Here is a 60,191-nt window from a genome sequence, read left to right as displayed (position 1 = left end):
TAAATGGACTTATACACTTTCAAAGTGTAGGTCACTTTTTGTCATTTAAGCCGCTTTGCAGATATTGCGCCACAAAGCTACGCTTTGCCCATACGAAACTCCATAGACGATTCAAACTTGGGATATCGATTTACTCCGCCTCAAATGTACTGTACTTGCGATTCCGTCTCGAAAATAGAAATCTAATAACAAATGGTTTTCGATATCACTTCGACGAAGGCGGAAGACGAGTTTCACAAACTCTCGTCGAATCGATGTGTTGAAAACCATTACAACCAGTGTGCATGAGGGTGAAAGGGGACTTTGTGCAATTAACTTAATAGCATTCGTTTCAATCTGCTGATGCGGAATATTGCATATTTAATTTTCATCAAAGTACATGGACCACCTTCTCAATCTTTCAACGCTGTTCCTTGTGTAAAGACGTGGCTGTTTCGTCACCATGCAGCAGAGGATTCTCGCTTGCGATTAGTGAGTACGCAAATTAAGGGAGAGACAGAGTTATGGAAACTGTTTGAGTAACTTATCAATATTACGTTTAAGACATTACACTTTAATTTTTATGTAATAATTGTTTCGTTTCGTACTTCGTACAAATAAAAATAAAAAACAAATAAACCAGCAACAAGTTGCTCAAGTTTCCCGGAAATATTAAAATTTTGGTGGAGCCATCTATTATCATATTTTATTAAGAAAACTTGTTATATTTTTAACTATTATAAAATGGCAAAAGTTTAATTTTGAGGATAGGGATGGGTTTTATAAAAAGTTGTAAATGCTAATAATGATAAAATCGCCATTAAGTCCGACTTACTGGAAATACACACGACCCCCATTATTTTCCCCTTCCCCTCGACTTTTAATCACCAAAATTTAATAGTATCAATCCCCCTAATAAGCAAATCTTCTTGCAAAATTTCAGAAATTTTCGACAAAAAGCATAAGAATTATTAAACTTCAAACAGGGTGAACAAAATCATGCCCCCACGCACACAATGATATTCATACATACAAAAATTTTTTTCCGAATTTTTTGCATTTCTCGATGTTTTAAGGTGTCTGAAGTACAAAAACGTAATTTTGGGGTCTTTCTTTTACTAATCGCCATATTTTCCCTCTGTTATAAGCCGGGAAAGTAATAAAAACTGAGAAATTTACATGCAAGTGTAAAATCTTAAAAAAGGTGAAGGAATAATAAGTAATTCTTGGCATCTTGGCACTTTTTAATTTACGATTATACTTCCGAGTTTTATAATATTAGAGCCTGAAAAATATATTTGCTTAGAACCCATATTTTTTTAAAATTTGTAGAATTTCTATGTAAGCTAAAAAAAAGTTAGTGTCTGAGATCTCGCGCTTTTATTAAAATTTGTTGAAACGGGAAGAACCTCCCACATAATAGCTTAGGGCCTTAACAAATAGAAACTCGGCTCTGCTGAGGGGCTTACAAGTTATTTCGGAGTGTTTATAAATGTCACTGTGACTCGCTGTGGCCTTACCTCAAACACGCAATCTCCTACATAAGTTTTATAACGTGGGAGGTAAGATAAAATTAAACACATATCTATTTTAATCCCCAAAAATGAAATTTATTTAAATAACCATCAATTTTCTACATTGTAGTTTTTATAACATTTTCAAAATCAAGTCACTCGTAAAATTCCTTACAGAAGATCATAACTAGGCTCTATCATAGAGAGATCAGCAGAGCCATTTTAAAAAAATTATTCATTACATTTTTGTATTTTTTAACCAAATTTTATCGTTTATAAAATATAATACAATTTTTAACGCAATATTTTTTAATACACTGAAAGCCTTCAAGAAGTTACGTTGTTCAGGTCTCTCTCGACCTCTGAGAGGCCCTATAGACTGTCAGATAACATCCAATAAAATATTAGCGCTTACATATATATATGTTACAGTCAAAACCCGTTTTTAGTTAGAACGCGTTTTAACTAGTTGAAACTAGTTTATACTGGATGTCTTTGATAAAAACCCGTTTTGTCTAGTTAAAACTAGTTTTAACTCAAATTCATTTTTGACTAGCAGTAAATTCTAGTTTTAACTACAGAAAACGAGTTTTAACAAAGACATCCAGTATAAACTAGTTTCAACTAGCTAAAACGCGTTCTAACTAAAAATGGGTTTTGACTGTAACATATATATATAAATTCACGCGCCAGTTTAAAGTATAGATTATATTTCTGTCATTATAATAATATTATGTTAATGTTGAAAGTGAACACTGTTCTGTATTTGACTGTATGCAAGTACATCTTGGTATATGTAGAATTTTTCAACATATATGTAAAGCTGGATATATACATAAGCTAAACAGGCTGTAGCTAAGGACTTCGCGTTATGAGTCTATAGCTTAACGCCTTACATTTTTACATGTATCATTATTTGATGGATAGGAGGGACCTGTTATAATGTCGTAAATTAGGGCCACAACATGTCTAAGTCCAGCCGGGTACATACACAAATAAGCATATATACATATATAGGGTAGTCCATTTATAATGCCAATTGCAAATATCTTTTGAAATACACATAAAATTGAAAAAGTGTCTTACGTGAAAGTTTATTATTTTGAACCAAATATAAATTAAAACATCTCTTCTCCTTGTGGGTAACTTTTGATTTTCAAATGAAACTTCTAATATTTTTTAATTATTTTTTAATTTTAATTTAAAAAGTTTTTATAAATTTTAGTATTTTTGAATAATAATACGTATAAAATGATTTTTATAATCTAATTTATTACCACTTAAGAAATAACAAGAAAAATCAAAATAAACAATTTATATTAAAAATTTATGTAAAAATACAAATTTTTATAAAAATATGTTGAGTGTTAATTTCAGCAAATGTTCAAACGGTGACATTTACATCAATACATTTCTCAATAACTGCACAGTCCTCTTCAAAATTTGTGAGTCAATTGAAGCGCAAGTATCAATAATACATTGTTTCATATTTTTACACATTATGGATACCTCGTGATAGCACTTTTCTTTTAACATTCTCCAGAGATGAAAATCTGGAAATGTCAGATCTAGCAAATGATAAATATTAATCTCTTTTATATTATTTCATTAAACTTTTTCATTTCTATCATCCCTTCTTTACAGTGAAGCCTTATTTTTCAAAAGTACTAAAAATGCTAATAACTTTTTAACTTTACATTAATCAAAAAATTGTTTGGAATAAAATGCTGTTATTTTTCAATAAAAAATCCAAAAATACAGAGATTGAGGATATCATTCGAAAATCTAGTTACTCTCGCCACACCCACAAGGGAGGGGTGTTTTAATTTTCATGTGGTTCAAAAGGCCTCTCCAAAATAATAAATTTTCATATAAGACATTCTTTTCAATTTAATGTATATTTCAGGAGATATTTGCAATTTGCATTGTAAATGAATTACCCTGTATATAAAGTTACATATATTTTAAAATGGTGATCATTTTTTCAGCCTAAGTTTATCACTGTTTTAAAATATGTGATTTTATGTGTAAATTTTATAAACATCCCAAAGGTGTACATAGGGTGTCCCAAAAGTAACGCAGGATTTAAATTTTAAAAAGAATGTATTATTTATTGATTAATTGGCAAAGTTGTTACATCATTTTAAAGGATAAACATTAAATATAGAATAAAATATCTGACAAATGTCCCCTACGACTCATCTGACACACTCATATTCTTTTGACAAAATTGTGAGGCCTTGGGTTGTGATGAAAAACATCTTTTAACCACATATTCAAACAAAAAAACGAATCTTGATCTTCGCGATTAATTAAAATTAAAGGAACTAAATTATAAAGGAAACGGAGAAAAATAAAATTATTTTAATATTAAAACCACGGGATAAAAAAAGGTGAAAAATTAGTAAATTAAATTCTTTATAAGACAAAATGAACATAAAAAGAAAATGTTAGTTAAGGTACAAGGCTCGTTCAACACCAAACGAAAGAAGGTGTCGAATTATATTAGTATTTAATAAACAATCCGTCGGTCGGAGAAAGAGCAGCAAAGGCTATAATCTCCATATTAAATTGAAAAAAAAGAAGAATAAACAATCGTCTTTCTCGGGAACTGATCTGGTCCAATTTCATCTGGTAACTGAGAAAGACCAATCGGGGGCCGAGATAGGGGATTAATAACCAATAAAGTAACAATTTACGAGACCACGCGATATTTAAGCCCAGGCTACAGGAACACTCGGTATCTCGGAGAAAAGGCGATCTGGCCAGAATCTCCATATTAACGAAAGAAAGAAAGAAAGACATTCGGTATCGGAGAACATAGCTAAGAGAGAAATCTCCATATCAACCCTCAGACAAGACACTCGGTTCTTTGCCGTGGCGTTCCGCGAGGCTATGTCCCTCACTGGGGTATTTCCTGCAAGGTTCCATCTTCGTCTTTTGCCGATGCATTCTCCAAAAGCTATAGACTGTCGTTGAAAAAAACTTCGGAAAATCTGATCTACATTCACCGGACATTGTTTTCTGTTCGAGAACTGGTCTTAAAATGCAACATCCGGTCAGCTATAGGAAACCACTTTCCTCGCCGGACTTTCCTCTTCTTCTTTCGAAGACTACGCGCCGAAATATACAAGGACTTCAACTTTCGTGACAATAATACTTTATTTGTAAGTTAAATTGTCAATAAACGGGTTGTGTTCTTTGTAAACGAGGCATCGATCTCTGACTCAACCGCTCCCACATGTCGTTGATTGTTACGCTCGCCAGTCCAGACGGCAATAGAGATGATAACGATATATCTCTTGTAATCGTTATTATTTTTTAAATTTCTTTTTCTCCCCGGGCAGCCTCACAAAATTTTCAATTATATTTTTGCACAATTGTGACTCAATTTCGACGATAACTTTTCAAATTTCTGCTTTTAAATCAGGAATTGTTTTTATTTTAGTGGCATAAACTTTGGACTTTACAAATCCCAGAGAAAAACGTTGCATGGTGTCAGATCGTACGATCTTGGTGGCCAGTTCTGATCGCTGTTGTGTGGATGAGTCGCCCATGAAATTTCTGCCGTAACAACTCGGTTGTTTCATGTGCCATATGATAGGTGGCATTATCCTGCTGGAACCACAAATCACTCAAATTCATGCTGTCCAAATGAGGCCACAAAAATCAGATATCATCATGTGTAAGGCTAGCCGAAGGGGGTGAAAAACCGTCGTGATGACCTCGCGGTCAGCCCCGTCGTGTGGGTGTGGTAGAACTCACGGAGACAGGTTTCCCATATTAACCCGTTTAATGACATCGAAAAGTTTCTTACAAGATTTAGAACAGGAGGTGTCTCGATGGAACAATAAGCCTACTAAAAGTTCAATAAGAGAAGATCCGATAGATTCTCGTCTTCGGTCCAGGTCGTCCCGTACGGGTGGATGGTCTCTTGTCGACCCCGGGGTGTACTCCTGGGTCTCAATTAATACTTCTTCGACGAACGTCGTTCTTGGCGGTCGATGGAAGTCCGTTAGTCCGACACTTTCGTCGATAAGTCCCTTTCTATCTCCAATCGTAGCACTCATGACCAAGGTGGTAGAATCTCTCGCTACGTATCCAAGAACTCCGACTAGGAACCAAGAACGTCCTTTTTCGGACTCGTGATTTTTGTTTTTTTTCTCTCGATTCGTTCTACCATTGGTCCTTTCTAGTCACAAGGTGACAATTCGAAACCGATCAGAGGGCGCGGGAGAGGTCAGATGCGCGCCCGAACCTGATTCCTCTCTCGCTACATCTCCCTCGACTTTGGTCCGTTCTCCGACATTTTCTTTCTTAACTTACACCTCCAACAAAAACAACCTTTATTTTTCACTCGCGGTTTGTTTTTCCTTCGCCATTCGTAACCGGAACTCTAACGAATTCCTTGGTCCTTTGCCCTTTTATTTAGGTTGCGATTCGGACCTTGACTGGGTCCTCACACATGCGATAATATAGGCTATACCATTAACAGTAACTGCATTTTCAGCATCATCTTCGAAGAAACATGGTCCAATCACTCCACGACTCCAAACTGTCACTCGTTGGGCATGCATCGGTTTTTCTTTACACGCTCTTTTTACAGTCGTTTCGTTTAGCATGTTTCTTCGACCGAAAATGCCACGTAATTTGCCCACAGTCGCAGCAAAACTTTCTCCGTACTTGGAATAAACTTTGATCATCATTATATGCTGCTCCTCCATCGCATATCGCTCCATATTAACCAACTGCAATGTGTTTACTACAAGATGTCACTTTGAGTGACGCTGTCAACCCAATGTGATAAAAATGGCGCGAAATTTAAATCCTGCGTTAATTTTAGGACATCCTTTATAATTTTATATCAATACGTAGAAACTAAGATGACGGGTCCGACCAATCAAAAAAATGGATCCATCTCTTTTGAAAACTAAACATATGCGAATAAAATCAATTAAACACAAGGTTTTCTTTATAAAAGATAATTTCAGGCATCCATGTTTGTGATCGGTGCAAAAGGCCCCGCTGCTCTTCCTTTTTGGATGTAAATATACTATTATACATATACAGGGGGTGAAAATGTAGATATACAGTTGTTATTATGAAAAAAAACACGCATGAAAAAATATGAAAGGAAAAACATTTATTTTTGTGCATAAATTAAATCACAAATGAGAAATATGACGAAATAATAAAAGATAAAAAATAATAATAATAATGAACGCCAACTGCATTTCTTAGATTTACAACTATATATGTACCTATTTTTGTTCTCCCCGAATATCGGCATACCTTAAACTTGCAATTACAATACAGATACTCCTCACTTTACGACCGAGTTCCGTTCCGACGACTACGTCGTTAAGCGAATTGGTCGATAAACGAGGGCTTGCGTCGGGAATATAGGATCGTTGTAAAATTATACAAATTATGCAACAAACTTCAAATTTATTCATAAAAAGACTATTATAGTACGCTATTAGCCTATTCTAGTACTATAAGACTATTATAGTAGGTTTAGTGCGCATGTCACCATACGCCACTGACCGACACTTAAGCCGAGAAAGGGGATTCCCCGAATTGCAGGTCGAAACTCGATTGGTCGTAAGTGCGAGTGGTCGTTAAGCAGATAGGTCGTAAAGTGAGGAGTACCTGTAGTGTCAAAATATTTTTAAATATCTCATTTTTAAAATGTTCTTGGAAGATACATTTATGCACACTTTACGTGGTAAATAAAAATGCTGCATCTAAGTTAACCCCAGCAAAGAATAAAAATAGACTTAAAAGTCTTTTTTTTATAAAATGTTCCCGTTGGGCTATCATTTCAAATTCTAATTCTTAATTTAGCGAAAGAAAAATATATTTATAGTTTATAGTCTCCGTTGATAAAAATCTAATTTAAAAATTTATTATTGTATCTCAAAATAATCAGAGTGTAAACTCTAACTTATTTGTTTAAGTCAAAGTTCTGTCCGACTAAGTTATTTGTGTCTGTCACATATGACTATGTCAGATTACCAGAATATGAAGCGTTTATTTTAAATTTTTATGTAAAATTATTTAATTAGTTATATTTATATAAATTCTAAAGATAAATTGTTGCGTCTTAATTAATAAAAACGAATTTGTACTAGGAACATTAACCATTATCTAAAGTCACCATTTTGGAATCCTTCGATCTTCAGATTTTCTAAGAAATTTCGAAGTATTAATAAAATCTTATATTTTATTATAATAAAATACATTTTTATGAAAATATTATAAACTCAAACTTTATTTATTTACAATCAAGTATAATAATTTAATTAAAAAATTTATAAATTAATGTTCAAAAAATAAAATAAAATATCATAAAAATGTATAATATAATTGTTTATAATTGTGATTTATTTCAAATAGTTTACAGTTTAATTATGAATATTGAAGCTTCTGGACAAAATTCTACTCACTTGTCATTCTAATTAATTGTGTAGAAATGAATCAACTTTTTGGAATGATAAAACGAGAATATAAATTAATTTTTATTAAAATTATATACAAATAATTTGTAGATTTAAAAGGAAAAAAGTACAAACTATCGTTGGTATTTTATTTCTTTTTAACAACAAGAAATATATTGAAAGCTTGAAATTATATCAATAAAAACAAATAAAATTTTATAATATGTGTAACTTATACATTACAACTTGTTTTACCATAGACTTTTAGATGAAAAATTATGAATGAGTACGAATTATTCTAAAAAGAAAACATCATGAATATATTTCGATGGCGAAAGATCATTTTTTAAAGTTAAAATGAAAACATGTCTTTTTGAATACCATACATTATTGCTAAGCTCAAGCATGTTTAGTATCTCTTACAAATTAAGACTGCCACTGCTAAAATATAAGTTTAATGATCTTGATAAATGTTTACTCTTTAATATTTTTTTATTTTAAAATATTACAATATTTTGACCATTTTCTCTCTGATTAAGGTAGAAGCTCTATTTTCTTTGTTAGATCATATTTCATTATAATTAATTTCTAATCTTTCAAGACTGGTCCCACACTTTAAACTTACATGTTTTATTGAATGATTTGTACTGAAATATCAAATTTATAACTATATTTATCAATTTGTAACTAAAAAATAGCCAAAAACAAAATTATAATGCATTTTCTATTACTAAATGTCTAGAATTCAGCATTGATTTTCATTATTTTAAATGGAAGAACCATTTTAAAAGAATTACCTTAATTCTTAAAAAATATAAAATCAAAATTAAATATATTAAGAATTAATTATAATTAATTCAAATTAAAGATGTTCTCTTACTTATTGTCATTGATATAATTAAGTACCTCCATTTATGTATCTTTTTAATGTTATTAATAAAAAACTTATCAATAAATACATTTTTTATATTTTAAATTTGAGTTTTTCATATTATTTACATAGATTTCTTTAATATATAAACAATAAATTATATTTTAAGCACTTTTTTAAAGTTCATTCAATGTCAAAATATCGAAACTAATCAAAATTAAAAACTAAAATGCAAACTAAAAATATGAATTTTAATTTAAATTTTTTATTAATTTTAATATTAAAAATATATTTTTTAAAGAAAATAAATATGTTTAACGAAAATTTTCCAGATAAAAAAAAAATGAAAAAATTCTAAAACTTCAAAATTCAAACATGAATATTTTAAAATTCTAAATTATAAAAAATGTATTTAATTTTTTAAAGTTTTCAGAATTTCATTTAAAGGAAGATATTGAAAAAAAATAGACTATATTAAAATGTTAAACGTTATAAACTCAAACTTCATTTATTTACAATCAAGTATAATAATTTAATTTAAAAAAATTTATAAATTAATGTCCAAAAAATAAAATAAAATTTATATATTTTTTTATCACAATTGGTAAAAATTGTTTTAAAAAATTATATTTTAACATTCTTCTAATATTTAAGAATATTTTACATGCATAACAGCTTAAATAGCAAATCAAGTTCCAAAGAAAGCAATTGCTAAGTTTTGGATTGGAAAAATGATGATTTTTTTAGATGATTTCATGATTTAGATGATGTTTTTGTTATAGAGAAATATAACAAAAACATTTTTAGAAAAATAATTAACATTGATTAAAATCAAAATATTATATATAATAAAAAATTTTTTATTTCATCCAGAAATCTTTTAAAAAATCATATAATCATTATCACAGTATGGCACTTTCATCTAAAAAATTTATTTAAAATATTCTAAAAAATAATTAAAAAACATAATTTTTAAAATTTTCAGCTTTATTATACTTTTATAAATAATTTTACATCATTTTAGCAAATGTTTTTGAATATTCAAATATTTGAAAAATTAAATTAAGTCTAATTATTTAGGCTTAATACAAAGAATTAAATTAAATACAGCCAGATGATGATGATGATAATAATAATAATAATAACATGAAAACAATATACATTTTTAAAATTATAATTTAATCGTTCAAAAGCTATTTAAATGGATTGTTGATTGAAAAAAAATAAAAATAAAACAAAATTTCTCTTCAAATTTCCAGTGACGTCACTTATTCAAATATGTAATATGTTACTATAGTAACAGGGTGGAGACCTTAAAAAAACAACAGAGACGAAAGTAAAATGTATTAGTAATTATTCACTAGTTAAAACCACATATAAATAGAGGTTAACAGATTGATCTAAATAGTTTTGAAACATTTTAAAGCAATTATAAAAATTAAATTTATGCTAAATACCTGTATTAAATTGAAATTTCTAGTCAAGTAAATAATATTTAAGCCTGATTTCTATTTAAAAAGAATTTAAATCTTTTCGTTGATAGTATTTCTATATAAATAGTAACATTTTAATTTATTTATATATTTTAATTTGACAAGTTTTTCAACTAATATGAAATCTCTCAACGCTGGGTTCGCGAACAATTTTTTAAACTTTCGCTTAGCTGTTATAAAATGCTTTTAAACATTAAAATCTGTTTATTATTTATTGTTATACTAATATTTGTAATTCGTTTCTTTAAATAATAATGTGTTTATACTCTTATCTATAAAGGAAATCGGAAGTTATGCGACCTTCCTCTTCCTCTTTGTTTTATTAAATATTTATAAACAAAAGTTTATATGCTATTAAACGAAGTTTTTCCTTCAATATATCATAATTAACAAGAAAATTTAATATGAAATAACAAATCTTAAAGATTAGCGATTAAATATAATATAAAGTAATACTTCTCAGCCTTTTTCATACTCCGCGACATCCCTTTTATTTCAAATACAATTTGCGCTCTTCCGAGAGCTCGCGATCTACCGTTTAGAAAGTGAAACATAAAATTGAAATATCATCAATATTTACATATATACATAAATACAGTATCAATATAATATTTAATATTCCAAACGATAGATATAAACCGTAAGAATCTAAATTTAAAGTCCAAATTCTGAAGATATTCCCCAAAATGCTTTTTTATCCTCAATTGACCTAATTCAAAAGAATGATTTAAAAAGTTTATTGAGTGAACTAGCAGTTTAAGAGGTCACGAATAAAAGGTTTAGGTTGAAATCATTAAAAATAGTAACAATGATTTTGAAGTTTGTATAATCATCTGGTGAACTTGTAACATTTGGAAAAGGTCCAAAATATCTGGAGGAGAAAGAAAAATGGCTTTTACACATCAAGTCGAAAGATGGTGGAGAATTGAAAATAGGATCGATATAATAAATATATAAATAAAATTGTCTGGTATATGAATTAATAAAAACTTTTTTCCTGCTTAAGTGCATTTCGTGAAGCGGTTTATTCAATAAATAAATGCATTTAAACATTATTATTTTTAAAATTATCGAATAAAAAATAACTTTTTGAGTAACTACAAATTGTTTGCCACTAAAAAAATAATATAGAAGTAATTTATTTATACAGAAATATTTTATAAATAAGTTGATCAAAATTAACTTTATAAATTTTAAAGTTAATTACGTGTGTACAGTCAAACCTCTGGATAATGGCCGCTAATGGAAAAAATTGGCCATTGAGAATTATTATGTATGAATTTTTATTTAAAAATGTTTCTGAAGAAATGTCCGCTGTTTAGAGGTAGCCGTTATTGGAGGTTCGACTGTATATATTTTAAATAATTTGTGATTTAATATGGTCAATTTAATATCTAAAAGACAGTGGATAAAATTCAGCACTTATTTGACCTTTCTTTTTCTTTGTTTTAAACATAAAAAAAATTTAAAAATTAGTTATAAAAACGACGTTATATAATACTAGCAACAGATTAAATCGAATTCAGCACATATACATGGATAAACTTAAAATTTAAAATAAATTCATACATTGTAATTAATTAATTAAAATCAGTTTTGTTTATTATGTCTAACTTTATAAGAGAAATTGCCTACGACATAATTATTAATAGAACAAAAATAATTTCCATTTGTTTTTACTTTGTCTCGTAGAGCAATTATCGATTGATATCTCTCAATGGTTTGTAAGTATTATTGTACCATGCCTCCTGAATTATCCAGGTATAACAACGTGGTTTTTGTATCTTGAGATTCCTTTTTTGAAAGTAAAGTCGCCTATATCAAGCGTTTTTACTTCTTGTAAGGTTTGGGAAAAACAAGAAAATAAAATTTAGATAAATAGATGAAAAATGTAATGTAAAAATTCACATTCACTTAAAAGTCTAGATAGTTTGGGACGAACCCACAACCTTTCATAATATATGGAAAAATTTTGAGAATTTAAGTTAAATATTCTATAATTTTAGGTCTTTTTGTGCAAATTATAAAAGAGAAATTTCCTCTCAAATGAAATGTTTTGTTTAAAAAATTAACTCAATTGAATTGTATATTTTATTATGTATTGATACACATACAAACTATTCGTTTGAGTAGGTAAAATAAATATTTAATATTTAAGAGATTTTATAATTTGATATCCTTTCATTTAAAAATACTGAACATTATAACGAGAGGTCATGACACCAGAACGGTGTAACGAGATAAACAAAAGATTATAGTTTGATAATAATAAAAAAAATCTATAGGACAATGAACTTTTACTACAGCTGTTTTCATTAAGCATAAATTATGAAATTAATTTATACAGTACATAAACATAATTCAAATTGCTTATAATATTTTCTAATTGTTTCATATAATATTGAGTGAATATTTTTTTATACTTTTTAACTGTTTATAGTGTCATTTATTCTCATACATAAATTCAACTCAAAAATTTATATCTACCACACAAACTATACATATACAATGTATAAAATAAAGATTTACATAGAAAATAAAAAACTTTTAGGTACTCTAAAGTAAAAGCGAATTAGAATGGTTTTAATACTTTTCCATAGACAAAAAGTTTTTTATTGTTAATCTGTAGTCTTTTCTGATAAAATTTAGACCTTGATTAATTAATTAACAGAACTGTATGATTTTAAACAGAAAGTAATATGTAATATTTCATATAGTAATATGAAATATAGAACTTATAATTTTTATAGTTTATGATTTAGAATATATAATCTTGATTCTCTTCAATTTCTTGCTTCCTCTATTCCTTGCAAATAATAATTATTTAAGTTTTAAGTTTGCATTTAATTTATTTATTACTTTTTTTATTTAAAATAAAATAGTCTACAATATTTAATTTCAGTAAATTGTGGATTTGCAATTTTTTTTTTCTTAATTAAAATAGTTGTCTTTCTGATTTGAAGTTTAAGTTTGAAATAACAACCACAAAATAAATTGAATTTGAATTTTTAAATTACTTATATTATTGAGGAAATATCAAATTAATTGTTAATATTCAAGTTTGAAGCATAATATTTAAGTTAGGGGCTTTAAATTTGGTGTGCTTCACAAGTAGCTAATTAAACAAACCAATGGTGTAGTTTGTTTCATATGAAGCGAACTAAACCATTGGTTTGCTTACTTAGCTGCTTTATCACTTAGAAGTATCCCTGAATTTTATTATATATTTTTAGAAAAATTGTATTTTTGATAAAATTAGTTTTTCAAATTACTTTTAAATACAATTTTAATTAAATATGTTATATATATATATATTAGTATTATTATTTAAAATTTGTTTTTAGAAGTGTGTTTTAATTGAATTTTTCAAAAATATATTTTTCCAAAACTATTTTTTAAATCTATTTATTTTTTTTACTGTTTTTAATATTAATTTCTAACGCTTTAAAATTTATATTTATATATATTTACATTTTAAATTATTTTTGACACAGAACAAATATTTAAGAACGCGAATATTGGAAGAAAATAAACATTTAATCTTAACTTCTCGTTTATAAATATTAATATCGACTAAATTTTATAAAGTATTAATAATAAAATAAAATTATTATTTTTTATTTAAAATAAAAAAATCGAAATTAAAAAGAAATTTATTAAGAAAAAAAAAAAAGCACGAAATTATCGTTTGGTCCGCAGTAAGATTTTAACAACGCACGCGCATCATTCCTCCAATGGGAACGAAGTGTTCACGTGAACAGCACGTGGAAATGTTCTGATATTTTGCCAAAAAACAGTCGTCAGCTGAGCATTTCTTCTAATCGACTGCAAAATGTAAGTAGCAATTTCGGCTTTTATATAGCGTAACATCGCTTATATTATATTAATTGTACTATCAGTCGGCATAAATTAAACGAGAAAACACATAAAAGCAATTATTTAATTAGAATTTAATTATTAATTACGATGATGAATTCATCTGTCAAAGTGTTAACGATGTAAAAGTGTGTGTTCGATGTTTGTTTGTTTGTTTGTTGAATTGTTAGAACGATATCGATTGAATTATTTGAACTTGAACCAGTTTAAGCTTTATTTTATTATTATTATTTTTTTAAAAACAACTTGATCGTTAATCAATTGACCTTTCGGCATTACATTTACCAAATGAGATTATGGGTTATTGTTTAGTTATTAATTTTCTTTAATTTAATCATTGCAGAGAATTAATTAAGTGGAATTAGACATATAAAACAGTAGAAGTTAGTTCTTAACTTCTAATTGAATTGTATGTACTTAAAAGTAACATCTACTTGAATTGAAGAGAGATTATTATACTCTCTGCTGTGAAAAAGAATAGAGAGATTAATAACTGATGTAGGCCTATCAGATAATATATACATACATAATTTTTCTGTGTAAAGATTATAAATTTAGCATATCAAAAACATAAATTAGGATTTACATAGGAAATGTCAAAACTATTGGTTTTTTAACCACACCTATACGGTTGTTATGGAGATATCCTGTTGCCTGTATACTGTCCCAAATAGTATATTATTGATCAGGATGAAATATCAAATAAAGTTAAAGATAACTATTGCAATTTTTTGTTGTTTGATAAAATGTTCAGAAGCAACATTCTTAACTCTAGGTAGGGAAGAATTTGTCTTTGCATCATACCACATCCAAAATATAAATTTCTTTTATTTTCTGCTCGTTTGTTTTAGATTTAAAAAAAATTAAATTACAATGTAATTTCTGTGATTCATGCTAGACTTTTTTTTGTTTAGACTTCGCTCACTGAATATTGAGATGTCAAATGTCATGTTTTCTTTGATGTTTTTCCCCATGTAGTTAATTTTGTGCTATTCATAGTTGATTGTTAATTACTTGTTTGAGTTTTTTTCCATTTAAATACATTAAGAATGATTTTAATCTAATTTGTGAAAATAATACTGAACGTATCCTATTTGTATTGTGTATAAATTTAAGCAAATTTTAAAAAATAACGTTTAAGAAAATTTCTTAATATTTATTTATTTATATCTTTTTATTTTATTATTAATTTGATTAAATAAATTTTTAGTATTAAACATTAAACTAAAATTTTGAAATATAAAATTAATATTTCAATTAGTTAAAAATATAAATGATGGAGAAATTATGAAAATTTTATTAAAATATACCGTATTTTACGGACTATAAGACGCACTTTTTTCTTCGAAAAATTGCCTCCAAAATTCAGGTGCGTCTTATAGTCCATAGCATCTTATAGGTATTTTTTTTTTAAATTGCTTAAAAATTAAGGTGCGTATTATAGTCCCTAGCGTCTTATAGTCTGTAAAATATGGTGGTAGTTATTTTTATGTAAATTTATAGAGCAGTAAATGTTTATACTGTTTATGCTGTCTTGCCATATGTAAGAAAGTATTTAAGTAATGCTTTCGTCTAGGTATTCTGTTTGAGGAATATATCAGAAACATTGTTTCATTAGGAAAAATACATTTTACTTTTACAGTGTGAATGCGTTGTGTCTGTATAAATATTTCCAAGTCCTCTGTTATCTTTAACTCTTTGTTTACCAGTTTTTGTTAGAAGCATCCTGAATATAGTAGGACTTTGTTTTTAAAGTGCTACAAAAAGTGTTGTAATTTATTTATTATAGTAATAATAGAAATATATATAATATATATATATAATGTGGTAATATTGTGATAAGTCCAAAGAACTGAGATGTTAAAAATATTTTTTTTTTTTTTTAATTTAGTTAGTTACACCATATAGCTGTTCATGGTTAATGAACAATAACTATATGATAAGGTCAATATTTTGCTGAATAGTAGTTGATTAGATGTTCAGTCATTATTTTCATTGTTGGATTTCACAATTAGTTTCATGAACTCATCCAGAAAATATACATGATTCATATAAAATGAGAAATCATCTGAAATATAATATAGCAATTATCAATATGTTGGCTTTTATTCAGATATCATACCATTAATTTAATTAACCAGTTATCACATGTTTAGTCTTGTAGATTTTACATTTGTTAAGGTCTTTAAGGACTTTTCGAGTATAGAATTTTTTAAAAAATCTAGAATACCTACTAATTACCTTTTTTAAAATCTTTTTTATTATATCTATGTAAACTAAAAAGTATTATTTTAACAACAGGTTTATTCTTTCAATATCAGTAAATAGTTATAAAAATAAATCACCTGCTAGTAAATAGTTCTTATATATTAAAATTTTGTAGCCTTTTGATTATTTCATACATCTATTTTTATTGGATATTAATTTTGATCTTGATACTGGAGTAAATAACCAAGTTATAATATCTGTATAGTATTACATGTTTTTTCCTCTAAATTGTATGAGTCATCACTAATTATAAAATGTTTAACTAAGCAATTGATAAAAATATTGCATATTGTAATTGTTAACAAATGTACTCTTGTCATTTTGATTTTAAAAAAAATATTCTAAAACAATTTTACTGTTTTTTAAACTACATAACACAAATAATTAAAGAATAATAATTTAGTAAAAATCATTTACAATATACAACATCTGTTATATAGATTTTATAAAATGAATGAATGAATTTATAATTGAAAATAAGTGCATGTTACTTATAAAATTAGTTAACATGAATGGAAAATAAAGCTAAACTCTTTCTTTTTTTATATTTAAAATATTATTCATAACCAGATCTACAGTTAAAATTTCTAATTTTATATGTATAAGAATGATGATAATTATATTTTTATAACTAGATTGAAAACTTATTAGTGTCATTTTGATCTATATTTTATCATAATAAGTATTATTAATAAAATATATTTTGTAAGAAAGTTAATGTCAAGGTTAATTCTAAGTGTTCTATCAAGTAAAGAAATAACTGCAGTTATCATAGTTTAGATGTCTAGCCAACAAAAATGTCTCCTGACCTAGATTTAGAAAAAATAATTCATCACAACAATGAGAAAGATTTTGAAGTAATTATATAATTGAAAAACAGTTTGATTTACTGATTTATTATTATTCAGTTTAGGTTTTATTGGAATATAATCCTAATTTAATGTCTTGCCTTTGGACAAAACATTTTTCTAAAATTGCAATTATTGAACATTTATTTGTTTGCTTCTTAATTTACAAATTTAAGGAATTCAGTTTTAAACTGTTTTCTTTAAAGAATTAAATATACTTTTTACTTTTTTAGATTATTTTGAATTAAATTATTCTGTTACATTCTTAAGACAGTGGCTGAATGTTATGGAAATATTATTTTTATATTTTATTTTAACAGAATAACTTGAATTTTTTTAAAAAGTTTTTCATAATGTAAATGATTTTTTTGTTATAACATTATATACATTAATAAAAACCATTTTAATAAATGAAAGTCTGATACACTGAAATTAAGAATAGCATTGCAAATATGGTAAATGTATAATTAAAAATTTATCATTCATTCATTGTATTTGTACATAGCTGTTTTTTTTTTCTGTTACTGTATTAAGCTTTCAAGTTCTGCTTTAATTATTCTGCTGTAGTGAAGATAAAATTATTCACTTCAATAACTTTGTTACAGAAAATTTCTTTAACATGCAAATATAGGCCAATAACCAAACTGATAAAAAAGAACAGTTCAGAATAAATTTTAGATATTTGGACATAAAATCCATTATTTAATTAAATTAAATGTGTAAATTATTAATTTTAATTTTAATTTTAATTTTAATTATGTTCAAAGTTTATTAAAAAATAATCAGAGAATTATTATTTTAGTATTTGTATTGTTGTTATTAATATCAATATTTTTAACTTTCTCCCCCTACTTTATACAAGACATCTTATCTCATTGATATTATTTCTCTATGAGTTTATCATAATTTATTGTTTTCTTCTTGATAACTGCATAAAACTGTAATGCTTTACTTTGGGAATGACATCCATCTGTTGAAACGTTCTGAAATGTGATTTTTTAAAATGTATTTTCTTTATGCTTATAAACAATTACATAAGCTAGTACTTTTTAAGCTTTGTGTTCACAGATCAGTTTTTTTCCATTTCAATCCTTTGTAGATCAGTATTTTTGTGAAATTATTTAAAAGTAGTTAAAAAGAACCCTATTTTCTAATCATTTTGAAAAAATAGATTTGTTGGCTGATTTTCAGTTATCAGTCCACCCCTGATATTAGTGAGGTTGAGGCTGAAGTTTTAAACATGAAAACGTGTACATCGGACGTTCAGTGCCACTTTCCTGTAAGCCTAGAAGTTTGACAATAGCATTTGGAATGTCGAGCATGATTTCACTGACTTTCCAAACACCATTGTCAAATTTCTAGGCTTACAGGAAAGCAGCGCTGAATGTCCGAAGTACATGTTTTCGTGTTTAAAATTTCAACTTCAACCTCACTATTAAATGCTTAAGTAATAAAGAAAAACAAAAGTAATAAAATATATAGAATTATGAAATTTTAAATGTAATTTCATTGAGCTCCAGTAATAAACTGTTTGTGACCAGTACTAGTCTGTGGACCATAGTTTGAATAGCATTGAGGTAGGCAACCAAAAAGATTCTGAAATGAACATGTATAAAAACAGTTAGAAATACTTATTGTATAAAATTTAAATAATTTATTTTGAATTCGGTTATTAATAAATATAATTATAAGCATTATTATAAATGCAATGTGATGTAATGTATGTTATATGTAAATATAAATATTTTACTTAAATTTCAGATCTTTGTTTATAAGTTCTTTACCTGTAAAAATTAGATTCAAAAATACCGTATTTTACGGACTATAAGACGCTACAGACTATAAGACGCACTTTAATTTTTAAGCATTTTTTTTTTTTAAATACATATAAAATACATATAAGATGCTACGGACTATAAGACGCGCCTGAATTTTGGAGGAATTTTTCGAAGAAAAAAATGCATCTTATAGTCCGTAAAATACGGTAATTATTTATATTTAATGCATACAAAAAATTTATATTTTAATGTTGAATTTAAAATAATTTTTCTTCAATTTGTTAAATAAGTTTTTAACTATTTTTAACATTTTATTTTTGCATATTAATTTAATAGAAATCAATCTTGTTCTTCTCCTCTCAAATTATAGGTGTGTGTAAAAAATGTATATCAAAAAGGTAAAGCTAAAAATATATGCTTCCTAGGGACTAACATTTTTTACTGAATTGAGGTTTCATTTTTAATTTAATGCTTTAAATTTTCACACTAATTTGTTTGTTTTATTATTAAGGTACTGTACTATATCATCTACATACTTTAACCAATATTATACTGTTTTAGATTTTTCATCTGCAATGATTTTAAAGATATTTATACACACTGACATTCAAAATAAAGATTAGCAACAAGTATTTTCATTCTTTATAATAAACTTTTTCAAGCTTTACAAATTCTAAAATAGAACACAATGAAATTGAATGGTAGCCTGTGTATATATGTTTTGATTCCATTGTATTGTGTTATAGAGTTGTAAAACATTTTGTTAAAGAGAACACAAACACCACAAATCTCTATTTGCATTTTTAAAAATCTTAAAAGAATTTATTTTTATTAAAATATTTATCTTTTTAATATTTAGATACAATTTGACTGTGTAGGTGAGAGAATTTATGTTATGTACAGTAGTTCATGTAGTTTTTGTTTGTTAAAAGAGAGTTTACGTACAGTACTTTCTAATTAATGGTCTTACAGCATTGATTTTAAATTAGGTTATTAAATTGCTGTCATAGAAGTATGTCCATTTTATTTAAAAATGTCTTTACTTTGACACTTCTGAAGGAAGAGGAATAAACTGCTTGTTACAATATTTTCTTGTTGATGATTAATTTCCTACTAATCCATTTTTTTATGAAATCACATATGAATAAAAACAAAATCCAAAGTTTATCTTCAGATAAAAAATAGACTTATAGAAACGATTCATAAAGTTTTAATCATTTACTATGTACCGGAAAAGAAATATCTCAAATAAAACATTTTCTTTAACTTACAAGAAGCCTAAGAAGATTATTTTAATTAAAACTTAGCATTTAAATAACTTTTTCGAATTTCTAGGGGAGGGCAACTGCCCCTCTGCCCCTCCCCCTGGCGATGCCCTTGGTCATGTTTTCATGCAAGATTGTAATATACTCTTAGGTTACAGAGAATTCACTTTATTACAATAAAATAAAGAGAACAAACTGCTTATGTCAAGTTTAACATTTTCATCTATGATATATAGGGTGATTTCAGAACTCATGCAACAAACTTTAAGGGATGGTAAGAGTACACAACAAAAAAATTTTTTTGTATAGTTAAAGTATGGATGCAAGTGACACATTGAGGCACAGACACAAAAAATAACATGAAAGGAAACATAAATTGTTTACTTACAGCATCATTGACAAGTGCATCTTTACTCCAATGTTTACATAATTGTTCAAAATTATGTTTACAACAGTAATATATGCTTGGCAGTGTTAATGGAGTGTTTGGCATATAGTTTCAAAGATGCCAGATATTTCTCATACACATGCATCCACAATGGATATTGGACTGATGAGATCCTCAACAGAGTCAACTGGATTCTCATAAACAAGGGCCTTCAGATGTCCTCATAAGAAGTAATTGAGGCTTGATAAATTGGGTGATCGGGTTGGCCAATGGACTGGTCCACCATGGCCAATCCATCATGCCCAAATGTGGCATCCAGGTAATTGCACACATCAATGCTGAAATGCCAATCACTCCATCAGTGCTGCCAAACATGTATTACTATTGGTGGATGCAATTTTGAGCAATTGTAAACATTGCTGCAAAGATGCACTTATCAATGATGCTGTAAGTAAACAATTTGTTTCCTTTCATGTGTTATTTCTTGTGCCTTAATGTATAACTTTCACCCATATTTTAACTATACAAAGAAAGGTTTTTTGTTGTGTACTCTACCATCCCTTAAAGCAGGGATGGGCAATCCGTGGTCCTTGGGCCGCATGCAGCCTGCAGTAATATTTTTTGCAGCCCGTGTCGCATAAAATATGAATAAATATATCAAGCTTAAGGAAGTATGCAGCAAAAATTCAAATGTTATTTTCTACAACTTATGTATGTGAAGTTTTTCCACAATGAATTTAGTAAAAATTAAAACAAGAAACTGACTAAGAGAGACACTAAAAATTAATTTAAAACTAGCAGTGACTAATATTTAACCAAATATTTCTGATATATTACATTCACATCAGTTCCAAATGCTAAATTAAGTATACCTTTGCTATATATGAATAAATAATTGTGATTTACTGACATTCCCCCTCTTTTCTCTTGTATGCGGCCCACGTCAGTTTAAAAGTTTTGAAATGCGGCCCACGTCAGTTTAAAAGTTTTGAAATGCGGCCCTTACATAGATAAAGGTTGCCCATCCCTGCCTTAAAGTTTGTCCTATGAGTTCTGAATTACCCTGTATATATTTCAACTTTACATAAGTATTTTCTTTCCTTTTTCCGTTTTAACTTTCTTAAGAATATAGCTTGAAAGATTGTCTTAAAGCCAACTCATAGAATTGGAATCAGTATTAATATTATTAACTGTTGACTAATACATTAAATTATTATTTTAACAAATTGTTCCATTGACATACAGTTCTGCATTTTATAGTCTTATAGTCTTAGTTTTCCATTTGTCCAAGTCTTTCCATTTGTTGAAAAACAGCTGAAAATGAAGAGGAAAATATGAAAATACCACTTAAATATCTGATTCTGAAGATTAGAAACTATAACATCTTACATATACAGTAGTGCCTCATATAACGTACTTAATCCGTTCCAGGTGCATGTCCGTTAAGTGAAACGTCCGTTATACGAAACGCATTTTCCCATAGAAATACATGTTAAAACATCTAATTCGTTCCGCAGCATAAAATAACCGTACTGTATCATTAAAAAAAATGAACATGAAGTGCGTTCTTTTATTCCTCCGCGTAACTCTGCGCGAGCGACATCCATTTAAAAATTCCTGCAGAACGCGTTCCTAAATTCCGATGGGAGTGGGCACTGTCGAACGGCAAAAATGGCCGCTTGTAGCAGTAGTTTATGGTGGAAAGCAACATGGCGCCTCCATGGCTCAGATAGTTTCGTTTCCAGGTCCATTATGTGGTTTTATGAATGAAAATTTAGAAATTGTGAAAGCGCGAGTTAGCGCACGCGGTGATATGTCTTTACAAATTTTTTTCGAATGGTACCCGGCATTCAAATTTTTTTCGTGGCTATTTTGAATGTTCTTTCAACAAATAATCCATTTCATGGTTAAATTTTACAATTGGGACCCTTCTTTTATTTTTAAAAGCTCATATTTTAGAATTATAGATTCCTCCATCACGATACTATCGATAGTGCGGGCGCTGCCATTTTTTTTTCTTTCACCGTCATTCCTAAATGCCTACAAACAGCAGCGCACTCCCGTAGTAGCGGAGACACAGAGCGACCGCTATTAAAGAACGCACCCATGGAGTAGTCACCAATTATGCCGGAAAGTCCGTTGTTCGCAGCCAGTCCGTTGCTCTGAGTCACGTAACAGCCAAACAAAGTCCGTTGTTCGCAGCGTCTGTTATTCGAGGCGTACGTTATACGAGGCACCACTGTATACAATATGAGTTTAAAAGTGTTCCTCTTTTTATAATTTAACTGTTAATAACTATTTAAGGAAAAACTCATACTGGTAATTATTTACTGAAATTAATTTAATTCAAATAGGAGCAATAAATTATCAACAGAATTTGAAGAAGGAAGATCAAATTCCAGTAAATTTGAAATTTCAAATGTAATGGTGTCCTTTATAATTGCATTAAATGGGAAGCCACTTTATTCTAGAATAAATGCAGAGTTTAAAATGTTACATTTGTAGCTTTAAATAATAACTTATTTCAGAATCTTGATATTTAAAAAAAAAAATAGTTTGAATTAGTAATAAAATGTATATATAAAAAATGTATATTTCAACAATTTTAAATGTAAAATTTAAATTTAACATGATAGAATAATTATTGTAGTAAAAATGGCAGAACCAATGACGCAAGGAACTTATTTTAGAACACGCCAAAATGGAGTAATCAATTTTTCAATATTTTGTTCACATAAAAAAATAATCTAATCTGGTACAATGTACACAAACAAAATTATTTAATATTACATTTTAAATCTAATTTTATATTGATACTTGTGATGGGAAAACTTTAAAATCCTATCATTTGATATTTGTTGGTTAATCATTTTATTGTTATTTAAGAAAGTTTTTTTTTATTGAAACTAATATGTGAAACTTTAAAATAGTCCTCCTTTCCTTTTATATATTTTTTCCATGATAGTTAAATTTTGTCAATAGATGTTAATAAAAGTTTCGGTGATAGTTAAATTTTGTCAATAGATGAATATAAAAGTTTCCAAATGGATACTTTTAAAATCAAATATTTTATATCTTTAAGTGATGTAAGCTTACTCTGCTGTCACCCTAGAAAATAACTAATGTTACAAACTAGACTATTAGCTTTGCTTCTTAGTTTTTATATTTTATATGCAGCCAAAGTACACTGTAGTAAAAATTTTTATTTATTAGAGATCTTAAGATGTGTTATCTATTTTTACTATTTATCTTATATATTTAATCTTTTAAGAATAAAACAACAGCTTTGCACTGTGTAATTGTAATAAAATAATGATTTTAATTGTAAAATGTCAATAATCAAGTTTTTAATTATCATTTTACATAATATTTTTAATAAGTAGTGCAAAAATAGACTGTTTATCTACTATTAGGCATTTTTGTATTTGTAATAATCAGTTCTTTCTGTCATCTTTAAACTGAAATATCGCTATTTTAAATTGAATAAATGTAAATTAGATTTTTTCATTTTAGAATGTTAGTATAACCCAGATATTCCCAGATTTATTGAACTACAATTCTGTAGATTTCATGAAGAAATTTATGAAATTAGCAGAATTATAACTCAGTAAATCTAGTGACATTTTACTTACATTTCGAAATAATTTTGACCATCATTTGTTAGAATTTTTTAAATAACAATTCATAAAATATAAATTTATGAATTAATAATTAAATTTAGTTAAGCACTTTAAAATTATCTGAGTATTTCATTAAATATTATTTATTTTTGTTGCAATGCTACCAGTACAATATTTTCTTAAATTTGTACTATAAGTTTAAGTAATACATTTTTAGATTTTTTCCTGTTTTAATTGAATGGATGCTTAAATAAAAATACTACTACTTTTTATGAATTTAAGATATAATTGCTATTACATACTAGATAAATTATTTTTTAAGTTTAATTTAAATCCACAAACTTTTTTATTGTTAAATCCTTCTTTCTAAGATAATTAGAACTAAGAAAAAACAACTAAAATGTTTTGGGTTTGTACCAAATTTCTAGTAGTACGAGTAGTAGCGTAGTATGAGACTTGGTTCTTTTTTTTAGATTATGTATTTTAAAATTTTTCTTGTGAGTGACAAAATTTTTATTGTGATTCATAGTTTGCGTGTCACAGGTTTAGATTATAATATCAAATAGAAGTTTTTTTTATAGATTTTCAAAATATGAAATTCAGATGTAATGTTCAATATTCCTGAATTTTATTTTTCTGTATCATGCATTTATGATCATATTATAACTTTCACATATTGAAATAATTGCATGCAAATATTTAATGATGCATTGAAGCCAGCTGGCAAATGCAGTTCATTAATTTCTTTTTACAATAAACTTTATTTTTTCAAAGAAAAAAAAAACCAAAGATCATTTTATGCTTCTTTTACATTCTGTTTTAAAAAATTGTTCTGATATTTTGCAAAGAAGAGTATTTCTCAAAATTCTTTTTATGACTCCATATAAAGTATTCAGATGTTGATCTTATCATGCTAATTATATATATTATATGTATTTTCTTTTTATATAAAATTACTTTCTTAGGAAAAAAGAACATAATTTTAAGATTATTAAAGTTTCATTCTTTTGCTGACATATTTCAGATATCAAAACAAAAAGATAAACTTTTCAATATATTGATGTAGATAAATTTCAACTGAATTAAAAATATTTATATAAATAACTTAATGGAGAGAGTTATCAAAAAGAAAAATGTAAACTTAGTGATAAAATAAAACTTGTGCATGACATTTGTATTTTTATGCATCATTTTATCCATATAGTTAAAACTATATGGATAAAATCTGTAAGAATTAGATTTTTAGCAGGATAATGTACTGTAAATATATATATATATATATATATATATATATATATATATATAAAAATTTGAATAGTATTTTCATTTGTTTCTATTTAAAATTATTTTTAATTTTCAAAATCTATCATTCTAATAATTTTTAAATTTAATTTTTACAGCTGGTGATTTCAGTTAACACTACAAGACAATTAGTAGCTTTGTATTTTACAAACCTTTAAATACTGACTATATCAGTAATTTATCAAACTGTAACTTTGTGATTGGTATGGAAAATGGAGAACTTAGAGAAGCAAAGTAATAGCCATTTCTCTTTCAAGTGGTTGTTGAGAAGAAATAGGGAAAGCAAAACAGGAAAAGCTGTAAATCCCACTTCAACCAAAGTCCATCATCAGAAATCTGAAGTACGTCTATCAAAATCCTGTGATGCTAATTTAACAGTGTGTAATAATGGTAAAAAATTCAGTTCATCTTATATGTTTGGAAGACTGTGGCCATCCAGAAGCAAGAGTCCATCTCCATGTAATAATAAACCTTTGGAACAAAGTCCTTTCAAAACTTCATTTAGCAGTGGTGATGTATATGGTATGTTGCATTCTACCTGGATGGAAAATTCAGGTTCAGTAGTTTCCAAAAGTAGTCAAAATGTGTCTCCAGAAAGTACATTATGTCCTAAAGCAAATACTAGTCTAGAAACTGGGCACTCTTGGAAAACTAATATTGTAAATGTTATAGATGTATCTTCTAAATCAAATATTAAATGTGACTTTAATCATCATTTGATATTGTGTAGGCTCTGTTTAGTAATGATGCCAATTTCTGAAATGCATCAGTTGGACAATTGTGGATGTATATTTTGTAAAACAGTGAGTACCATTTACATAATTTTCTTTTTAAATTAAACTTAAAACTATGATAATTACTATATAATAGCTTAAATTTTTTTTTTATATTTATACAAAAGTTTCTCATGATGATAAAATTTTGCACATTACAAATTTTTTCATATAGGACACCTATATAAATTTTAATTGATGTTAAAAAGGTTTATATGATAAACACATCAAGTAGAAATGCCACAATTATGTGTAAATTAGGAAAGAAAATAAAAATAGTTAAAGTTTACATCCAACATGCATTTTCATGCAACCAAAATATTTTGCACACTGATTGAGAAACTTTATCTAGCAAAGAGAACAAAACTGCTTAGGTAACACTTTTTTAGGGATAGCATTTCACAAAAAGTAATTCTATAAAAATTCTATAAAAAATTAATTTTTTCATTTCAGTTGTAATTTAACTTTTATAAAAATTATGTTTTATATATAAATTAATTAATTTTATATTTTTCTGATCCCATTTTTTAAAAATACAGGGGCAGCAAAAAACTTAGTCAGTCTTGATTAGTAATTATACTGTTGGAATTTCAAACCTAGCTCTCATTTAGATATACAAGCTATAATGTATGAAATGCATAAATAGTTCAGTAAAAAGTTGATTTCTTTTTCCTGTGATATTTATGACTTCTGTATTGTAGCATGCTTTTCTTTCACTCTTACATATTGGTATATTACTCTTACACATAAGTAATATGGAAATGTCAAAATTCTAATAACAGATTATTTATTGCATGACTAATTATTAATCAGTACTTAGAATTCAAATTTTAATTCCTTTCTAAAAATGTCTGACAGTTTTTTTATTACTTAAAAAGTACATTTTAAAAAATATCTAAGAAGAAAAAGAAAACAAAAAGATCTATTAATGTTTTATTATTTATTTATTCCATTATTCATATAATTCTATTTTTTGTTTTAAATTTGTTTCTTGAAGCTGAATATTTGTGGGCTAATTCTTAAATCACATTACCTATAATTTATTCCAAAAAATGTAAGCTCTGTGCACAGTATTCCAGTATAAATTTTCAATATAAATTCAGACTGTTTGCATATCTACACTTTTCCTTGGAGTTTAAATAGTCATTCAAACACCCAATATGACTTCCTAATTTACAGAAAGTACCTGTTTATTAAGAGTTTACAAAGTAATATACAAGTGAGTGGAATTTAAATTTATATATAGTATTTCAAAAATGAAAAACAATAGTATATAAAATGACCTATTCTGTAATAAAAATTTTCACAAGGTAAAGTGGAAATTAGAATATCTAATATAAAACTAACTCAAAAAACAGCTGAATCCAGTAACAAAAAAAATTTAACAAGTGAACTAATGTTTTTGATCTTTAAATCTCTTTTCTTCAGACTTTTCCACTTGTATATAAATAAGTAAACTAACATTTTTGATCTTATTTATTAAATTTGGTTTTTTGTTACTGGATTCAATTTTATTTTTCTTTAGTAGTATGTCCAGTTTTTTGCAGTAATTAATGTAATATAAAACATTTTGAGTTAGATAAATTGATTTTGTGACAAATAGATGTCAGTGTGGTAATAAAGAACAGAAAAGAGCAATCCTTGATTTTTAGACAATTCATTCTTTTGTACATAATACTTTGATAGCTGCTAAATTGTTTTTGTATACCAAATTGACTTTTGTACCTTTTTCAGTTGATTAAAAATTACAAGATAAGGTAAAGTGGTGGTTGCTGCCAACACTAACAGGAAGCACTACTTTATCATATCAAGTCTGGTTTCAGTAGCATCAAATCATTTTAAAATAAAAATAATGTATTCACTGTAAAAGAACAAACTTTCTTAAGAGATTTTTGTAAGTTTTCTTTTTAACGTTGTGAACAGAACATTACTAATATAAAAGCTGTTGTCTGTGTATGTGTGAATTCCTTATAATTCCTGCAATTTTTATCCAATCTAGATGAAAGTTTTGTTATCATTTTATGTTCTGAAGGGAAGTATAGACTACTTATTTTGTGGAAGTATTAGCTATAGAATAAATGTTTTATTGCTTTGGGATCAGTGATTGCACATACATTGCAGTGACTTCAATTATCACGTGACATTCATGCTTGACAAGGAAATTTCTTTTTAAGTTACATTTTAAAATATTTTGGCAAATGGTGTATTTTAAACTTCATTAAATTTAAAATTTAAACTTTAAAAATAGATAGCGTCATCATGTCACTTTATAACAAATTTTAAAAAAATTTGTGACCAGTCAAAATCCAAGTGACCACTCACGTGATGTTCTATTATCCAATTGGAAGTAATGATCTAACAAGCCTGTTATTTAGAAAATGTTATTGTTCACCTAATTAAGGTATATAGAATTCATCTTTGTTTTTCAATGTGGAATTAAAAAGACTCACTATTTTGTTGGGGGGATGACTAGGGAAAGCATAAGAGTAAAATTGGTCAGGTAAATTCTAGATCTAAAAGAATAAGAACTACCAAGACCCCTGAAGACTGTGAAGCAGACTTCACAGTCTTCAGGGGTCTCTGTAGTTCTTATTCTTTTAGATCTAGATTCTATACTTGAGTAACTTCGAGTAAGAATGACTTCATCGAGGGCTGCTGAAACAGCATCAGAACATCAAACTTGACTTGGAGCTCTCTCAATTCTTCAATCTTCACTTTCTCATAAAAATATTCCATCATGCTTGATGGGAGAATTTCTAATTCTTTATAATTTGCAACTGTTTGAGATTTTTTTAGGTATGCGTTATATCCAAAAGTTGGATTGCCTGCAGAGAAAATTGATACATGTACAATTTAACATTAGAACTATTATAGTAAATATACTCAGCAAAAGCATTGAGTCCATAACCAAACTGTCTTCCTGAACATGCTTATATATCATTGTTAGATGTTCTTATTTATTCATCTCGTTAACATAGAATCTTTTAAGATTACTCTACTTCTAAACATAGTAGTGTATATTTAATACATATTAATTTTTATAATTTGTTTATAAATATACTATGTATGTATATATATTTGAGTAAAATGGTCCTTTTTTCTAAACAAACTAAATACAGTAATAATTCATCTTTTGTGATAGTTTTTTTCTTATCTCAGATTTTATTTAATTTTATTAATAATGATTAACTTTAATAAATTTGCTTTCATTAAAACATTATAACAGATTAATTTTCTGCATTTGAATAACTAAATTGAAATTTTTTTTTAATATATATATTATATTTGTTTTTATCTCTTCACAAATCTGTAATATTTTCTTTTGATAATGCAAAGTGTAAGTAGAATTTTTATCATCAGTAATTACATTAAACTAGTCATATTTTGGTACAACCAATAAGGGACCAAACAGAACTCCCTCCTATTCCCACATCCAAACTTGTTTTTTTTACCAGAATGCTTGCATACTTCAGAGTTAAAAATAAGAAGGCTACAATTTAATGGTAAACCATAAATTACAAAACCCAAACAATTTTATTTTTATTAATTTATTTTGCATATTACTTTACTACACATATGCTGTAGTATTCTCAGTAGCATAGACTTTGCATTTTTTTAGACAAATATAACTTATGCAGCAGTGATTTGTTTTCATACAAAATTCATACAACCACATAGCTGTACTAAAGGCATATTTTGTGATATTAATAATTTATATTATTATTTTCTCTGGAAGACTGCATGTATAGTAATACGTGTTATTGGTATGCTGTTTTCCACTTTTGTTTGCAGAAAACCAATCACCTGCCTGATTATCTGGTAAAGTATGTGCTGCCAACTAAAAGGATTGGAATGCCAAAAATTTTATATACAGCCTCATCTCAACTCTATATCTATAAAAGTAACAACTGATGATTGGCAGCAATGGTTTATATAAATATATATAGATATGAGAACTTTTAAAATGAATCAGGATTCTAAAGAAAGAATTCCCTAGGATTCTTGAAAAATTAAAGATGTTTTTGGAAAATCATGTAACATATATTTTGACTTACTGCCATCACTGCAATATAAATAGAGAAGTTAATTGATCAAATGCTTAATGAATGATATTTGAAACAAAATAGATTTCAAATGCAATAAAATATCATGATGTAAACAAATCAAAGTGAAAAATTGCAAATTTTCAAGAATTCTTTTTTGCTTGGCTAAAATTACAAAAGAAATATAATATATGAGATGCATATACAACCTGTAGAAAAAGTTTTCAAACAATAGCTATGTAAAAATAATCGCCCCAAAACAAGAATTAATGATCGGACATTGACTCCTTTACAGAAATTCTGAGTAATAATTTTTCTAACGATAAGTGCTTTTATTATGCAAAATATCCTATTGGAAAAATAATTTGGAGTATAAAAAAATGTGTTAAAGCATTCTCTGTAACAATAATCATACTAGTTTATGCAAATTAGTTGTCTGAAAGTATTACATACATCTATTTCCATTATTGTTGTCTTTACGTTGCTTTAAATTGGGTCCTGTCAAAGAATACACATGCATTTTCAAAACCAAATGGTGACTTTGATTTTGGACGAGAAAACTCGGAGAGAAGCTTCTCAACAGCAGGGTTATGGTGTTTCAGCAGTAAATTATGCATTGAAGAAATATGAACAATCTTGAAGTGTAAAAACATTGAAGAGAACTGGCCATCCAAGAGTAACAAGCAAGAATCAAGATCATGCCTTAAGATGCATCTGCCTACAAAATCAAAAAGTTATGTCAAAAGAATTAAATGTTAAATAGAAAGTTCACTATGCCAATGTTTACAATCATACAGTTCAAACCTGATTAAATGAAAATCCAGAACAAAACTATTCAAGACAAAACAACACATGAAAAAACAAATGAAATGGGCAAGGCATTTTCAAAAGTGGACTATTTAATGATTGGGAAAAAGCTTTTTTTTTTTTTTTTAGATGAAAACGGACTATGTTGAATATGAAGACAATGAAGAACAATTTGTATAGTGCAGGACAGATGAAAAGTTTCAACAAGAATGACTTTTCCATAAGAAAAAATTCCTCAAATATCACTATAATTTTCACGCCAAATACTGTATAAAGAATGCGAAAAATACACTGAGTTCAGCGTTATATACACATTTGCTTGTCTCAAGTACTTTTCAATGAACCTTATTGCTGTCATCGTCAGGTGACGGCAATAAGGTTTAATCGGGCAAAATATCGAATTAGTTCTATTTAAAGTTTTTTCGGCAAATTTATGTACTTGCCTGACGACGACGACAATAATGTTCGTCGAAAGTACTTGCAACAAGCAAATGTGTATATAACGCTGAACTCAGTGTATTTTTTGCATTGTTTAAAAAATTCCTTGTTGGTCTTATGATAAGGAACTGCATATCAGCAAAAGACAAGGGAGAACTGTGTCTTCTAAAATAAACTGTATATGGCAAAGTGTACTATGAAATTTTGGACACTTGTCTGATTCCTGTGGTGGAAAATGAATTTGGGGATGAGGAAGTTGTTTTCCAAAATGATAATTCAAGTTATCATTGTACAAAAAAAAATACAAATTTTTGAAAAAGTGGAACATTAAATCTTTACCTTGGCCACTAAATAGCCCTGATTTAAATGTTGAAAATCTGTGAACTAAACTGAAGATGTTGGTGGATAGAAAAACAACCTATCACAAAGGAAGAATTGAAAGCTGCTTTGGTACAGAGTTGGAAGGAAATGAATGAAGACTATTGCTCAGAACTTGTTAAATCAGTATATTCCTGCATTAAAGCTGTCAGACCAAAGGAGCCCGAACAAAGTAATTTCCATTTTTTTTTTTTTTCCTACTATTTTCAAAAACTTTTTCCAGACTACATCTAGAAAAGATGTTTTTATATTCCAAATTATTTTTCCAGTATGATATTTTGTATAATAAAATCTCTTATTGTTAGAAATAAACTTCAGAAATTTTATTACTCTAGGATTATTTGTCAACAAATAAAAATTCCTGTAATCGATAATTTTTCGCATAGCTGCTGCTGTTCAAAATCTTCTTCTGGGGCTGTACTATTTTGCAAGAAAATTATTATAATTTGTTTTTACTTTAAAAGTAGTATATCAAAGTAGTACTAGAGAAATTATTTGTAAAATTCTAAAAATAAAGATTATTCTCAGATTAAAAGTACAAGTAAGAAACTACTTTTTTTTTTAAATTGATTTTGAATGATTTATATTAGCAAACAGATGATTAACTAAAAAGAAATACTATACTTCAACCATAACCAAATTCTTGTTGTTTATTAGATTCAAAAACTCCAAATGCATTTCGCTATTGTAGCCTCATCAGTGGATAATCTAACATCAAACAACTAGCTCACTTTATACTGGTTATTCGTTTCCAGCATGCATTGACATTCATACCAACATTTTGGTTTATCAAATTTGCATATTCAGTAATACAAAAATGTTCTATAACTCTTCTTTTAAACCAGTTTTCTACTTTATACAATATTTTTACATTATTCCTATCAATATTACAATGACAATTAATCGGTTAAAAAAGAGTAGTTTCTTACTCGTACTTTTAATCTGAGAATAATCTTTATTTCTAGAATTTTACAAATAATTTTAAAATATTACTAATTCCATAGTTTTAATTTTTTATTGTACTACTAGAGAAGTTTATTATTAACATTTTTATTAAATGATACATCTTAAAATATATCAATTTATTTCAAAGAAACAATTCTTTTATAGTATTCACAAGAATTTGCCAGGTGGGCACTTGTTAAGTTTTGTGTCTGTTTTTATTTTCAAAAGGTGAAAGTATAATAGCAAAGGTAGAGATTGGGCAGATGTCTGATGTTGCTGGGTAGTATTGCTTGAACAGTTCTACAGTAGGCCACAGTTCAATCTTATCTAAGAAAGATACAGTATACATTACATTTGGGACAAATTCCTTGTACACAATACTCTTGGAGTCATAAAAACAGACGAGCATGGTCTTGACCTGCAATTTTTAGAAACAAAGTTTCTTTGGCTTTGACTTGTCTGATTACCATGTGGAATTTTGAAGTTTCATCAACAGGTCATACTGGTAGCACGATGTCTCACCACCATGACAATATTTTTTGTGAAAATTTGAATTGTGTGAGCTATTTTGATGTCCTCAGCATGATGAATTTGTGGCTGTTTTTGTTCCTTGGTGAGTGAATGTGGAACAAAGTATAAACAGACCTTACACTTGTTTAAATGACTGTGTAAAATTATGTGGATGGAGTCCTTTAACACTCCCAACTCCTCTGCCAACATTCTACAGATCACATTGAGCCTTTCTTAATACTTGATTCACTTTATCAATGTTACTGTCCATAGTTGACATCTTCAGACAACCACTTTTTGGATTTTTTTTCAATTGTGACTTCCAGCCATTTTGAATTGACTAAACCAGTCGTAAACTTGTGTTTGGCATAGGAAATCATCCCATATACTTCTTGCAGTAACTTAAATGTTTCAGTAAAAGTTTTCTTTAGTTTTAGGCAGAACTTAATGTTGCTCCATTGCAATTTTCTGACAAGGGTTACAAAATAACCCTTACATTTCACACCACACAAAGGATTGTTATGAACCAATACAAATGCTATTGTGCACAATTAAAATAATGTTTAAAGTTTTGAATTTGACTGGTGATACTAGTTTTGCCATCTAGTTACATTTAAAAAACCAAACTTTTGCTAGAAGACAACTTGTGTATAACTAATAAATTTTTAATTTTATAGGTACACTAGTTAACCTACTTTTATACACAGGGCTTGGAGGAAAGTCTGTTCACCCCTATATAACTTTTAAATCACCAGTAACATGAGTAATTGTTACATATAGGAAAATTACCATGTGCAATCCATTTAATTCAATTTTATCACCCCAGTGGTAAAATATAGAACTAAAGAAAATTAATACTCAGATAGGCAAAAAAGTCCAAGTGCAAAATGAAAGAGCATTTAGTACAAAATGATACTTGTTTCAACAGAAACATTTACAGGAAAGAGCAGAAAAGACTAAGAAAGTAGTAAATATTTATGAACAAAACAGCACAGATATAATGCAAAGTTTATGCAGCACATGTGCAATTGACCTGCCAGGTAGTTTGTACACATTATTCAAAGTGTATATCATCAGTAATAATGTACTTTTGAATTCAAGACACAATGTCATCCAGAGTAGTATTTAGCATTGCATAGAATTAGAGGCATTGATGATGTGTTCCTTTAAATCTGCTGTGGTTAAAGGTTTTGTAGTGTATACTTGATTTTTTTTTCTTTTCTTTCTTTTTTAGGTATTCCCTAAAGAAGTCCGTTGGTGTTAAGTTGAGTGACCATGGTGAACATTCTATACAATCACCATATCCAATAACTGTTTCCAAACATTGGAAATTAGTTTTTTGCTGATGCTTTCTTGGTGTTTTCTGCTCTTTCCTATAAATGTTTCTTCTGAACAAAGTATTGGTTCATACTAAATAAACAATGCTCTTTCATTTTGTAATTGAACTTTTTTGTCTATCTCTGTTAGTTTGAGTTAATTTTATTTAGTAGTGGATTTGCAATCCATTGAACATGGTCCATTTTCCTATAGGTGCTAATTACTTGCCTGGTTCTATAACAGGTTGTTTAAAAGTTATACGAAGGAACAGACTTTCCTTTTCAATCAGGGACATCAGGACATGGGCCTCTTTTTCATTTGGGTTGCCTTTTTCTTTATCTCCAAGAGTGGCCCCAAATTTCATGATCAAGAAACACAACATAACATTCATGACATCTAGCAAATTCTGCAAATACAAAAGAAACCAATGAATGATATTTGTCCATTGTCCTATGCAGCTATTTTTTATTTTAAAAAATGGCTCTTGAATTTACACATTTAAAAAACATTTTAAAAAAAACAAACATTTTTCTACAAAATTTTAAAAATATTTTTAGTTATTTGTTCCTTGTGTATTGACCAAATCCACTTTCCTTGTTTTCAAGGCCAAGTTATTCCCAAATGCAACCAGCACCCCTTTGGAGTGCTGATCTGATGTTGAATCATAGTTTGGAGCTTCTTGCATAATGTGTGGTGCCCTTTTTTATAGTCTGAGAGTGCCACTGCTTTGAATTCTGTATACACAATATAATGAAAGTATGTTTAATACAGATTATTCAATATTTCTAAAGCTTTTGAAAGCGCAGTGATAAATGCTAAATAATGTAACTAAAATTGTTTAATTTTGCAATAAAATATAATCATTTTGATGATTTAAAGATTTGAACAATCATTATTCAATTATCAAATAATAATAATAAAATTTAGCAAATGTTTGATGCATTTATTTATAATGAATGTAAATGTTATAAATACATGTAGCTTAACTGTTTCTACAAATATAGTTTATCATATCTTAAGTTTCAAAATTTATATATTTTTTTTTATTATGAAATTTTGTGCCTTTACTGTTTTTGTTTAACATTTAAAAAGTAATATTCTATTACTTGATACATTTTCAATGTTTCAGTGTGTTCAACAGTATCTCACTCTTAACATTAAGGAGGGCAATGTAGTACTTACTTGTCCAGATGCTGACTGCAGTCAAGAAGGAAAAATACACTCATCAGAAGTAAGATTTAATGAGAAACTAACATTTTTAAAACAAATATAAATAAATGTAAATAGAATTTATATTAAATTATTATCATTATGCACAGATTGAACGTTTAGTTGGCCAAGAAGTTTATGAAATGTTTCAAAGATTCAAGCTTAATAGAGGTAAATAAAAGTGTTTTAAAAACTTTCTGAAAATTTATTAAATTTTAACATCAAAAAAATAAATTCTTTTCAAATTTTAGATATAAATGTTTATAATTTATTTTTAATTAGTTCAAAATTATAGAAAGTAATATTATTTAAATCAGTCAACCTAGCATTAAAGAACTCTTGGATATTGTGGAAAAAACACTTATGTTCTCATCTTAGAGTTGGAACAAGACAGTTCAAATTTGTGAAATGAATGTCCTGGAAAACAGGAATGAAGAATTGGTCCTTAAAAACTGAAATATAAATTAATGATTTTATTCCTATGTATCTGATGACCTAATGTCAATAATTTATCTTTAGAGTACAAAGTTTTATTTACAAAAATGATGGTATATCTGTTTTTATAGATTGATGAATGAATGACACTGCTAAAAATGTTAAAGATGAAATAGTAAACTAAATCTCTTATTTATTATAATAAGCAACCACTTCTGTTTGCTTACTTAGAATTTAAGTGAGCAAACAGGAGTGAGGTATATGAAAATTGTAATTTTGCTGTAATTCTATTTTTATTTATTAAAATAAAAATAAATTGAAAAAGGAATCAAAAAGTTTGTTACAAAAAAAGTAACAGTTAATTAAGAGAAATATATGATTAGAATCATCAGATCTATTAAACTATTTCTATAGAAAATTTCATGTTGTTATGAAAATAATAAATATGATTATTTAATATTTAAAAATATTTATTTCTAATTGAGTTTTAGTTCTGAAAATTATCACATAAATTAAAAATAAAAAGTAAAATTTCACATCACGTCTTAAAATTTAAAGAAAATTTAAAAAAACAAAAAAAATTCACAAGTGTTTGTTCCTGAAATGTAAATGGGACATAGGATAAAGATGAAGAAGCCTGTTTTCTTCTGTTAACTTTTTGTGAAATTTTCTTTTTTATTCTTGTAAATTTTAAATGCAATTATCATTCTGGCTATTTACTAGTTATATTAATGTTCACATCACATATATAAATATAATAATTAGGAAATACAGCTATTTTGGCAAGCTGCTTGCCAAAATATTCAAAAAATTAACACATTTGCTAAATTAGTTAATGATTATCTGATTTCTCATTCTTTTATTAATCTCTGTGTTATTAAAATAATACATATAAACCATTTAAGATTACATTATTCTCATATTAATACAACTATGGTAGTATGGTCAGTTTATATAGATATAATTTTAGTTCTCATAAATTTATATTTTTATAACAAACTAGTATTACTACTACTGTCCAAAAATAAAACTTTAATTTCTAATAATTTATTTTATTGAAAAAATATGAAATATTTTTATTGTTTTAATAATAATAATACAGTAGAGAGTCGTTTATCCGAACTTCGGTTATCCGAATGCTTTTCAGTCGGACTGTGTCGTGCTGAATCGAACGTTTTTGATACTAGATTTACTTCTAAATTCTAAAGTATAATTTTTATGTTTTTATATTCTTCAATATATTTATTTTGTTTGTACAAAATAAAGAAATAATTTTTAACGATACAATAGCCTCGATTATTATTATAAAAATTTTCGTTAGGCTTAAAATCGATGAAAATTCAACACGAAACGACGCACAACGGAGAAAAATTCAACACGAAGCAACACGCAACAGAGGAAAATTTCAATATCGGACAGGTTAATATATTTTTTCGTACATAATCGGTTATCCGAATAACCCCAGTCCGCAATTGATTCGGATAAACGACACTCTACTGTATTATTATTATAAGTTTTTCAAAGTTAAAATATTACTTTTGTTAATTAATGAATATATTTTTATATTTTTTACATTTTTATTTTTAATATTAAAAATATAATTTTTAATCGGATATATGAAAATTCTTTTAGAAGTGGAACTTGATCCTCACAGAACATGGTGTCCTAGAGTGAATTGTGAAACTGTATGTTTTGTAAAATCATCAGATACTAATCAAGGAATTCCTGTTCACTGTCCCAATGTAAGTATTTTATTCTACAGGTAACATTATATATCAATATAATTTTTATTTTTCTCTACTGATGCTATAATAACAAATACACAAAGTCAGATAAAAGCAATTATGAGCTTAAGCATCAAAATTTTAGTTCCAAACATATTTCAAATTGGCAAATTTTTTATACTACAAGCAGCAAAAGATTTGCATCATAAGATTGTATACAGATGTCATACATGAAAAATTTAATCAGTTATATGATTAAATGCAGTTTTTTGTTCATTATGACAGAAATACTAAATGGTAATTTAACACCATTTGTAATGTAATGGTAAAGCAAATTCTTGATAGTGTAATTACTTTATGAATGACTAAATATTCATTTATAAAATTGACATTGCCAGGTATCTTTTGCATAAAGAATAAATTATATAACTGTCTTATTGAAGTGTAAATGCTTTATAGTAGTTTTTAGTTTAGATGATTAATCAGGAATTATAAATAAGAATATTAAAGTTTATCTAGAGTTTTTTAATTTATAAATGAGAATTAGAAACTTTTTAAATAGCTTATGTAATGCTTTATATAGTAATTCATGCTCAAGTATAAAGATAATATTGGTTGTTAAAATGAGTGGAGAGAGAATGTATGTAATGGTCATGTGAGCATATTATTATATGTAATTGAAAATGATTGGAAAAACAGTATTTCTTAAATATTTCCATTTATGAATGTAATTAAAAGTAATTTAATACAATAGCATATTAACAAAAACAATAATAATTTTAAGAAATACTAAAATACAGTAATAGTTCACCCAAAAATACTTTAAATTTTCTTTTTTTCAATTTAAATACAAAATAAACTAAATACTTTTTTATTCCTGTAATCCTAAACATAAGAATAATTTTTTTGTTGCCAAATTAATTCTTGTATTTGATATTTATTAAATATAATAAAGTGTTTCTGCAAAATTGCTCAAGGTAGTTTAAGTAATTTAGTCAATAAATCCATTAATATTTAGAGTAATTTTACTAGAATTAAGCATTTTCCATTTCACAAAAATATTTATTCCAAATTATTAAAATTTGGAACCTTCTCTGTTTAGAGGGATATTGAGTTACAAGTTACACCTAGTAATTCTAGATAGCTCTATTAATCCATTGTAGATATCAATGGTGTTTGGTTGTTATATGAAGTGTTCATACAAAATTGTCTTGGGTAAACTATTAGGATCTAGGTCAATGGTTTTCAACCAGTAGCCTGTGGGCCAGATTGGAAACATATATGAAGATATGCAATAAATTTAAAATTTGTTTTGAAGAGCATAAGTGATTTATGTGTGAAATTACATAGACAATTACAAATATAAATAAGTTATTTAAAAGAAAGGTACTGTACATAACTTCAATTTGTGCACTTTCTTAAATCTGCTGTTATTCATTGTACTTCAAAGTCACGACTTCACTTGTTTTTAAGCACTGGGATTATTGTATTAAGTTTACAAAAATTAGAATATATTTCATGTTTCATTGTATATTTTCATGGCCTAAAATATAACAATTATTCTTTTTTAAAAAATTCTAGGACAAATTACATAATTAGAGAATAAAAACAATCACAAAGAAGTGCTTGAGGTAGCAGATATATTAAATCATCCCTGCAAATATTATTTGCAAAAACTAACACTTTTTTCCTTCAATGTATAATTAACAAGTGTAAATTTTAATAATTTACTTTTCTTACTGAGATCTGAAATTTGTACCTAAATGACCTTATGACTAAGCATGGGATCTCTTATAGACCAATTGAAAACACTTTTCATATCTTAGTGATAGGTGCTTTAAGCAGTTAATTAAATCCAGATTTTCAGAGTTTTTGTTAGGGTTTCCTTTCTGTAGACTGTATCATGTCCTTTCTTCCTCATCAAATTTTCCAGCAATATCCTGTAAGTTTTGGTTTATATTTGAAATGTGTTTTCTTGAAATCATTCCAGTTTAGCTTTCACTTTTTGAAATGAAGGTAACTCAATTACTACATGAAAAGAAAAAACCATATACTAAATTCCAGTAATATTTAATTTAAAAAACAAATGTTTTTATCTTTCTTGGTAGTATATAAGACCTGCATCAGATCTGTGTTTTTATAAATTAATGCTTGATTTATAGAAGGCATCATTGTTCTAAAATAGTTATTCTCAAACTTTTCCAATCCACTGCCCCCTTTGTTCCATAAAGTTATACCCAATGCCCCATAACCCATTTTCTCTTGTATGAGAAAGGATTGGAAATATTCTTAGGAAAACTTTTCTATGAATCTCACACAGAGTGCCCGTACCGTACATTGTTCTCAACATCTGGAAACCATTAATCGCAATGTTTCCTCTTATTCGTTTAACAGAGGTAAGGGAACGGCTGTCAGTGACCCCAACTTTTGCCTTTGGTCACCGTTCAGTACCTTGCCTCCAGCGCCCCCTAGATTTATTCACCACCCACAAGGGGGCGTTATCGCCCACTTTGAGAAACCCCGTTCTAAAATATACATTATACAGATTTAACATTTGACATTTTGAAATAATATATAAAATTCAAAATTTGGAATATTTGAACCTAGAAGAATAATATATTTTATGATGCCCTTTGGAGAAATTTTATAAGAAATATTTTCAAAATATTAACAACTTAACAGAGAGCAATTTAACTACATCTTAGTTGTGACTTCTCACTGGCTTATCAAAGAAGTATATAGTTTGGCAGATATGGCAAGATGATATAGTTTGGCAGTTTTTAAAATTAATACAATGTATTTTTTATAGATGCCTTAAAAATTTTTAGTTTTTCAAAAGTTCTAATTTAGTATACAGTGGAACCTCGCTTAACGAGCACCTTGCACAACGAGTATTTTGCATAACGAGCAAAACAAATTGTAAACATTTGCCTCGCTTAACGAGCAATGTTTTGCATAACGAGTGATGAGGAGACAGGAAATCCCAAATTATGTGCATGTGGCATGCTCCATCAGTCTGTGTTTAGCCCTCGTTCCACTAGCATCTTAGTGTTGCTTCTGATCACATATTTTTCCAAACTTGTGTTCTCACATATTACTTATAAACATCAACAACCATAGCCCATTATATAATAAACATGCCAAACGATATGCCAAATTCTTGGGTCAATAAATTTAATGATCGATTCCAAATTAAATTTTAGAAACGTCTGAATTAAAAATTAATCAAATTAATTAATAAATCAAATTAATTAATTTCCAATATTTAATTATAGCCTTTACATAACCCAAGAATTTGGCATCTCGTTTGGAGTGTTTATCAAACATATCAGCTGTGATTTTTTTTTTTTTTTTTTTTTTTTTCTCCAAATTGAATTATCATTCCAGAATGGTTCATTCCACACTAGAAGAAAAGATGATGATGATTCGTGCTCCTTAACAGTGTATATTGTACAATTTTTTTTTTTTTTTTGAATAAATGTTATACATAAAACATTTGAGTATTTTTTCAGCATGGAACGCATTATCATATTTTACATTAATTTCTATGGAAAAATTGTTTCATATTACAAGTAAGATTCTGGAACAAATTATGCTCGTTAAGCGAGGTTCCAGTGTATTTAAAAAGTCCATCTCACCATTTTGACATCCTACAGGTTAACTTTGACCCCTGGCTGTGTACTTACATGGATAGGGTGATGTTGAGTTTGTTGGTATCAATACCATACTTATGCTCCTTCTCTCTTTTATGTAATGATCTTATGGTGGAACCAATATGTGTTAGTATTATTTTAAATTGCCATCAGTGATGGGTATACTGTAAAACCCAGAGATCTCTGTCTAAAAAGTTCTTAAATATTACTGGAATTTAATGTATGATTTTTCTTTTCATATAGTATTCCTGCTTCCAGTTTTTGGTAACTCAATTCAAAAGATCATATTTTTCTTTGGAGAACCTGTCATTCAATAACTCAGTTAGTGATTCTAAATACAAAATAAAGCTCAAATTCTATAGTAATCTTTAAGGAACTCAAAAGCATGACTAGAACAAAACATTTATCAAATTTCAATAAAAGGAACCACAATTTTACCTATTCCAACAGCTTTGGCCATTTGGCCAGTATTTACCATAATTTCTTTGAAAGACTTATGTGCATTCTTTCTTTCTACCAACTGCTATTAGTTCAATTAAATGTTTAACATAATCTACAGTTTACAGCAGATGTTATTAATTGTTTATAGTTTTTCTGTTACAGATTAGACTTTTGCTGAATACTCGCAATAATTATTGAATGATGATAAACATATGTTATGGCACGATTAAGTTGGAATGCCTTGATGTGTTTCTTGGTTTCTTTCATAAGACATTTATAAAGTGCTGCAACTATCTCATTATGACTAACATATTGGAGAAATAAAGCTAAAAGGTACTTCTCAGTGATTCTCTTTTGGACTCCACTTACTTTTCCTGTTATTGTGCTGCAACCATTGCAGTTCTGCCTGAAAAATGTAGACCCCATAGAGATGAAATAGAAATAATTGCATTTGCAACATATCCTGCATCAAAATGATCTAATGGTACAAAAAGTAGAAATTCTATGTGAATAGTTTGTCTGATTCTCAAAAAACCTGACAGCTGGTGACAGTTGCTCAATCCTACCAATATCCATCATTTCATCAGATACAATCCAAAAATAAATCTTTGTTGAGGACAATGCTTTATTATATTATCTTGTAAAACTTGCAATCTTGCTTCCAGCAGTTAATTTTGTGTTCTGTAAACTCTTGTGTGTTGCATTTTATGATCAATTTTTCAAATGAACTTTAGTCTCTCATCTGACTCCATTCTAAACTTTAGAAATTTATCAAGACAGCTTTTTTTGTTAATGCTCCTCTTAAAGGTAAATCAAACTCAGCACAAAACAAGAGGTGAGAAGATAGATTTCGTAAACCTGGTTCTTGATATTTTTCTTTACATGTTCATTACAAAAAAACTTCAATACTTTTGTGAGAATCTGAATATGGATGTTGATATATTATAAGATTTTAAAGATTAATATAATATTTCGATATTAAATCTGAAACTTTTTCCTTTTATAAGAGTTAAAAATCGAGGAGAACAAGGAACAAACATTTCCTTTTTGACTGTTAATTCCTGAGAGAGATCGTTATCTCTCCTATGACTAAATAGCTGACTAAATAAGACTCATCTTGACATCCCATCAGATGGTCAAATTACTTAATTCTCATTGGAAGAGAATATTTGTATAAAAGGAGTTTACGTGCCAAACTCAGCGCGGATTAAACATACAATCATCGGACATATTTTGTGCCTGATCTCCTCTAATTTCCACAAGGAAAGGTCCGCGAAATGAAATATTTAAAGAGGTATTATTAAATATTATTGTAAACTCTCTCTCATATAGGGTTATTTTTAAGGTATTTTAGCTTATTTAGTTTTCGTTTATACTTAATCATTTTCTTTGTATAATATATAGATATATTAAATTTTATTTGTTTTGTTACTCATTTTGTTCATTACTTCAATTGACACCTATCAACTTGCCTGCGATTCTCCCCACTCAGCATTGTATTAGCCCTCCTAATCAAACGATATCTTAAACACATGATAGGGCATGAGATACTTCCATATCTGGTGTCTGGAATTCTGACTGTAGATCGGGATTTTATGATCTTTGATCTCCTCATAAAATATAGCCATCTTTCAACAAAGTGGGCAAATCTTATGGATTTGTTGCCGATTAAGAGGTATAAATTAATATCTTATACCTCCAGTTCCTCACACTTTCAATGCTATCTTTCATTACTTTTAAAAAGTTTCCTGGCTTTCAATGGCTTCTTGCTATCATTTGGATGCCATAATGTACAGTACTTTAGCCTATTTTGTGAATTTCTTCATTTGTTTATGGATGGGTAACGAATTCTCCACAATAATTAATGTGACTTACCACAAAGCCTGAACAAAGCAAAATGTTTACAGAGAGTACTTTTGTTTTTTTTTTTTTTTTTATGAGTAATGTAGACAAAGGTATGTTTAAAGTCATTCTAAATGGACATTTACTCCTCATATTTTTTAAAATCATAGTCCTTTTTTAGGATGTGTAGGATTTGTTAATATATGTAGTCTGACTCTATTAGTTAGCATTTCATGTGCATAAAATACAGTGGAACCTCACTTAACGAGCATAATTTGTTCCAGAGTCCTACTTGTAATGCGAAACACATTTTAAGTGAAACAATTTTTCCCATAGAAATTAATGTAAAATACGATAATGCATTCCATGCCGAAAAATATACTCGAATATTTTATGTATAATGTGTATTCAAAGAAAATTATACAATAAACATTGTTAAGGAGCATGAATCATCATCTTTTCTTCTAGCGCAGAATGAACCAACCTGAAATGCAAATTTGATTTGCAGAAAACCAAAAAAAAATCAGATAATTTGTCCGATAAACACACCAACCAATATGCCAAATTCTTGGGCTATGCAAAGGCTATAATTAAATATTAGAAATTAATTAATTTGACTAGAGGTAGGCAGTTATGTTTCCATCTTGTATTAAATTTAATAATTATAAATAGTTAATTTTTAATTTAGACATTTCTGGAATTTAATTTGGAATTGGTCATTAAATTTAATACGAGATGGCAGCATAACTGCCTACTTCTAGTCAAATTAATTAATTTCTAATATTTAATTATAGCCTTTACGTAGCCCAAGAATTTGGCATATCGTTTGGTGTGTTTATTATTTAACAGGCTATGGTTGTTGATGTTTATACATAATATGTGTTGGAAAAAGTTTGGAAAAATGTGTGATCACAAGTGACACTAAGATGCTAGCTGAATGAGTGCTAGATGGAACATGCACACAATCCCCTCTCCTGGCCACTCGTTATGTGAAAATTCACTCATTAAGCGAGTCATTTTTTTACAATTTATTTTGCTTGTTATGCAAAGTGCTCATTAAGCAAGGCTTGTCTGAAGTTGTGAATTCAAACCTGAGCATGATTCTTCATTTTCCTTCACTGTATTTGAACCACATATTCCATTATTGACAAAATTTAAAAACTGCTGGATTCTTTTTGTTACAATTAACTCAATACTCTATATTACCCTTGCACATCAAAACAAAATAAAAATTCTGCCACTTACAAAATAATTTACATTAAACTAATGTTGCCAGATATTTTCAATTGTCACTAACCAGAAATTTTTCAATAATGTGCCAAACATTGTCAAAAGTTTATTGAATGCACTCAGATTTTGTAGTCACATATATTCAGTATTAAATTAACTGATTTTTTTCCACATTGCAGTAAACTTAATTTAAACTACATCAAAATTTAAAACAAATTCTCAATTTCCATCCATCTCCATTCAAAGGTAATATGTAAGGTCCAGATTTTTGGGTGCATTTTTTAGAATGGATTGAGTGCTAGTTTGGGTGCTTTTAGATGCTGTATTATTAAGATAAAAACCAACAAGATGTACTATATTTACAAACTATATAATTGTTTTTTGCAATTTAGACATAAAGATGAGCATTGTAATTACAACAGTAACCATTTCAATGTTCTTAAAAGTGAAGTTTTCTCGTTTGGCGGATAGAATGTCTTTATATAAGGAAAAAGATTTTTCTATGTGAACCGAGACTAAGTGGACATGTTTGATTTTTACTCGGAATTCTAGTTCAGTGCAATCCAAAATATTTTTCAAATTGGGATTTTTTTTATAAACTAGATCTGAGTTTGTCCAGGGTAAAACAGTCCAGTACATCAAGCACCTGACTTACAACATTCTACTAATCCTGCATTTCAGTTCCACATCTTTCCAGCTCGTTGATTTTATCCACCAATAACTTGTATGAATGCACGGAGTAGGGCTCTGTGGTCACTATTGGATTGGCGACCAGTTTCTTGATGGCCGCAGAATCGCCAGGAGGAAGTTAGTTGATAAATGCATTAATTTTCTCGAAGTTCTCACAGTAGAATACCATGCTGTTTGTCCAAGATCCCCAAGAAGTGGTGACCACTAGACTGGGTGGTAACAGCATCTTGGTTCAAGTGCTCCTGTCTAGGGCACTTGAGAAGAACCATTTTCATTTTCAAAATGAAGTCATTGGCATTGCTATATTCTATATGAATATGTTCACATACTCAGTGTAGGCATGGACAAGACAAGAGTCACATGTTTTAGGTTGTTATAGATACACTTCAAATTCGAGAATGCTGACATGTAAGATGCTTGATCTGTAATGACAAGCCAAACCTTTTTGTACTGGACACCATTTGGCTACAACTTGATGCAAACATCATTGAAAGTGTGGGACACTGTAGTCAAGTTCATATTTTTAAGTTGGTACATTTTAAACAACATTGGTTGTACATAGCATCTAGTCAGTGGTGCAACAAGAACGTTCAGCATGTACCGTTTTATTTAATCTGTTGTTTCGTCCAGTATAAACACTGCAGGATTGTCTCTGACAATGTCTAGGATTGTAGATATTGTTTGATCATAAACTGGTTTCACATAGTTTTTTCTGAGTGCTCTCGTCAGGGACAAGCTTTCCCATATATTTCTGGAGAAATGACTTAAAGGCTGGATTGTTTACATTATATAAGGGTATATTTGCCTGCAGAAGAACAGTTGTTAAATCTGCATGAAACATATTATTAGCCTTCTGAAATTCTTCTCCTCTTTGAAATGAGGCCTGTATAAATATCTGCTCGAAATTCCTCCTTTTTTGTTTGCCTTCTCTATGCCTTTCTGAACTCATGTCTCCTGATTTTTGTTTCTTGGTATTTCACATCAACTAAAATCACATAATTGCAAATGGACCAGCAAAGAACTTTTCTCTCTGTGCATACGCCCTCATCTTTAAACTTATTTGCTAAAATGTTCAGTTTAGATGAGGACAATTTTGCCATTTTTTAATGTCACTGACACTGAATAAAGAAAATTGGAACTGTTGTGCTCACAAGTCAGGGTAAGGTGACATCAATACAGAATTTTCTAGATTGTTTTTTTCTTAGAAAAGAAAACATGTGTTGCAGATTTTTAGTGAATCTGTTTACATTCTTAGAACAACCCTAAGGCTTAGTTTAGTCCAGAAAATTCCACTTTACCCCCTTTTCTCTTAACAAAAGAAGAGAGTAAGCTAATTATCTAGCTAATTAAAGCTAAGTATTTTTTTTCCTCAGCATATGTGGTCCAGTATAATGAATTTGTTTTTTTCTCCTCAAGTGAATGAATAAAAACCACCAAAAATAAAAGATTGAATTGTCAACATATTCTTTGAAAATGTAAAAAAGCAGGAAGCTGGTAGTTTGGGTGCTATTCACTGTTTTGGGGGCAGGTTTGTGATTTGGATGCTTTTGGGTGCTAAACAATTTGGCAATGAGTGGGCCTACTGCACTAAAACTGACTTAGTTTGTCTTTTTACACTCTGCCCCTTTCAAAAACCAAGTGGGTGCCCGGCACCCAAAACCTTTGTAATATGTAAAAAAAATAAATAAAAGGCATTATTTTATTTAAATTTATTATACTGTATTTATTAAATTGAAATGATAGAATTATACCTAAAACAGTATTTAGTTTTAATATTTAAGTTTTCAGTTGAAATTAGTACTGTATTGTGGTACTGTCATATTGAAAAAACAAATCATGAAAGCAGATCTTGGGAGAGTTTTTTTAACTCTGCTGTGAAGTAATAAAATTTGTGTAGTTGTAAGCTTCCTTCCTTTAATAAATTATAATTATCTCTTTACACTCCAAAACCATGTTTTATAATTTCTTTGGCTCTCAAACACAAAAATGTGCTGCTACTAAAACATTTAGCTTTTTCTCATCTTTATTAAAAGATCAGAAAAAGCAAAGTGTTTAAGTAGTAGCACATTTGTATTTGAGAGCCAAAAAAATATAATTATCTCAATAACCAGTTGGAGATATGAGACTTATGAAATTGTAATGGAATCAAGGAAATCAATCACATCAAAAAAAAATCCCACAAAATAAAGTCGGTCTTTTTTATTATTATTTTTTTAATGTGATCTCAATTATCTTGGCTCCATTACTGTTTGATAAGCCTTATATATATATATCTCAATAGCCAATTGGTTATTGAGATAATAATTTAATGAAATTTATGTCCTTGACTAAATATCAGGAGAAACTGCTGCCTGTTATGGGTGCCTATGGTATATATTGAATATATTTTTTTTTAAATAAAAAATTTTTATATAATAATAAAATAATTTAAACCAAATTAAATTAAATTGAATTTAATATTTTAAGATTCATTGTTACAAACTGAAAATTACTTTTATTTCAGTGTAGCCTAACATTTTGTTCTTACTGTAAAGAATATTGGCATGCAACCAAAACATGTGAAGATATAAAAAAAGAAAAGAAAGAAAAAGAAGAGTAAGTTGATTTTTATTTTACTTTATTTCAAATATGTTAATAGCCAGATGGCTATGCAGTAAGATATAGCTTCAAATCTAGTCTATTCTCAAGCTTTTTTGTGACCACTTTCGAGATTAGGGCATTATTGCTCATCTCTTATAATGTTGCTGAACATTGTAGGTCAGACATAATGTAATAGGTAAAGTTGAACTTGGCTATGTAGCTTATAATGTACTAATTTTAATTATTATATATTGGTATTTATTTATGTAATATAAAAACAGTAATATACAAGGTATAATACAGGACCATTTGTCAAGGTATAATACTTACAATTTGACCATATGTCTAAAATTGTAATTCTGTACAGATTGTGAAGTTGTCTTGCTGGTCATGGGGTGGCATTGAAGTCAGTCTTTGGCCAGTTTTAATAAATAATCAATGTGGATTTATTTCTATTGCATATTGTCATTTTTTGTTTTTGCATGAATTCTCAGGTTCCATTGCTGCTGATTTGATAGTGTCGAAGTCAGTAACATTGTAGTAATGAAATTTTTCACTGTTGTTTGCAATTTTTATAAACTTTTAAGATTAGTACTTCAAAAATTCATCCAAAATGTAATAATAAGACTAAGCATCTGTATACATATACATATGCAATAGCACAAGCAGCTTTTAATATATGAGGGTAGGCTGAAAACTAATGCAAATTTGCTTGTAGAGCACGAATGAAATGACTTTCAGAAGTGTGCCAGGTGGCATGTGGAAGTAACATTCCCTCTATACACATATGCAGGTTTGAGGTCGTTGCGTTCATCCAATGTATTTCAAGAAGCAGAAGTATGGAGACGTGTTCTAGCGCTATGTCAATGCAAGTTAAACAGTGTGTTGTTATCGAATTTTTAACTGCTGAAAAAGTGACTCCTACTGAGATTCATCATCATTTAAAGGCTGTTTATGGTGATGATGCCATTGATAGGTCTACTGTAAATTGATGGGTAATAAAATTTCATGGTTGCAAGCCTGGAAAAGCCATAATTGTTGATGAAACACACGGCGGACATTTAGTCACTGCCATAGACGATAAACATCGCAAACTCATTGATGATTTGATTCAAAATGACTGGCAAATCACTCAAAAGCGTATCGCAAACCATATTGGAATATCCAAGGAATGTGTTGGCTTCATTATTGAACAATTAGGATACCATAAAAATCTGTGCACGATGGGTACCATGCCTTCTCACAGACGAGAACAAACAGCGTTGATTGGAATGCTGTGAGCGACTTTTGCAGCGCTATTGTGACGAAGGAGACGACTTTCTTTTGAATATTGTGACGGGGGATGAGTCATGGATCCATCATTACGACTCGGAAGAGAAAATGAGCACTGAATATTAACATCCATCTTCTCCTCAGGCGAAAAAGTTCAAAACACAACCATCCGCAAAAAAACTTCTTTTGACTGTGTTTTGGGATGCTCACCAATGTGTGTGACCGATTTTTCTGGAACGAGGAGCAACAGTAAATTCTCAGTACATACAGACTCTAAAACACTTCCAATGTCAAGTTCGTTGTGTTAGAGGCAGCCTGGCGCCAATAATCTTGCAACATGACAATGTTGGTCCACACACCTTGCGCACAACTGGAGAAGCTCTGCGAAACCTGAAGTTTGAACCGATTCCACACCCTCCTTATTCCCCCAATCTTGCACCTTGCGATTCTTATTTTTTTCCTTTACTCAAGAGAGACCTCAAGGGTAATCATTACATCATTACACCTTGGACGATGAGGTGAAGGCAGCTGTCAAGTCCTGGATTCGAGAAAAGTCTGAAGAATTTTTCAGTGATGGAATGAAAAAACTTGTTACAGGTTGGGAGAAATGTGTTAACCTTAACAGTGACTATGTTAAAAAATAAATATATGATTTTGAAGCTTAAGAATTGTACTTTAATGTACTTTTTGCCCAATCTTGCTATTTGTTTTTGTTCATGTTCTACAAGCATGTGTGCATTACTTTTCAGCCTACCCTCGTATCATTGTAAACTTAGGATAAATTCAGAAAATATCAGTAGTATTGATCTTTAAATAAGTATTTAAATACTTTAGCTTATTAGTGATATCATATGCAAAAGAGACTACTTCTGCATATGACATCACTTCTTTTTCAGTAATGAAGTATAATGAGATAAAAATACTTTTGGTGTTTTGAATCTTCTTTCTTTTCTTCTTGATTCATTTTATTAATTTTAATGATACTAATTTATGTAATTAGTACATTCACATTATGCTAATTTATGCAGGTTTATTTTCAGTTTTATGTCCAGTGACGATGATGAATCTTTCATTAAACGCTGTCCTAAATGTCATATACCTATTGAAAGAGATGAAGGGTGTGCCCAGATGATGTGCAAGCATTGTAAACATGTATTTTGTTGGTACTGTCTTGCTTCTTTGGATGTAAGTTATTTATCATCTTAATTAACAAAATTTATTTTAGGAAAAGGAATTTAATAATAATTAATTCATTAGGATGACTTTTTGTTGAGACATTATGATAAAGGACCATGTAAAAATAAATTAGGACATTCCAGAGCTTCAGTTGCTTGGCATAGAACTCAGGTAAATTTAAAATTGTGAAATATATTATCATCATTTATTATTATTATTTTATTTATTTATTTGATAAACTTCAATATTGATTTTGTATAGGTTGTTGGAATATTTGCCGGTTTTGGATTACTTATGCTAGTGGCTGCTCCGTTCTTGATCCTTGCTGCCCCATGTTTGTTTTGTTGCCGATGTAAGCAATGTAGTATGTACGAAGAAGAACAGTCTGCTCGTTAAATTTTTAATGCAGTTCTACATACATATATAATATTCCATTTAATTTACATTCTAAATTGACAAATTAACAAGAGTCTGGATGGAACCATATAAATTTGGTTTTCATTTTCCACTATAAAGCCACAACTAGTATGATCTAAGTTACAATTTACTGACTTGTAATTGTTGCTGGAATGTGTTATAACATTTCAGTTAAGTTTCTATTTGCTGACATACATACAATGTTAAAGTTTGTTATATATTAGGACATTTTGGGGATATAAAATAACTTTGCTAATAATTTTAAGATTTTTTTTGTTTTTACCATTACAAATTAAGTGAAAGTAAATATCGTCCAGCTTGCAGACGTAAGTAAACTAAGAACTAGTTTTAAATGGCATGTATGAAGTTTAGATAATTGACAAGAAACAAATTTTTGTTTGTTCATCTCTAAATAGCTTTAATTCTAGTCATGATTAAAACCTTGCTTTATTTCTATAAAAAGATGCAAAAATGTTTGCATAATTTTTTTAACGAAAGCTTATTATATTTTCCAGTATTATATAAATGTAATACATTCAAGCAGAATATACTTTTTAAAAGAAACTCTACTGACTGTAGAAATTACTTTATTTTGTATAAATATGAATCAAGTCTCAAATAATTTTTCTTCTAGTCTGTACATAAAAAATAATAATTTGTTCAAAATAAACATATATGCTTTTTTCATATTTCATTTAATAGTATATTGTTCAAATTTTATGCTATAAAACAATTAAAATAAAGTATTTGTTAATTTTATAATTAATTCAGCAGACTCAAACTAATTTTTGTTCTAAATCCAAAAGTAATATGCAATATCAAACAATTTTATAGTTATGTTATATCGTATATATTTTTTAATTTCATACAAAGAATATATTATTAACAGCCATAAACTGAATAAAATCTTAAAATTGAAAAGTGGCTTTTGAAATTACAAATTACAGCCATAAATATCGGATTGCCTCTCAGATGTACTGTACGTACTACTTTCAAACTGTATTTAACATAATAGTTAACATTTATTTATACAGTAGAGCGTCTTATCCGAAAGCCGGTCAACCGAAACGTCGGTTAACCAAAAGCTTTCCAGTTGGACTGTGTCCTGCTGAATCGAACGTTTTTGATACTAGATTAACTTCTGAAGTATAATTTTTTGTTTTTATATTTTTCAATATATTTATTTTGTTTGTACAAAATAAAGAAATAATTTTTAACGATACAATAGCCTCGATTATTATTATAAAACTTTTCGTTAGGCTTAAAATTGACAAAAATTCAACACAAAGCGACACGCAACGGAGAAAAATTTCAACATGGGATAGGTTATATTTTTTCGAACATAATCGGTTATCCGAACAACCCGTCACCAATTGATTTGGATAAACGACGCTCTACTGTAATAATTTATGTTGATACTTTTACTAAAGCACTTAGCAACAAAGAACAGACCATGCCCATTTTTCACTATAAGTATTAATTATACCACTGATGGTTTTTCTGAAAAATCAAGTGTTAGATGCAACATCCCTAAACACAAACTGATCATTTTGTGATTTCAAGAAACTTGAAGGATAACTTCAAGTAAATCTATGAGCAGAAGACACAAAAATGCATAAGCAAAATGCATGACATAGCTGCAGATACTACTGTCAAGTAGAGAATTACAATTTACAGAATTACAATAAAGTTAAGAAGATCGAATATTTTATGAATAATTTTGAAAGTTCTAAGAGCTATCAGTCTGATTGTTACCACTCATTTCTTTCATAAAGACACACACTAACAGTTAAGATTCTAAATAAACAGGTTAATTAATTAATTAATTCACAAGAAAATTTATAGTGTTCAATAATAAGAACACTCAAGAATTTAATTCATATATATATATTGGTGTCTATAGATGGCTGGGCTGGGGGTTGAGAAGCATATACAGAACGCAGTTTAAGAAAGAATACGAAGAGCTTCTTATAACATGTAATGACGTATATTTTAATATGATACAGAAAACATTACGAAATGAAGAACACTAAACAAATCATCTTTGTACTAATTATTAAACGGATATTAATCGTATTGAAGCGGAGACGTCGTTTGCGCTATGTCATTGCTGCTGCTTTTTCTAACTAATGGTCCGTCTTTTTTCCCCGCCTGCGCACGACATCAGACTCGAGCAAGTCATATCAGCGTGGGGGATGGGCACCACATATATATGAATTAATTTTTTTAAATATGTTGACTGGATTAACTGGATATCTATGAAACCAACTACCGACATGTAGTTATTGCTATAGAGCTAGTGGAAGGAACAGCGAAACTAGATTGAGGCGCCTCTAGCGGCGACGCCGGGTAACAGAATCAGGGCTACAAAGGCAGCACCAGTGTTGTTTCACCTAGTACTTTTGTACTAATCTAACATCTTTTTACTTGTTCTAGTACCAAGATACCCAACACCATTTTCCTAGTACTATTTATGAAATCCTAATATCTTTCCTTTCAATTTAGTACCTTTCAAAACATTCATTTTAATTCTATATTTCTATATTTTTCTACTTTGGCAGTAAATAGATGTTTTCATTGCTTCCTCATTCAAGTGCAGCAGTTGAACGTATTTTTTTTGCAATTAAATTTAATAAAAATTAAACTACAAAATCGAGTTCTTAAAAGCAACAATGATAAAATGTTACACTTGGAAACCATCATCCGCTTCAACCATACAAAAACATTCTAGTGAGGAAGATTCTGATGATGATGATCTTACCAGTGATTTTTCAATGTGATAATTTTAAAGTTCAGTACTTCATGTTCATTACTTTTGTTTCATCATTTTGTTCATTTGATTGTTGTTGAGGAATAATAGCATTCTTACAACATATGAATTTATCCTGTATGAATTTTGTATGTTACATGTAAAACTATTTATATTTTAATAAATAGAAATTTGATAAATTCTAAATTTATATATTATTTATAAGTATATATTTAATAATATATAATATATACATACATTCTGCAGTTTAAGGTCAAAGTAATGCCTGCATTAGTCAATACAGTCACTTCTCGACTTACGACGGGGTTTGGTTCAGCAACTTCGGATGTAAGTCAAGAAGTGACTGTACTTCAACAAAACAGTTAGCCATCTTGCACAAGCACACGCGAAGGGTAACTAACTACACAACAAAACTAAAGATGACGCAATCAATCGCCAAAAGCGTGCAAGATATATATGTATATGATATATATTCTACGAAACCTATAAAAAAATTGATACATTTAAAAAATTTTTTAATGAAATTTTTCGTCATAAGTGCGAATGGTTGTAACTCGAGAAGTGACTGTAGATCATTGGGACTGAGCAGTATTAATATTTTTATATTTATTATACTCTTAATTTTGTACAATTTAAAGAGTGGTGTGGAAGAAGTAAACTATATATCTATTTCATGGTAAATAATGAAATTTGTAACTAACCATATATATAAAGGAACTTCAATAAGGACCGTAGCAATAGCTAATAGTATTGTATTAACAGGGAAATTCTTATCCTCATTTCCTCAAAATACTAATTTTGCTTCTTACTCCTTTATTCCACAAATCTCGTAAATTCAAATATCACATCATATGCCAATTAATATCTGTCAGATGAACAAAATAACATAAAAAAAGAAAATTACTAAACTTTACATTAGAAAACTAAATTTAAAATAGAACCAATTAAGGTTAACAGGAGATTGGAAATTGGTTAGAATGCAACACATCATTATGTAATTAACCTCAGGAATTAAATTGCAGTCAGCCATTTCTCTTTCATCCCAGGGTAGGCCTATTATTCATGCAGGAACAAATAAAACTACAGTCAAACCTGTTTTTGTGCGGGGGATAGGGACCGCATAAAAGAAAATGCATAAAAAAAAATCGCGCGAAACTTCACGAGTGGCTATAAAAAATAGTTTTCGCAACACAATAAAAAAAATATTTTTTTATGCGGTGAATAGGGACCGCATAAAAAAGTCTCACGTAGAAAATAACTCGAAACCGTACGAAATAACTAGGAATTGCTTTTTTAACTCCTTGGGCCTTTTTCTGCAACACCTAATGGGGAAAAAATCCTCTAAGAATTTTAATTTTTATATTAATTAATTATTTCCACTTAAATACGAATCTAACATTAAAAAGTTAAAAATAATCATTAAATAATGATTTTATTCGATAAATATAGCTGCAGGAAGTGTTATTTCATTTAACAAGGTGTGAAATTTCACACCTGCAGTCTAAAGCTGGAGGGGAGCTAACTTACCGCATCTGTTCAAATATAACATAATATTTATGGTTTTTATGCTATTAAAATAAGAGGGAACCGAAATAAACGTATGAGAAAAAATTTTTCTGAATAAAAAATGAAAAAACCTGCTGATGTCATAGAAAACAACCAATAGAGTTTTTAAAAATTTTACAGGAGTCAATTATGTTCCAATTTGATTGAAATTTTCATATACCGCACAAAAAAAATCGCACAAAACAAATCGCAGAGAAAAAGACCGCACAAAAACAGGTTTGACTGTACTTGGCGGCTCAGTAATATAGGTAACACTACAACCGACCACACAACAGTTATTTTTTGAAGTTTTGTTGGCAGAAAGCTGTTTTTCATTATCACAGGCAGAAAACAAGCACCGCGTCTCAGTACGTATCTAACCCAAAGACGCTCGTATTTTCCTGAAAAAGTTTCCTTTGCCTGCGTACAGGTGGCGCTCAACGCAGTTCCACTAGCTCTATGGCAACCACAAATTGTACAGCAAGACATTGTTAATTCAGAAAGGGCAGAATGGATGAGGACAAGATACTTTCAGTGTTTGAAAATTAAAATAAATGTTTTAAGTGAAAGCTGGTGAGTCAATAAAAGTAGGAAGAGCAATTTGAGAATTATTTAAGAATTCTGGAAGGCCACAAAACTTGCTTCTTGTAAGAAACAAGCAAGTTCAAGGAAAATTACGAATGGAACAAGCTCTCTCAGAAATATTACTGCAAAACCCAAATATAGAGTAAGCTTATAGACAATTTGAATGTATTTCATGCTGTCAATCATCTCAAATACACCAAAAGAAAGTCAGAACAAAGCTTACAAACAAATACAAGGCTGCCAGACTGATTTTGGCCAGAAATCATATGAGCTGGAAGGAATAATGGAGAAATGTAGTGTAGTTACAGGAGAAAAGGTTTAAGACTGGGGAGGTCATCAGTGACAGTTTCAGCAAGATAATGCTCCCATCCATACAGCCAATATTACCTGGAAATAATTTTTTGGCCAACAAAGTTCAAGTCGTGGATTGGCCAGTCATGTTAGCAGATTTGAACTGTATACAGTGTGTCTGGGAACTTCTGGTCAGGTCAGTCTATGCAAATGGGAAGCAATATGATAACACCAGAGACCTAAAGACTGCATTCATTGAGAAATGAAGAAATTCCTTGGAGTTTTCTTCAAAGGTTGATCCAGTCGATGACAGATAAGTTTGCAAAGTAATCGTAAATAAAGGAGGGCATTCTGGTTATTAGCTTTCATTAATAACCTCGGAAATGTCATTTTCTATCCATTGTGTCGAACAATTATACTGGGAGTCAGACCTACTTATAACACAGGTCTGCAAATTTTTTTTTCCTTAGCTGCATGGGATATTTTTGCTGAATTATGTTTTAAAGATTGGAGATTCTAAAAGTGACTTCCGTAACATCCCATCACGTATAGGTTTTTTGCAAAATAAAAACAAATTTTTGATAAAAACTGTTATTTATTACAATGAACTAAATATATTTTTTTACAACTAATTAAAAAATTGTTTTTGATATTTATACACAATTTTAGGTCTACTCTTTTTTTTTTATGAAACCTTTTTTCTTCTCTTTTGCTCTTTTTTCTTCTCTCTTTGATGCTTCTCCGAACTCGCTTCCGATTTTCTTCTCTGGTTTCTCGATTGAGCATCCAACAGTAGTCAGCTAACATATTGACATCCCAATTTCCTTGGTAATGTCTCTCGATATCACGGACTTCCCAGTGAAATCTTTCACCCTGTTCTTTACTGTAGGCTCCCAAGTTTTCGGGAAAATAGTCAATATGGGAGTGTAAGAAATGAACTTTTATTAATTAAGCTCATCTTGCATTCTTGAGCTTCATACGTTGCCAGCATGCGTTGTACAATGGTTTTGTAGTCAGGGTCCTTAGTATTCCCCAAAAACTTATGCACTACATTCTTGAAAGAGTCCCATGCTTCTTTTTCCTTTTCTCCCATTGTTTCCAAAAAGAGGGGATCAGATAAAAGTTTTCTTATGTCAAGGCCAGTAAAAACTCCCCCTTTTAACTGCTTCAGACAGTTTTGGGAACTTGGAACACAGATATCTAAAACAATCCCCATCTCTTGGTAGTGATTTGACAAACTGCTTTATGAGCCCCAATATAATATGAAAAGGTGGTAATAACACTTTTTTCTGGAGGAACCAATGTCATATTCATGACGTTTTTCTTGCCGGGAGTTAAACTGTCTCGTGGTGGCTAGTCAGTTTTTGTCCAGTGCAGCTGTCTCACTCTACTATCCCATAAACAAAGAAAGCAAGGATATTTTGTATAACCTCCCTGCTGACTCAACAACATGGTTACTATTTTGAAAATTCCACAAACTATCCATTGATGCTCTTGATATTTGATTTTCTCAAGAATCGTAGCCAAGTCAGTATAGTTTTCTCCCATATGAACCGAGTGTCCCATAGGAAGAGATGCAAATACGTTTCCATTATGCAGCAAGAATGCTTTGAGGCTAGTTTTAGACGAATCAATGAATATGCGCCATTCTGATGAATCATATTCTATTTCAAAGCACTTCATGAGCCCATAAACATCATTACAATAAACTAGATTTTCCTCTTTGGAGAAAAATTGAGTAAATTCTCTCTCTCGATGCCTGTACCACGAAAATGAGATCCCAGATGATAGCAGGTTTTTGTTTTTTAGCCTTGATCCTAGCAATTCAGCTGCATCTTTTGAAAGACCTAAGTTACTTACTAAGTCGTTGAGTTCACTCTGAGAGAAAGTTGAGGTCCTTCGTCAACAGAAAAATCTGAGCTAGATTCGTCCTGGGAAGCTAATGCATGCGCTTTACAGAACACCAAGCTCAAGCAGTTTAACTCATGGATGCTACACATCACACTATCATATAACGCTTCCAATGATTCTATCCAGGATCGGCACAGCTTCCCTATCGTAAAATGCCACTGGCTGAAATAGAAATAACTACATACAGTAGTATTCTTAAATCCGATACGAGGGATTTAAATCCCGTACGGGGCCAGATTACCGGAGGCTTTTGTATTTTCGCAAAATTCGATAAGTCTCCTGTGATCTGAACGTTGCAGACATTGCCGTATATTTTTACCAGCGCGCACAAATCGGAAGCATAATCAGTCTGAAGACAATACAATGTGTGGCTATACTGTGTTAAGATCGATCGAAAATATGAGGAAACGTTAATGAACTCTGTATTGTCCAGAATCGACATTAACGAGAAACCTGTTTTTAGGTCCGTTATTTTCGCTTTGGCTTATAGGAAGAAAATATACCAGTAATGACGTCACCTAGCACAAAGCGTGTGTCAGCTCTCGTAAAACAATATTCGTTCAGTACAATACAGAATGTGGGTTTTTAGCGTACCATGTGTCCTAATATATTCCGACGCGCGGAGCACTAGAATGTCCCCGACAATCCGCACCCGAATTCGGCACCCGATAATCCGGAATTATCATCCGATAATTCCGGATTATCGGGTGCCGAATTAACGAACTTCTAGGTTATTGCCTCGTAAAGTTAAGTAGATTTGTTAAAAGACAGTTTAGCGAATCTATACAAAATTCAAGATGACTGTCACGAACAACAAAAGTATTTATAATTTTTATAACATCAGCTATAAGTTTGCGTCATTTATGAGTCAATGTTTGATTTATATAAAAATAGTGTTTACAAACTACAAAGCAGACGGCCGGATGGCCGAGCGGTAAAGGTGGCAGCCTGCCGCTCTGGGGGACCCGGGATCGAATCCGAACGGGTCGAATAATCCCCAGGAATTTTTCGGGGGGTGGTCCGTTCGGATATGTCGGGCCCCGTCCCTCACCACCCGGTCGCCCCATTGTGGGCCTGGCCGAACCCATAATGGGCCTACTAAAGAGGCCCTCTTAGTGCCCACAGGGCGGAAAGAGTTAAAAAAAAAAAAAAAAAAAAAAAAAAAAACTACAAAGCAGCATTAGCATTAATGTTTCCTTTAAATTTCAATATGTAATCGGTTCAAACACCGTTATTTTCTAGGAATATGACATCCACAGACTCCAAAAAAAAAAAAAAAATATTGACGGCCGGATGGCCGAGCGGTCAAGGTGGCAGCCTACCGCTCTGGGGGACCCGGGATCGAATCCGAACGGGTCGAATAATCCCCAGAAATTTTTCGGGGGTGGTCCGTTCGGATATGTCGGGCCCCGTCCCTCACCACCCGGTCGCCCCATTGTGGGCCTGGCCGAACCCATAATGGGCCGTCTATAAGAGGCCCTCTTAGTGCCCACAGGGCGGAAAGAGTTAAAAAAAAAAAAAGACTCCAAAAGTACTAGCCAATCAACAACTTTATTTTATCCAAATG

At 29.1% G+C, this 60,191-nt stretch overlaps 1 protein-coding gene across 1 annotated transcript; it reads left to right on the top strand.

Moving 5' to 3' along the window:
• The first annotated feature begins 14,112 nt into the window (after nucleotides 1-14,112).
• Nucleotides 14,113-52,216, top strand: LOC136989792 (probable E3 ubiquitin-protein ligase RNF144A-A). The gene is made up of 9 exons (XM_067288066.1): nucleotides 14,113-14,131; nucleotides 25,741-26,445; nucleotides 35,983-36,084; nucleotides 36,173-36,233; nucleotides 38,130-38,239; nucleotides 48,581-48,672; nucleotides 50,970-51,114; nucleotides 51,187-51,276; nucleotides 51,367-52,216. The coding sequence occupies exons 2-9, from the start codon at nucleotides 25,855-25,857 to the stop codon at nucleotides 51,499-51,501; spliced, it is 1,326 nt and encodes a 441-aa protein (XP_067144167.1). The 5' UTR covers nucleotides 14,113-14,131; nucleotides 25,741-25,854; the 3' UTR covers nucleotides 51,502-52,216.
• The last annotated feature ends 7,975 nt before the right edge of the window (nucleotides 52,217-60,191 follow it).

The sequence above is a fragment of the Centruroides vittatus genome, unplaced genomic scaffold (assembly GCF_030686945.1).
Source record: "Centruroides vittatus isolate TY-2023 unplaced genomic scaffold, ASM3068694v2 scaffold_769, whole genome shotgun sequence".
Lineage (NCBI taxonomy): Eukaryota > Metazoa > Arthropoda > Arachnida > Scorpiones > Buthidae > Centruroides > Centruroides vittatus.
This window is presented reverse-complemented; position numbering and strand designations above follow the sequence as displayed.

What these genes read in the sequence shown, in the direction of transcription:
- LOC136989792 (XM_067288066.1), top strand. Translation starts at nt 25,855, where the DNA reads ATGGAGAACTTAGAGAAGCAAAGTAATAGCCATTTCTCTTTCAAGTGG. An exon ending in GAAAAATACACTCATCAGAA is followed by an intron (nt 36,085 to 36,172) that starts GTAAGATTTAAT and finishes CATTATGCACAG; the next exon opens with ATTGAACGTTTAGTTGGCCA. An exon ending in GAAAAGAAAGAAAAAGAAGA is followed by an intron (nt 48,673 to 50,969) that starts GTAAGTTGATTT and finishes GTTTATTTTCAG; the next exon opens with TTTTATGTCCAGTGACGATG.